The sequence below is a fragment of the Physcomitrium patens genome, chromosome 5 (assembly GCF_059467195.1).
Source record: "Physcomitrium patens ecotype Gransden chromosome 5, ASM5946719v1, whole genome shotgun sequence".
In the NCBI taxonomy this organism is placed as follows: Eukaryota; Viridiplantae; Streptophyta; class Bryopsida; order Funariales; family Funariaceae; genus Physcomitrium; species Physcomitrium patens.
In genome coordinates this window covers 1720100-1781047 of record NC_143414.1, presented here as the reverse complement: position 1 = coordinate 1781047, position 60948 = coordinate 1720100, and the positions used below count along the sequence as shown (strand labels likewise).

At 30.5% G+C, this 60948-nt stretch overlaps 5 protein-coding genes across 10 annotated transcripts; 2 read left to right on the top strand and 3 right to left on the bottom strand.

Moving 5' to 3' along the window:
* Positions 1-22374: 22374 nt before the first annotated feature.
* On the bottom strand, positions 22375-27302 carry LOC112282037 (gluconokinase-like). 6 transcript variants are annotated; one of them, XM_073534383.1, is made up of 5 exons: positions 25678-26211; positions 25440-25519; positions 24908-25243; positions 24743-24814; positions 22375-22517 (listed from the first exon to the last, which is right to left on the bottom strand). In XM_073534383.1, the coding sequence occupies exons 1-4, from the start codon at positions 25797-25799 to the stop codon at positions 24762-24764; spliced, it is 591 nt and encodes a 196-aa protein (XP_073390484.1). In that variant the 5' UTR covers positions 25800-26211; the 3' UTR covers positions 22375-22517; positions 24743-24761. The 6 variants fall into 6 exon arrangements, with proteins under 6 accessions (XP_073390484.1, XP_073390481.1, XP_024374927.1 ...); XM_024519160.3 differs by lacking the exon at positions 22375-22517 and adding exons at positions 26221-26332; positions 27169-27302 and having other exon boundaries at positions 24473-25243; positions 25678-25936; XM_073534380.2 differs by having other exon boundaries at positions 24743-25243.
* On the top strand, positions 26504-28045 carry LOC112282467 (aldo-keto reductase family 4 member C10). Its single transcript, XM_090250857.1, has 5 exons — positions 26504-26604; positions 26874-27098; positions 27189-27429; positions 27592-27767; positions 27905-28045. The coding sequence occupies exons 1-5, from the start codon at positions 26504-26506 to the stop codon at positions 27912-27914; spliced, it is 753 nt and encodes a 250-aa protein (XP_090106983.1). The 3' UTR covers positions 27915-28045.
* A 618-nt stretch (positions 28046-28663) lies between these two features.
* Positions 28664-29621, bottom strand: LOC141045449 (uncharacterized). The gene has a single exon (XM_073534379.2). It carries the CDS (start codon positions 29471-29473, stop codon positions 28775-28777), a length of 699 nt encoding a protein of 232 aa, XP_073390480.1. The 5' UTR covers positions 29474-29621; the 3' UTR covers positions 28664-28774.
* Positions 29622-37064: 7443 nt separating this feature from the next.
* LOC112282909 (1-acyl-sn-glycerol-3-phosphate acyltransferase 2) lies at positions 37065-40525 on the bottom strand. Its single transcript, XM_024521078.3, has 11 exons — positions 40292-40525; positions 40011-40133; positions 39824-39863; positions 39631-39704; positions 39364-39501; positions 39086-39244; positions 38623-38748; positions 38388-38480; positions 38203-38289; positions 37896-38021; positions 37065-37553 (listed from the first exon to the last, which is right to left on the bottom strand). The coding sequence occupies exons 1-11, from the start codon at positions 40370-40372 to the stop codon at positions 37449-37451; spliced, it is 1152 nt and encodes a 383-aa protein (XP_024376846.1). The 5' UTR covers positions 40373-40525; the 3' UTR covers positions 37065-37448.
* Positions 40526-44966: 4441 nt separating this feature from the next.
* On the top strand, positions 44967-46282 carry LOC112281993 (uncharacterized). Its single transcript, XM_024519060.3, has one exon. The coding sequence runs from the start codon at positions 45170-45172 to the stop codon at positions 45740-45742; it is 573 nt and encodes a 190-aa protein (XP_024374828.1). The 5' UTR covers positions 44967-45169; the 3' UTR covers positions 45743-46282.
* The last annotated feature ends 14666 nt before the right edge of the window (positions 46283-60948 follow it).

The window sequence follows — 60948 nt, the reverse complement described above, 5'->3', positions numbered from 1 at the left end:
TTGAAATGGTTTTGCAGATAAGTCAATTAAATAAACACTATAATTTAAGTTTTTAAGTAAAATTAACAATGGTTGAATATTAACTAATAAGAATTTTCAAACATCCAATATAAAATTACATGAAAATAATATTGATATTCTTAAATTTTTTAAATTATACAATTTCATAATTGTCAATTGAAGTCAAAGTTTCTGAATTTTAAAGTTGAAAAAAACTTTCTACATTAATTTATTACTAAAATTTATTTATTTATATTCTCTCATATAACAAATTAAAAACTCTTTTGTAATTCTTTTCATTGTGTATATATATATATATATATATATATATATATGTATATACTTACAAACATACATATATGTATGTATTTTAAATTTAAAAAATATTACTTCAATTATTATAATTATCTTATTTAAATATTAATAACTTTATAAAAAAAAGTAAAAAATAATTTTTGTATATATATATATATATATATATATTATCATTATGATGTGAAACAACTAATTTTATATATTTTTTAAAATTTAGAATTATTATTCTATGACCATCAAATATAAGGTTTAAAATCTAATTAATAATAATTATTATTTTTGGATTTAATTAAGAATTAGGATTTATTTAAGTCTTCATTAGGATTGATTTAGGACTTCATTAGGATTTGGTTAAGTACTCATCTCAATCATTATGATAAACCACCACAAATGCTTGCAACATATCTTTGAAAGTCCGATTTGTACATTCTATTTGCCTATTTATTTGGGAATGGAAGGCTGTAGACATGGCAAGTCGTGTACCTAGTAGCTTGAACAAAGCTTACCAAAAACTTTCCATGAAGCATGGATCTCAATCTAAAACAATGACATGATATAATCTATAGTGATAAAAGATGGTATCAAAGAAGACTCGTACAAGTATTGGGGCATCAATATCTGAGTGCATCATGGCCAAGTAAAGTTGCTTTGAGGATCAATCTACAAAGACAAGAACCGTGATATGATTATAAAGCATCTACGGCAAACACGTAATGAGATCCATAGTCACATGCTTCCTATATACTGTAGATAATAGAATTGGCTGCAATAGTCTAAGAGACACTATGTTGCGTACTTTGTTATGTTGATATGACTTGCACGAGCGTACAAAGGCTTGAATATCATGATCCAAACTTACCTAAAATCATGTCCTTGAGATCCATTATAGGATCTTCTCTTGTCCGAAATGTCCAGATATCGGGATGTCATGTCCCTCTTAAAGTATGCGCGTCGAAAGTTTAGCATTGTTAAGTATATAAATTTATTCTTTGAAATAGAGCAAGCCATTATTAAAAGTATAATCTTCATATTATATATTATCCACCTTCAGTCAATTGCTAATCATCTTGAAATAAACATTCTGTTACATAGCTTCCTTCCATTCTACTTCTTTCGTTAGATTTGAAATAATATTACTAATGGTAGTGATTTTTGCCTTATGTTACAATTCATCCTTCAAATTTGGTCTCCATAATAAATTATTTGGCATAATATCTTATTGTCCTTGCTTGTATTCAAGGTTGAATATCAAAAACCTACAACTGTCCTTTCCAACAATGATGCTACAATTTCATATTTTTTAGATGTAAATCATGTAGCAAGGATCAATTCTTAATCCAAACAACCACTGGCTTCTTCAATAGATAATGTGGCCACACCTTTGTGGCATATACAATTGCTAATTGTTCCAAATCATATACAAAGTAATTACGCTCTGTCCTTTTGAGCTTATAAGATTCATACACCAGAAATTGAAGGCCTCTACCAAAGTCTTCTTGAAGGACCGCTCTAATAGCAAAGTCAAAAGTATCAATGTCAAGCATACAAAAGAGATTAAGATTATATGATTGCAATATTGGAGCAATAATGAGTGCTTCTTTCAACTTATTAAAGGTATTTTGCTACACCAGTTTCTATTCAAATAAAGCATCCATCTCTAATAGGTTTGTCAATGACGTAACAATATGAACAAATTGCCAAACAAAACAGTGATAGTATCTAGTAAGGCTTATAAATGAACAAACTTTAGAAGCATCCTTGAGAGTTGGCCAATCCTCTATTACTTTCACCTTATCTTGTTCGATACGCACGCCTTTAAAAGACACTACATGTCCCAAAAGAGTAACTTCCAACTTCCAAATTTTATATTTTTATAACTTATAATAGAAGCGACTATCTTGTAGTTTGTATAGCACCTCTCATAGATGTTGTTCATGAACTTCAAGGATTTTATTATATGTAAGGATATCATTGATCAAGATAATTACATACTTGTCCAAAAGGTCTTGAAACAATGTTTTCATGTGACCCATGAAAGAAGTTGGAACATTGGTGAGGCCAAAGGATAAAACTAGCCATTTGAAATATTCATAATATGTACAAAATGCCATCTTTTCTACATCCTCTCTTGTAATAGGTGTTTGCGAATAGCCACTCTAAAAATCCAATATACTAAAGATAATCACATCTCAAAGTTGGTCAAGAAAATCATCTACTTATAGAAGTGGATATGTATTTTTAATAGTCTACTTATTGAGACCTTGATAGTTGATACAAAGGTGAAGTCCACCATCTTTTTTATGTACAAAGAGTACATATACTTCCTATGGTGATGTGTTTTTTTGAATGAATCTTTTTTTTAAGAGTTTGTTTAATGTCTTCTGTAGTTCTTCAAGTTCTTTTGGTATTAGGCAATAAATTAGTTAACTTGCTGATTTGGGTCTTGCCAATAGTTCTATTTGAAAAAAGATACCTCAATCATGAGGTGTACCATATTGTAGGTCAGTTGAAAAGACAACTTGATATTTCCATTTAGCATTTAGTGATTGCCCATTATATCCCTTTGGTTGTCTTTTCCACCATGGAATACAATGGAAAATTTAGCTTTGTCACCTTGAATCTCGCTCTTAAGATGTAGGTATCTGTCAATGCCAAGGTTTTTTTTTTACACATTTCACTCAATATGTTCTCTCAGTCATTTGCAAGGTATATACATCCTCCTTTGATTTCTTTGGTTTTAATTCCAAACTGGTCAGGGATTTTAGTTAAGATGTAATTTTTTATAGAGCGACAATCTACAAGTACTTGACATGGTTGTCTTCTTAGTAGTCTTGTTGGATGCACCAATTGACTCTTTTTATAGTTGTTTGAGGCTATGCTATTTTTCTTTAAGAGACAATAGCTACTTCCAGTAATGGCTCCTAATGCCTTTATTAGAGAATCCCATTTTCTTGCTTTGACTCATTATCAGCTTGTTAAGTTTCATGACTATAAACTTGCCTTATCTTGTTGGTACTTGCACTTTGATATTTTGGACAACTGTCAAAGACAAGAACTTGATAAAAATAAATAAATAAGTGAGACTTTTTTCAAAAAAAGATGACAAAATAAAAATAACTCAATATGTATATTAAAAAAGAAACTAAAATGGCCTTTGCCAAAAGATAAGAAAATTAGAGACCCTTGAAACTAGACTAGAAATGAAAAAAGAGTTGATAAGAGTGAAGAAGGCTTCACTCATGTCTATATTTTCTATCTAACTAGGGGCTACATAGCAATGTTCTATAGGACCTCCAATATGTGTTGACTTTATAAGACACATGCTTTGACTTACAAGACAAGTTTTTCTATGTGTGGGCCACATAGTTAGCTTGGTCTTCAAGCTAACAACATGTGTGGCACATGACTAATTTATTGACCACGTTTGTAATCCAAAAAGTCAATTAAAGACATCTATAAAGTCAAAGTAATATCTATGAAGCTTCTAGGAAGCTTTCATAGTAAATATTATAGAATTAACTTACTTTTACCTATTTTTACTTACTTCTATCTATTTATACATGTAATTACTGACTTACATGCATATGTCTATGACATTATCTTCCCTTCTAGAGACGAGTTCCATGAAGAGCGGTCATCATATATTGAAAAAATCTATGATGCGACAAATTATATTTATCACATACTCTAATCTTTGTTCTCTTCGAAGATGATTGATAGGGCCTCTCAACTATCGATAGTCTCTCATATTAGGGCGGGAAGACCATCCAGTTATTTGATCATTGTTGAGGCCTTCATAACTTCTTTCGAATAAAATATTTGAAACATTGTCAGAAGTTGTTTCTACCTCTAGTGAAATCACCAAACATCAAGAGTCGCTTCTAAGGTCGTGATACCAAACGCATTGTATCACGCTCTCTATTTGAAGAAGAACATGTCATTCTTAAAGATCTTCATCTTAATTGTATCGTCTTGAAGGTTGTAAAAATTGTAATGTCTCGTCGAGTAGTTCAATAAACAAAGGCTCTTGAGTCAAATCTATATGGTTGTTGGTTCTCCATCTTCTCAGCATCACAACTACAAAGAAGTTACAAATAAGGATTGAGAGTAGAATGTTAATTTGCCTAGATCTTATTTCTTGTATAAAGAAGGTTTTCATCTTGATTTTGATGGATGTCGTCGATGAATTGCCTCCATCGCCTTTGCTGCATTTACAAGATTCTATACTGGCTGCCATGTGCATTCACTAATATCATATCCGCACCAATGGACAAGATATTCTAATTTATTTTGGCGCCACCTTGAATCTAAGACTTCTTTTGCTTTGAACTCTTTATTATTATCTACTTCTATAGGAGGAGGTGGAGCTTGTCTTCTTCTTGGTATGTCCACTATCTTGTATGGTTCAAGAAGAGACACATCAAATATTGGATGGATTTTCATTGACTCCGGTGTCGTAATACGTGAAGTCTTGCTTGAGAATGCTTCGTGCACCTGACTGTAAAAGGTAGAATAGAAATTGCAACAAAAAATCCTAACTATAATAGAATACTAACTAAATTCTAATTAGACCATAATAATGCTATGCAAGCTTTAATCAAGTTCAAAGAAACCTCAAAGAAATTTCAAAGAAACAATAAGAAATCTTAAAGAAATATTAGAAACATCACAAATATATCTCAAATATATCTCAATTCAATCTTAATTTAATCCTAGTTAAAATCCTATTGAACTTCATTCAAACTTTAGGCCAAAACTAATTAAATTTTAAACCCTAAATAAATCCGAATAAAAACCTAAACTCTAAATTAAACCCTAAATCCTAAACCAAATCCTAAATGCTAAATCAAATCCTAACTAAACCCTAAATCAAATCCTAACCAAATTCTAAATTCTAAATCAAACCCTAATCAAATCTTAACCAAACTCTAAATCTTAAATCAAATCCTAACCAAATTCTAAATTCTAAATCAAACCCTAATCAAATCTTAACCAAACTCTAAATCTTAAATAAAATCCTAAATCCTAAACTAAATCCTAACTAAATCCTAAATCAAATCCTAATAAAATCCTAAACCAAATCCTAAACCCTAAATGAAATCCTAACCAAATTCTAAACCCTAAATCAAACTCTAATCAAATCTTATATCTTAAATCAAATCCTAAATCAAATCCTAAATCAAATGCCAACCAAATCCTAAATCAAATCCTAACCAAATCCTAACCCCAAATCAAATTCTAACCAAACTCTAAATCCTAAACTAAACTCTAATCAAACTCTAAACCCTAAACCAAACTCTAATCAAATCATAATAATTTCCACAACAAATTTAAACCTCAATAACTAATAAATGAACCATTGAACTTAACTCCAATTTTGCATACTTCTTAAAAACTAAATTAAAAATAATTACAAAAATTTTGAAAAGGATCGGAATTACCAAATAGATGATGACCTCAAAAACGTGCTTAGATATTGATCAGCCTCCTTCTCCAACCTTGATGCCTATCTTCCAATGCCAATATCTTTACTTTTCATCGTTCAATTGACCTCAAAATTCACATATACATAGAAAAATAAGTCTAATATTTTCTTACATAAATTTCACTTCAATCCAATTAGTAGATTGTAAGAAATCTTAAAACCCTCACTAGACCTAAAATTCTATTTTTTGAGACCTTGACTCACTTAAACCTCAATAATCCTCAATTCAACTATTAAATCGAGCTCAAATTCACAGTACATATTAAATACAACTATATACATTAATCCACAAAATTTCACTTGTAGATCTATTACAAAACTCTTGAAATCATCCAAAATATAAACCCTATTTTATTTCACAAAATCCAAGTCATCTAAAACAAATCTTGACTTTGCAAAGCTCTTACAAAGTCAATACAAATCCAAATCATCCAAAACCAACATCCATAGAAATCCTATGCAATCTTCTATCAAACTCCACTCTTCGATTGACCAAAGAGCCTTCAAATTACCGTAGGTACTTAGTTTTGTGCCTCCAGGTCTAATTTCGATCTAGGTTGATAACTGACTCTCCTCGGGTATCAGTATCTAGTTTTTCTAAGTAATTTTTGCTAGAATTTACTCTTGACTTCCTCCTAGAGATGTCTATATCATTTATTTTTCCAATCTACCTTATTTTGCAATATTTTTGGCCCTACAAAGTAAATAGAAGCTATTTTTTCTAAAATGGCAGCATTACTATTAAAAGTTTTACTACCTACTTATCTTTTATGTAAATTTTTCTATTTTTTCTTTTAACATGGATCTTCTATAATAAGATCCATATTATTATCTTTCACCATATGCTCATGTGACAACACGACACTAGTAAGTGTAAAAAATATGCAACTAGATTGATTTGTATAGAAAAAGAAAATGGTCCAAGAATTTGATAGTCCAACTTGTCATAAGAACGAGTGGTCTTCATATTGCGTCGAAGTAACCATACCTTGTCATCCATGTGGAATGGTGGTTATTCCTTTTGATAGACATCCGCATTGACCTATTGTTGTTCTTGAGCTTCTTTTGACTTCGACTTCATTGTTGTATGTAGTTCTGACAAATGAATCGCCAAATCTTTTGTTGTAGGATTATCAACTTTTAAAAAGTCAAAAGTATCAAGTCGTGGATGATAACCATAATTGGCAAAGAAAGATGTTTGTTTTATAGAAGAATGTATCATATTATTGTAAGCAAACTTTGCCAATGGCAAAAGAGTTGTCCAATCATCTTGTTGGTGGTTGATGGTAAATCTTGGATACTACTCCAAAACTTGATTAGCACACTCCGTTTGTCTATCAGTTTGAGAATGGAATGCCAAAGATAATTTTATATCCACTTTTAGAATCTTGAAAAGAGTCTACCAAAATCTTGATACAAACTGAGTTCCTCTATCTAATATAATATCCTTTGGTAATCCATAATAGAGATAGATATTGTCAAGAAAGAGCTTAGTTATTTCTTCACTTGTGATGGACTTTATACATGGTACAAAATGTGCCATCTTAGTAAAACGATCTACTATCATGAATATAGAGTCATAAGAACCTGAGATTGGAAGATCCATGATGAAATCCATAGAAAGAAAAAACCATGGTTGTTTTGAAATAGATAATAGGTGAAGAAGTCCGTAGGATTGATAACGAGGAGTTTTTGATCTAGAGCAAATATCATAAGATTGTATAAAATCTTTAATTGCTTTCTACATTTGGAGCCACCAAAAGTCCTTAGATATTAATTCCAAAGTTTTATTGTACTGAAAATGTTTTGCTTTTGGAAAGTCATGATGAGCTTGAAGAACACATAATTAAGCTTCATCTTCCAAAACATATAGGCGTCCCTCAAAATATAGTAGATTGTTCTTGAATTCAAACTTAGAAGTATCATGAGACTTTGAAGGATTTTCCTTAATATCACAAATAAAAGGATTAAAAGACATACTTGATTGAACTCACTTAATGAAATTTGAATCAACAATTAGTATTGATTTCATTGCTCAAAGATGAAGATACTTTGGCTTCAAGAGAATTGATCGTTGTTGATTGAAAGCAGCATCTCCTTCCTTTGATGCAAGATAAGATCGTCCAAATAGTGCATGTGACAAACCTTGTTATTTTCCTAGTTGATAAAAGATCTTGAATTTGAATCTTGACAAAGACATACTTCGATAGGCTTGGTGACCATTCAAAATACGTGTTGACATAAAATATTCAAGGTTCTTGTGATCTATATATACGGTGATTGGGTTAGAAGGACCTTCTAGATAATGGCATCATTCTTGAAATGAATCCATGATTGCAAGAAGTTCTTTGTCGTAGATCTTGTAGTTGATCTTGGCTAGTGAAAAGTTTTTGGAATGAAAAGCTATTAGATGAAGTTTATCATCTATTCCCATTTGTGACAATACGGCACCCAAAGCAAAGTCTGATGTATTTGTTTCCATAAAAAATGGCTTAGAAAAATTGACGTGAGACAAGATTGGTACAGAAACAAAGGTTGTCTTCAAAGCTTCAAATATTACTTGTGCTTCTAGATTCCATTGAAGTTTGTCTTTACAAGTCAAACGTGTAAATAGAGTTGTAACTTGAAAGAAGTCTTTGATGAAGATCTAATAGTAGTTGGTAAATTCTAAAAAGCATTGGATATCTCTTACTGTTTTTGAGATCTTCCAATCTATAATAGTTTGAACTTTCTTAGGATCCATCACAAGTCCATCATTTGAAATGATGTATCCTAAGAAGTTGACTTAAGTAGTGTGAAATATACACTTTTTCATCTTAGCATAGAGTCTCGCATCTCTTAGTTTTTGTAATACACGACAAACATGAAGTGTATGTTCTTCTGTATTCTTAGAATAAATTAAGATGTTGTCTAGGTAATCGACAATAAAATCATCTAAAAACTCTCAAAAGACATCATTCATTAGATGTTGGAATGCTACTGGTACATTTGCAAGTCCAAAAGGCATGATGTTATATTCAAAATGTCCATACCTTGTTCGAAACGCAATCTTTCATTCATCTCCTTCTTTGATGCATACCAGATTGTATGTTCCTCGTAGATCTATTTTTGTATAGATCTTAGCTTGATTCAACTAATCAAGGAGTTCAAATATCAAAGGTAGTAGGTGTCTATTCTTGATGGTGATTTTGTTGAGTCCTCGATAATCGACACACATCCACAATGATCCCTCTTTTTTCTTCACAAATAAAATTAGAGCTCCTGTTGGAGATTTGGAATGGCATATGAAATTTTTGGCCAGATTCTCTTCAATGTACTCCTTGAATTCAGCCAATTCATTTTGTGATAAATTATAGATTGGTCCAAATGGCGGTTGTGTTCCTTCTTGAAGGTCAATTGAGCAATCATAGGAATGATGTTCTGAAAGAGTATCCACATTTTTCTTCTCAAATACATCTTGAAAATCTTGATATTGACTTAGAATGCCACTTGAAGTCTTTCTACTAGTAGAAACAAGTGTGGCATAAATGACACAAAGTGATCTTTCTTTTGCAGCATATATAGGTTTAATTATACTAGAATTATGACTTTCTACTTGATTAACTATGCTCTTAGTTATACTTTCAAAAAAGTCAAGACTACAAGAAGTCCAATCTATTTTAGGATTATATTTTTTTAGCCATGATAAACCTAAAATAATTGCATTAGAGAGAGATCTAATGATATTAAATATTACAAAGCTGCTATGACCATTAGTTGCTACTTCTATAAGAAAGGTTTCATGAATAACATCTCTTGAAGACAACGAACGACCATCTATGACTTCTATATAAACAAGTTTAGTTTTCTTCACTAAAATTATGCTATGTCTTTTAGCAAATTCTTCATCTAAGAAACATACTGAGGCTCCTAAATCTAACAAGGTAAAGATTTTGTGATGTTTAGGTCCTAAAATAATATTTATTGTAAAACAAGAAAAAGGTTCTGAGGAGAAAATAAGACCTTCACTAGATATTGTACAAGGTTCCAGCCACATGGTCTCTATTGTAGGTGGACAAACTCGTTTTTCAACATATTATCTTCTTTGAAAGTCGTACTTCTCGTTTTATAGTTGCGTCGCTTCTTTGAGCAATGTTGAATAGTGTACTTAGGCTCTCTTTAATATAAGTACAATCCTTCTTGAAGATGACAAGTCTTTTCTTACTTGATAAGAGGTTTGAAACGTATCACATCAATTTGCATATTGTCTACTTTTGAATGTATGTTTTGAAGAGATGTTGGTGTTGTCATTGATTTATAATAACGTTGAGGTCCACTTGTATGGTTCTCAGATCAAAATTCAAAAAGACAATTATCGTACTTTATAGCAAAGTCAATTGCTTGACTCAATGTTTGAAGATTAGGTAAGTTGAGCATTAATTTTTTTACTTCATATTGTAATCCGTAGAGAAAATGGATAACAAGTGCACCATCATCCCACTTGATATCAATTGTAAGTTATCAAAACTGTGAAACATACAACATTACTAATAAATTACTTTGTCATAAAATATGGATTTTGTTGGTTGCAATACAAATTACATCATGTTTTATATATATGGATCAAAATTTTACTAAAAAAACCTCCAAATTATCTAATATTGGATGTTGTCATTCAAGAAAAGATGAAAATCATGATAATGCTAAACTTGAAAGAAGCATACTAATGAATCTAATTTATGATCTTGGAGTTGGATAGCTTTGAGATTGAAGTTCAATCACAAGTATACTTGATTGATAAAACCTCTAAACTTTGATCTGGTGCCATCAAACTTCTCAGATAGCGCAATTCTAGGTTCTCTAAGACTAGAAGGATGTTCCACTATAAGAGAAGGGACATGATTTAGTACAGATATTGAAGCAACTCCAATCATTTCTATATCTTCACTTCCTACCAATCTTATTGCTCCTTGTAGTGATAAATTGAGTTGATGCATCGCAAGCATTAATTCCATCAATTGCTCTTGTATTTGTGACATTGCACTCTTCATTTCAGCAAGTTTTGTCATTATAATACTTAAAAAAAAGATGTCTAATATCGCTCAAGAAAAATAGAAGAGAGGACTTGAGAATAAAGAAAATACTAAAAACAATATCAGTTTAGAAGAAGGTAATCTAAAACTTCTAATATGCTTATATCTTATCAAAAAAAAGGGATAATCCACTCTTAATCAAGATTAGATAAAGCTCTCATATTGTAAGTGTACTCTTGTCAATCTATCAATGATAGGAACGCGACAAAAATAAATAAAAAAGTGAGACTTTTTTAAAAGAAAGATGACAAAATAAAAATAACACAATATGTATATTAAGAAAGAAATTGGAATGGCCTTTGCCAAAAGACAAGAAAACTAGAGACCCTTGAAATTAGATTAGAAGCAAAAAAAGAATTGATAAGAGTGAAGAGGGCTTCACTCTTGTCTCTATATATACTATTTAACTAGGGGCTACATGGCAATGTTCTATAGGACCTCTAATATGTGTTGACTTTGTAAGACACATGCTTTGACTTACAAAGTAAGTTTTTCTATGTGTGGGCCACATAGTTAGCTTGATCTTCAAGCTAACAATATGTGTGGCACATGGCCAATTTGTTGACCACATTTGTAATCCAAAAAGTCAATTAAAGATACCTATAAAGTCAAAGCAACATCTATGAAGCTTCTAGAAAGCTTTCATAGCAAATATTATAGAATTAATTTATTTTTATCTACTTTTACTTACTTCTACCTATTTATACATGTAATTACTAACTTACATGTATATATCTATGACAACAACCTCCAATCTGATAGCCTAGCTTCCGACAATAAAAACAAATTTTTTTTTGTATTAATATTTGTCGTCTTTGTGATATCAATGATCCTTACAAGGCATCAATCTTCATTGACATTGATTATTGTGCCAAAATATTAGATAGCAGCATAAGACTTTGTGCTCTAGGTTGTACTCCACGATTTCTAAAATCTATAACATTGACCTTTTTGGCAATCCAGATTACCTCTTTGAATGTTTGTAGATTTCTTAGCTGTATCTCTCGCTAGACTTTAGGTTTCAAACCTCGTAGGAATTGATCCATCATCTCAGCCTCCAAAACCTTATTAATTTAGAGACTTAGGGATTTGAATTAAGAAACATAATCTTGCACCGACCTAACTTGTATAAGATTTGTCAACTAATCGTATGCTATCTTTTCTACATTGATGGACCAAAATTGATTTTCAAACTTGGTCTCAAACTTCTCTTAGTTACAGAATCCACCTTGAGCTCTATAGCTTTGAACTCAGTGTTGCCACCAAATAATTGTCACATCTCTCAAATAGTTGGCTGCATAAATAATTCCTTTGATGATATTTGCCCTAGATAATTGGAAGTATTGTCAAATGTTGAAGAGCCATTAACATACAACTTTTTGTCTTGAAGTTTCAGAGTATGTATTAGACTTACTCAATTTCAATCTAACAAATGTCAACTCTCTTATCCTCGAGGCTTCTATTTGCCTTTGCAAAGTAGCTATCTGGCCTAAGAGGTGTTATATTTGAGCCTCGATCTGGGATTACTCCACTATATCTTCTATATTATAATTTCTTTGCTGGACTCGACTATTGTAATATCGTTTTATCTCCCGATTGACTTTTTAAGAGTAGCTCATGGTAGCCTCAATACAATATCTAGTGTGACCACAACAACTGACCTTAGACTAAATAATGACTATTGACACGCTACTAAAAGTAAATAGTCTAATACTTACCCTAATATCAACTAAACAGGACCAGACTATTTCTAAAAATCCAAATTTTTTTTATTCCACAGCAACCTAAATCCTCATTATAAAATAGGACAAAAAAGATCAGAACAGAATTGAACAGATTTAAACAAAATATGACATGAAAGACAAATTGAGCAAACAAAAATATAATAGAATAGAACTGAATACAAAGATACAAAACCAAACTTTATTAAGAGAAAAGGTTTGAAGTCATAAGTGATCACATGCCCCAAAAGGCCCTAGCCACACTTATTTATACCTTGTCCTACCACCTTGGACTTTCTAGAATGTTCTAAAGTGGTGGACTCCATCAAGATAACTACCTTAAATTCTTTTTTTAGAAAGTGCTATAGTAGGTCCTACATTGATAACCACCTTAAGCCTTTTTTAGAAGATTTCATAATGGATCCTATCTAAATAACCGTCATAAATTCTTTTTAGAATATTCTATAATGGATCCTATGTGATCCACTAATCTAACCTCAATTCTAGAAACTTCCATGGTTCTATCTACCTATACAATTATTTCATCTATATCATCTTACAAATATGGCCACTATATATATATATATATAATTGAAGAGCATAATTAAAAAGATATAATAAAAAAATATAGATAAAAGAATAATTAAAAAGATATAGCAAAAAATTATAATTAAAAGATAAGCAAGTAGTAAAATCTTATTGTATTAGAACTATTTTTTATGAAAATGGATTCTATTTACTTTATATACTTATAAATAAAAAATTAAAAAAATAATAAGTAAAAAAAATAATAAATTATAAAATAAAGAATATAATCATATATAAGAAAGAGTTAAGAGTTGATTTTATCAAAAATTATCTCAAAAAAACAAAAATTGATATCCAAAGAGGATTGATTGCTAATTAGAATTGAAATCTGATCTCCAGGCACAAAACCAAGCACCTATGTTTTTTTTGAAATTCTTTAGCAAATTAGCAAATAAAATCTAAAAGAAGAAAAAATTAAGCTTATTTGAATATTAATTTTGAAGAATTTGAGTTTGTAATAACTTTTTAAGAACTCTGTAAAGTCAAGGTGGTTTTGGATGACTTAGGTTTTTGTGAAATAAAATAGTATTGACATTTTGGATAATTTTGTGAATTTTATAATAGATCTAAGAATAAATATTTGTGATTAATAAATATAATTGTACTAAATATATGCTATAAATTTGAACTTAATTAAATAGTTAAAATGAAGATTATTAAAGTTCAAGTGGATTAAGATCTCAAAAATTGGAGTTTCAAGGTCAATGAGAATTTCTAAGATCTTTAGCAATTTGTTAATTGGATTGAAGTGAAAATTATTCATACATGTATTAGACTTGATTTTTAACATTTTCATGAATTTTGAAAGTACTTCAATGATTTAAAAAAGAGATATTGGCACTAACAGCATTAAGACTGGAGAAAAAAGCCACCCAATACCTAAATAGAATATCTTATATTTCTCTCAATTAATAAGTGTGATTTATGCTATTTTTCTTATATTTTCTTTTATTTAATTATTGAAAAGTATACAAATTTATATTAAGATTTGATTAGAATTTAATTAGATTTTTTATTTTTAATATTTTTAATATTTTTAAAATATTTTTTTGATATTTTTTTAGGATTTTTTTTACTATATATATTTTTATAAGGTTAATTTATGATTTTTTTTGTTTCTTTGAAAGTTCTTTAAGATTCTTTTGAAATTTAATTAAAGATTGATTAACATTATTATGATTTAGTTAGAGCTTTTTTAAAATTTTATTAGAATTATTAGGATCTTCTTATTGCAAGTTCTATTTTTCTTTCCATAGCTAAGTACCCAATACATTCTCAAGCAAACTTCATGAAATACAACAACATAAAATCTTCTAAGAATTAATTGAGATTATAAAAGAATCATGAATCTTTTTTTAATAAAGAAATAAACCAAGAGAAAATACTCCTAGATAGAAGTAAACTTATAAATTCAACTTGAGTAAATCCATCAAGATATTGAAAAGAACAATAAATTTTAAGTTTTATTAGAGAGGTACAAGTCAAGTCATATTAGGTAGACTTGTAAAAATCCTCAAAATTTTGATCTTGTTCCCTCAAACTTTTCTTGCATATTTATCATTGTCTCCTTCATACTTATAAAAGCAAGACTTCTTGCATTCAATTATAAACTTGATATACTTCCTTCTCTCAATTGCTCAACTTCTTGGCATAGGATTTGAACCTTATTACTAACTTTTTCTATAGGTGTGGAAATAATACATCCATCATTTACGTTAAAATACATGAGATTTCTATCTTAAAAGTATTGAGAAGCTTATAAAGATCTATAATAATTATAAATTTATTTATACTTTGGCTAAGAATATTATTCATAATTTTTTCTTTCATAGACAACTCAAATAAACTCATAAGTCAAATTAAAGGAACCTAATCCACCTACTCTAATACCAAATAAAAATTTCTACAAAAAAAAAGTAATTTATTCTTTTAAAGAAAAAAATTGGTATTAAAAAACTAAACTATTAGCTTAAATGTAGATAGTTCATAACCTTCAAAATAAAATAATAGAAAGAGATAATCCATTCACATCTAAAACAAAATAAAAATAATAAATTTGTAAATTTTATCAAATTATGAAGGATATGAGTCTCAAATCATTAAAACATAAATGCATACTTATGTCATTTAAAAAGTCTATAAAATTACTCAAATATAATATAATATTAAACTAAAATTGCTATTGCCAAAGACAAGAAGATTAGAAAGTCTTGAAACAAGACTAAAGACTAAAGATATTCACAAGAGTGAAGAATACTTTACTCTTATCTCCATATATATTATTTAACTAAGAGCTATTTAGTGACATTCTATAGAACCTCTAATATATGTCCAATTTATGTGACATGTGTCTTAACTTATAAGGCAAGTTTTTTATATGTGCGCCACATCATTAGCTTCTACTTCAAGCTATCAATACGTATGACATGTGGTTAACTTGTTGTCTAAGTTTCTAACTTATCAATCAACTATTAGCATGTATAAAATCAAATACATATCTTTGAAGCTTCTAAGAAGCTTTAATACAAGATAATATCAAATTAACCTATATTTATTTTCTATCCAATACTTCTTATTAAAATAGATAAGTATGTTTATAATAGAAGATTTATTTTTTAATTTTAAACAAAATATATAATATATTTTAATATTTTTACTAATATCATAAATACATATATGTAGATGTTTATATATTTATATTTGTATATATATATATATATACTTATATAGATTTATTTATATATTTATATTTATATTTATATTTATTTATATATAAATATTTATTTAAATTTATGTATTTTAGAAGTTGTTAAATTCACATCTCAATGTTATTAAAGCCACATTTTTAAATCCATGTAATAATTAGTTTTGGAAAATAAGAAACAAAAGACGAAAAAAATGAACAATCCATAAAGATTAGAAATGCAAGATAGAAGGCATGCAACAAGGGACAAAAATTGAGATAGATGGAATTGATTATAAGATGGAAATATTGGATGTAGTTTTAGTAACTCTAATATATATATATATATATATATATATATATATTAATCTTTTGCTTATATTTTTATTCACATGTATGTATAATATTCAATACTTTAAGCCTTTGTCACCAATGTAGATATTGACACTTATAAATTCTAAAGTTATAAGAATTATCTAGAAGTGTAAAGAGGTAAATTTAATAATATCTTGTAGAAAATATTCTTTGAAGCATTATACATGCAATTTGATTTTTAAAGTGTTTCTAGGAAATTAGTCAATTGAAAACTTGGCCAATAATTTATTCATATATTGTACATATTAATCATTTGTTTTACAAGTTGGTCACTTGTGGTATAAATTGGCTATGTGGTGCACATATTGGAAATTTTTCTTGGAAATTAGATACATATTGGATGACCTATAGAATATCTCTACAAAATTCTTTAATTAAATAGTATAAATAGAAGCAATAGTGAGGCCTTTTTTTATTTTTTATTAATCCTTTTTTACTTTCAGATTTATTTCTAGAGTCTTTAGTCTTCTTGTCTTTGGCAATAGTTATTTAAATTTTAATATTATAATTATCTTTAAATAAATATTTACACTTTTATATAATACATGAATGTCTTGATTTTTTGATTTTTTTATAAATTATATCCTTAACATACTTATATCATTAAATAAAATATTAAATTTGATAAAATAGATTAATTTTTTTAATGTAATTTTAGATTCTCATCAATAATATGTAAACATAATATAATTCATAAATATTTTAAATATTTTCATATTACAAATTATTTAAAATATATATATATATATATATATATATATATATATATATATTATTATCTTATTTATTATTTTTAATTAATTTCTTTTCAAAAAAATATATATAAAAATTATTTAATTCAATAAATATTATAGTTATTATAGTTATTATCTATAATTTAAAATATTACTATTGCTGATGAAAAAAAAAATTAGAAGCCACAACACTTAGTATCAACAAGGTTGCCCACAAAGAAAAGTGTGGAATAAGATGACTTTCACTTCCAATACTTTTTAGTTATAGCTTAAATTTACATCTATTATAAATGAACTTCAACTACAATTACTTTCATTTTCTTTGCTAGATTCCACTAAATCCTAGATTCTTTTCAACCTAGCTGCTACTTAGAATCTTAACTACTATCATAATAATTTATTTTAATCTTTTTAATTATTATCAAATTATTATGGTTTAATTCTATGTGGTGGCAACTATGCAAGATCTTGCTGATATTTGATACTTTCACTTTGTTAATTGTCAAAAGGCTTTTAAGCCTAATACCTCTATCAACTTGTAGTATCTATTTTTTATCAATATTTTTATAAGCATATTAGCAAGCATGTCTTTTTTAGTACAATATTTCATGTCTATTATACCACCTTTAATTTTTTCTTATATGAAATGATATCGAACATCAATATACTTGATTTTTGAATGGTACTTTGAATTTTTAGTAAATGTTAGACATCCTTGATTATCACATATTATTAGAATTGCTTTCAATTGTACTAATTCGATGTGACATATTATAGAAATTACTTTATCCAACATGCTTCTATTACACAATGATTTACTGCCATATACTTAGCCTCTATGAGTGATCTTGCAATGGTAGATTGTCTCTTACAATTCCATGAAATTACTCCCATTCTAATAAAGAATACATGTCTTATTGTAGATTTTTTATTATTTGCATCTATAGTCCAATCTGCATCATAATAACCTTGCAAATCAATATTCTTACCACCAATGCATAATTTGAAGTCCTTTTTATCTTTTAAGTAACTCAATATTTTCTTTGTTATTATTCAATGCAAAGGTCTTGCTTTAAATATGTATTTTTTTACAATAATCACACTAAATATAAGATCTATTTTTGTAGCTACAATTGCATACATAAATAAGCCTATTTTTATTTTATATGAAATACTTTACATCTCACCTTCAAGTTGAGCATATTCTTAATCTATGAGCTTCATCAACTTTAAATTGGCTTCTAAAGGTATTTTAATGGACTTGCACTCTTCTATATTGAATTGTTTCAATACTTCTTTAATATACTTATTTTAGCTCATTATAATGGTCTTGTTATTACAATCTCTTACAAACTCTATTCCTAAATAATAGTGGAGCTTTTCCAAATCACTCATTTTATATTCTTTTTCTAATATGGATTTCATCCAATCTATTTTTTTGATATTATTAGCCAAGATGATCAAATCATCAATCTAGAAGATTACAACTAGCAAGAATTCTTTAGATTACATGACGTATAATGAATGATCAGCCTTGCTCTTTACAAATTCCTTATTAATAAAAAATATGTAAATATATTGGTACCTTATTCTTGGTGATTGTTTCAATCCATACAAGGATTTTTTCAACTTGCATTTAAGATGTTCTTTGCTTTGTTTTATAAATCCTTGAGATTAGTCTATGTAGATGTTTTCTTGAAATTTTCTATTCAAAAATCTTAACTTCATATCTATTTGGTGCATTTTTAAATCCATTGCTGCCCCAATTGTCATAATAGTCCTAATGGTGGTGAATTTGGCAACATGTGTATAAGTCTCATTAAAGTCAATATTAGCAACTTGTGAATATCTTTTGACAATTAATCTTACTTTGTGCTTCACCACTATATCTATTGCATCTCTTTTAGTCTTAAATACCCACTTATAATCAATATTAGATCAATTTATTGGAAGAAGTGTTAATTTTCATGTACCACTTTTTATAAGAAATTGATACTCTTTTTTTATAGCCTTCTCCTACTTGATTGCATCTTGGGACTTTATAGCATTACACAAAGATAAAAGATCAACAAAAAAAACAACATTTGTATGTTCTTTACTTACTTGAAGAAAGATGTCGTTCTTCCAATATTCGCCACAAGGTCTTCTTTCTCTCAAAGGAAATATCATTTTATTTGAAGAAGGTTTATCTTATTGCACTCCATGCTCTCTTCCAAGCTTCTTCTCTTTTAAAGTTTATCTTTTCTTATATAAAAATTGATACTCTTCATCATCATCATCATCATTATAATCTTCAACATCTTTATTGCTAGTCTTAAAAATTTGTAAGGCCTTTTTTTTTCATCTTCTTTGCCTCTTCATCTTCATTCACACCTTTACCATATTCATTTTTTTCATCTTCTTTTTTCTTTATTGGAATTAGAAATGTGTCCATAAATATACTATTACTTCTACTTGGACACATTTTCAACTATTCACAAGTAATCTTATGCTTAAAACATTCAACATCATGATTTTTAATGATCTTTTTAGTGTCCAAACACATTAGCCTATATGCCTTAATACCTTCACAATATTCCTAGAAAACACACTTTATATCTTTTGCATCAAGTTTGGACCTCATATAATCTGGTGTCTTTGTATATACAATGCATTCAAATATTTTTATATGTGAAATGCAAGATTTTCTTCCACTCCAAGTTTCTTGTAATGTCATTGATATAAAAGTATTTATTGAATATCTATTTCTTGTATATACTGCATTCACTACAACTTCCACTCAAAACTCATAACTAAGAGTTTGAACATGAAGCATGTTTCTTGCTATCTCTACAATGGTTTGATTTTTTCTTTCAATAATACCATTTTGTTGTGGAATATATGGAGTTGTCATTTATTTAGCAATTCTTTCATTCTTCAAATAAAAATCAAATTACTTAGACATATATTCACCTTTATATTTCATACATATCAACTTGATCTTGCACTCACTTTGTTTTTCAATAAGTACTTTAAACTCCTTAAACTTCCAAAAGGACTCACTTTTGGCTTTAAGAATGTAGATCCAAATCTTTCTTGAAAAATCATCAATGAAAGTGATGAAATACCTCGCCCCTTCAATACTTCTAGTCTTCATAGGTCCATATATATCAGAATAGATGATTTCTAATAATTTTATAGAACATTTTTTTAGACCACTTCAAAATCATGTCTTTTGTTGTTTGCCTTATATGTATCCTTTATATACAAATTGTATTATATTTTGGTTTGTTTTGCCAAGATTTAAGCCACTTACCATAAACTTAAGCTTTATATGAGTCATCAAATTGACTCATTAGTTGTTTTGGAATAAAAAGATACATTTAAAGTACTTAGAACCACAATATATGGTATATAGTATAAAATCTTAAGACAAATAGAAAATTAGAATGTTAGTTATAGATTGGAATCTTAATAAGTCTTAGAGGTAATTATCGTTGTTGGTTTAGTATTTTTTACTTATTATTGAACATTAAAGATTATTTATTAAGATAAATATTTATATTGGCCTTCTATTTATACATATAATTTATGAAAAAACTATAAATATTAGTTAGTAATTAGGAGAAGTATGAGAATGTACTTCATATCTTTTTAATTAGTTATATAAAAAATAGGATTTATAGTAGACTTAAATTAATTTTATTACTATGAAAAATCATCACGGTAAAAAAATATTACTTAAAATTGATTTTAATATTATAAAAATATTATAAAAAAATTTCATAATATATTTAGAATTTATTTAGAATTTTTTAGGAATTTTTAGAGCAATTTTTAAGACTTTGGTAAAAATGAGTTTTACCACTTTAAAAGCCATTATGAATAAATGGAGTAAGATTTGAAGGCTATAATAGATTCCTAGGCTAATTGGATGTTTTTAAATACCATAATAAATTCGAAAATATAGAATTATTTGTTTTATTAGTGGAAGATAGGAGGACCAATAGCTAGTGTAGTTCTTGTAAGAAAAGAGGTGCATAAGTCCCATATGGATTGTAGCACCTTGAAGATAGTTAGGAGGATAAGACTAAGACCTCGTGGCCTCTTTTAGCATCCATATATACTACTTTAAGTCTTGGTGAGGCTCAAAGTTTTAATCTCTTAAACAAGTTATCTTTGAGGTAAAAATTATTTATTTAAATTTTTATTTATTTACTTGTTATTTTTAAATCTTCATAACTTACTCATAGTAACTTGGATTTATATGTTTTTTATACCATTGAAAAGAAAAAAAATATATCTTTTTAAAAATATTTTTATTTTTATTTATTTTTTATTATGTAAAACTCAATAAAAAAATTGTGATTAGTTTTATACTATATAATTGCTTGATTGCACTTATTTCACTTGTTTTTGTGTTTTGCTTCTTTTATTCTTGTTCTTACTACTTCCACTTCATACCACAAATTACAATCAACTCTTAATTGATGCCATCTTATAATTGAGTTGACGAGTGAATTTTACACTGATACTTTGCTATGCTCTTTATGTTGAAATAGTCAAGGTGACAATACCATATTTTCAACTTATCTTGGTTTGATATAATCTTAGCAAATGCAACTGCCTCTACTTCATTGACCTTCTTACACTTGAGATAGTACAAATTCTCTTCTCTAGAGCCTTTAATAACTATATTTCCATACAATATTCTTACAAAACATCCATTTATATTGAATTGAACTATAAAATCTTTCACTACAAGTTTACTCATCAAAATAGGTTTTGCTTCATCTTAGGTACATAGAAGTCGTTTTTGAATCTAATTCTATTAGTTTATCTATTTATAATTATTTCTATAATAATAGAATCAATTCCAATGGCTTTATATGTGCCACTATCTCCAAAAATCACATTTGATATTGAAATAACCTCATAAGTGTCAAATAAATACTTATAAAATATCATATATTTGAAACAACCTAAGTCTACAATCTATCTTAACATAACAGCTATGAAGATACTATTTGCTACTGTGAATTTATAATCTTATTTTCCAAACTCATCTTATAGCCTCTTTGTATTTTTTTTTCTATCTTTTTACCTTTGTAGAAATTTTGAGCAAAATGTCCTATTTTGTCACAAATGAAGCAAATTTTGACATTACCTCATTGGTTTGAATATTTGTTCTTGCCTTGTCATGAATAGAGTGCTAAATCTTCACTTTGATGTTTTTTTTCTTTCTTCTTGGTCACTTCATGGCCAAGTCTTGCTATCACGTAGTCCATTCTAAGTTCTTCATCTTGATGGATTCCAAAGCCATAATTAAGTAGTTGTAGGATTTTTACAAGCTCATCAGTACAATCATGACAACATCTACATCATCTAAGGGCTTGTCTATAATTGTAAGCTAGTTTATAAGTACCTTCATCTTATTGATGTATGCCATGAGGTCTCCACGTTCTTCCATCTTGCAAATAAAGTACTTCCTCTTTGTATAGATAATGTTGAATAAGTTCGTGCTCTCATAGATATTACAAAAAATCTTTGATACCTTTGCTAGACCTTTACAAAAAATAATATGGGAGATATTAGCTTTATCAACATTACATGCAATCAATCCAAAAGCCTTCTTTTCACAATGTTTGTAGTCCTTCTTTTTCATTTATATCAACATGCATGCTTGAAGGTTCTTCACTTTCATTTGCAATATTTCAAAGATCCAAAGAAGCCAATAGAAGCTCCATTTTTTCCTTTCAATGATAAAAATTCTCACTTCAACTTTTTCAATTATTCTCAAGCCTTTACTCTCACTTGAAGCCATATCTAAGGGAGATATGTACCAAAAAAAAAAATCAAAAAAAATAGTTCTAAAGCTCTTAAAATTAATAAGAAGGTGTTATTACCTTATAATCTTAGAATGCCTTCTTTGTGAATGAACTATTGTTTTCACTTTCAAAACATTCTTAACTTAAGTTTTAGTACTTTCCACAAATTCAATAAACTATCTAAAATTTTCAAATCAAATTTGCCACTTTTACATTACTTTAATACTTACAAATCACCTCTAAGTACCATAAGAGGTCTTTTAAGTACTTTAAAGTTTTTCAATACATGAAACTACAAAGTTAGTCCATTAAAGATCTAATTCAATAAAAAAACATAATACAAGTATTTTATAATATTATCTTAAGGTGTAAAATATATCCCAAATCTAAAATGCACTTAACAATAAGTAAGAACAAATTAAGATCTAGATCTAGATTTGAATCTAAAAGTTAGGAGATTCTAAACCTTAATACCGACAAAAACAATATGATCTATTCTATAAAACAAAGAAAACTTCATATAACTTCAAAACTCACAAGAAAATGTGAGTGGATCCATAACTTGATGAAAAAAGAGAAAATAGAAGCTACAATACTTAGCATGAGTAAAGTTATCTATAAAAAGAAGTATGAAGTAAGATGGTTCTTACTTCTAACATTCTTTACTTATAGCTATAATTTACATCTATTATAAATGAATTTCATCTACAATTATTTTCATCTTTCTTTGCTATATTCCACTAAATCTTAGATTCTTCTTAATCTAACCACCACCTAAAATCTTAGTCGCTAGCATAATAATTTGTTTTAATCTTTTACTATCTTTTGACTATTAATAACTTACTATGATTTAACTCTATATAATAGCAATAATACAAGATTTTACTTTTTAATGATCAATATATAATTAGAATAAAATATATAAAATAAAAACATATTAATAGAATTTAATATTTTTTATACAAAAAAATCTCTATAATATTAAAGAAATATACAAAGATTGGCTTGTAACAAAAAAATTATATATTTTAATAAATAATATTAAAATCTGATGTTTTTTGGAAAAAAAATTCTAATGATTATATATAATAGTTGTCAATTACAACCTATTTTAAATCCTATAAAAACCAAAAGAAGTTGAAATTTTAAACAAATGACAACAATTTAAATTAAAAACTTTTAGAATTTTTTTAAACAAATGAACATATATTTTTTGGTACATTATAAAAGAACATCCTAACAACATAACTTCAACTAGTGAAATATCAATGAATCTTATGTCTTACATCCATCAACTTCCATCAACAGATATATGGCAATAATTCCTAATATATGGGAATAATTTCTAATCCAAACATTATACTTGAAAACTTAATTATCATCTATTTGACAAACAAACATCTATAAAGCTTTCCTCAACTTCCACTTATGCTCCAGAAAATGACACACAAATCTTTTTAAGGCTTAAAAGTACAACACATATTCAACACCAGACAGATTTATCATATTCATTTTAATAATATACATAAAAAAACCTGAATGGTAACTAGACTGAAGCAGTTCTAAATAAATGCATTCATTTTTTTTACTAAAAAGCTGTTCACTTTGAAACTCACAAATTGAAAAGAATAAAAAAGAAAATTCATAAAACAGCCAGCTATATATAAATATATATATATATACACATACACATACACATAGTTGATTGATTTATTGATTGATTGTGTGTGCAGAAAGTTTGAAGAATCTTTGTTTGAAGTCATTTTTAATTACAGTTAATACCAGTCAGGCAGTAAAGTCAATTATAGACGCATAACATTGCCAGAAACATTTTCCTTATGGTTCAAAGACGAGAAAAGTGCAAAGTGATCACAAATCGACCTTCGTTGAGATGATGTAAACAAATTCGTGAAGCAGACAAAGTATGATTCCAAGGCATGCAGCAGTTCCTAGAAAACTTACTCGATGTGGGTCCACGACGTCACACTTGGAGCTGCTTCTGAATGTTTCGCACAATCTGTGCAGGAGGCAAGGCTGCATCCACGTCCATGATGTCTCTTTCATCAGCTTCAAACTGGAGAGCATCAATCTGGGATTGTAGAAGCGATGCATGAGCGTAATGGGTACCTGCGATATCCCTCACAGCTAATCTTGCTGATAGAACACCGACTGTGGCTTTGAGATATACGAACACCACAAGTGAGCTCAAGCTTTTTCCTTGCCGTCGATGTTGGTGATTGATATCGTTGCTTGTTGGGGTGCTAACTGGTTCTGGTGTTGTTTCATTGAGCAGGAACTCGTAATCCGCTGTGCGTAGGAGATCTCTGTAGTGGGGCTGAAGAGCAGAACATGCCAACACAACACATTGGCCCCGAATAATGTAGTCTATCAACGTGTCACGAAGTGTTTCCAACCACGGCATTCGGTCCTCGTCCGTGAGCGCGACGCCACGACTCATCTTCTCTGCGATTCGGAATCCAAATCAGTGAACTGATTCTTGAGCAGAAACTACGATGATGGTGAAGATGCCCAAATCCTGGAATGACAAAGACGCATGCCGGATCCGAGATGTAGTCGACTCTTGCGCAAGGATAGCGCTTGCAAAAGGAGCAACATGTTATATGCAAAACAAGTGGGACCAACCACTGAGAAAATGCACCTTTATTTTGAGCAGAATGAAAGTTGTCCGCATCGAGGAACTCGCAACGTAGCTCTGCTGCAAGGAGTCTCCCTACCGTTCTGTCCAAGACATGCACACATTCAAAACAATCACCATATTTTAGAACTGAAGCCTCGGACTCTTAACCCTAGCTCAAGTTGAAAGTCTACGTTAATCCAATTCAAGAGTGCAGCTGAAGAAAGTCACATTATTAGAAGCGGCAAGAAAATGTACTTACGATTTTCCAGCACCGGAGGTACCCATTACGATGATCGCCTTCCCTGCCATCATTTCTCGAACACAATGTCCACTACAAAGGCGCACTCCCCTCAACTTTCTGTTGTCCAGTTCACGGGACATGCCACATTACCAACTCCACATGCAGTTTGATCGTTCTAATCTCCGCCAGACGTCGCAGCCTCGCTTCACACCCGAGGCTCAGACGCCGTGCATTACACGCTGGATTCCTTAGGGTCACGCCTCCTACACAGAGTTATCTGCAAAGTACTGTGAGGCATTGACGGCTGGTGGTTCTACAAGATTATGAAGGAGACGTCTAGGATAAAAATACACGTACAACACATCCCAGAAATCTGTACCCAAATTACGGTCTGATTTTGTTTAGTAAACTCTCTCCTCAGAAACTACGACAACAACAACCCTCTCCACATTGACATATGCCTCACTAAAGAAGCCACACACTCGAAGGAACCATTGCGGAACTGCCACGCTCAAGCAATGTAGAAACCACTTCAGAGTAGTTGCAAGGATCGAGCAGAACCTCGTCACCATGGGATGGTGAAATCAGCTCGTCTAAGGAATTCCTCTAAAACCCTGAATCCATGAACCGGTGATACCCGGAGAAGACGAAGTCGGTGGGTTTGACGATTCTCCTGCAACGCCATCACAGCCAGTGATCGTTACTGAGGAATTTTGTAATTCAGCGCATGTGGGTACCCTGAACCTGAATCTGAAGAAGAGCATTGTTTTCTGTACAACATCGAGAGGTGGGTAGGCGTTCGGAAGTAAAGTGGCGAGGAGGGACGGGCTGGACGTGGAGATCAATGGCGCAGACTTTGAGTCTTGAAGGAGGGGCTACAGTACCCGCTTTAGCCTTTGGCACTTCGGGAATTGCTCCGGAGCTCACCGAAGCCAGCGTCTCCAGGTATTGTGACATCTACCTTAATCTCCTCGTTTCAATACTTCTCACCAATTAGGTCAACTATCTAGTTATGTCTTTCAGGTTAGTTGCAAACATGTCGCAAATGAGATAGAATTCCATTTTAACTGCGTGTCAGAGCTTGCATTACTTTTCAAAATGTGAGCTAGATGTAAAATCAGTGGAGCACATTGTCCGTAGCAAGCCGTTCGCATCAATTTGAAGTCCAAATTCACAATGGGCTCAATCACAAAATCATAGGAATAGCAAACATAACACAGCTTCCTGATCTTTGTGCGGAAACTTTTTGTATGGCAGGCAGGATATAAACACGTCGACTGCGCTCCTGTTTACGGGAAAGAACCGGAAGTTGGCAAGGCGATCGCGAAAGCATTGTCTCAAGGGCTTTTAACACGTGATGAGCTCTTCGTGACATCAAAGCTTCCCTGTACTGAACAAGAACCTGAGGATGTTCTTCCTTGCTCGCAGAAAAGTCTCAAGTAAGGCCCTGAAATACTGCTCTGACCCAGGGTCCAGTGTTAATGATGGTATAAGATATATGAGACACACCTGTGCGTGCTGTGCAACAGGGACTTGCAGTTGGAGTATGTGGATCTCTCCCTCATTCACTGGCCATTGAAGTTCAAGAAAGGGACACCAATGTTACCAAGCGCAGAACACTTCCTTCCCTCAGACATTAAAAGCACTTGGCAGGCGATGGAAAAGACAGTCCAAGCAGGCTTAGCGAGGGCCATTGGTGTCTCCAACTTCTCTACCAAGAAGCTGCAAAGCGTGATTGATTATGCCGTTGTCAAGCCAGCTTGTGATCAGGTACAGTCGAGACCATACGTGCCCTCTTACAGTCAATTTCTTGCTTATAAACCTAAATCTTGCATATGTCTATGACGCTTGTCAAATGACCGCTCACCAACCACAGTCTAACCCTGGCCCCCAAATTTTCCTTATCTTTGCTTGCTCATCGTTGGCTTCCAGGTAGAGATGCATCCAGGTTGGCAGCAGCAGATACTCCGCGCATTTTGCAAACCACGCGGGATACTCGTGAGTGGGTTTTCAGCGCTCGGTGCTCCTGGCACATTCTACGGCCGCAACGACATTTTTTCTCTTCCAGTCGTCACAGAATTGGCTGCGAAACACAAGAAAACTCCTGCGTAGGCAAAAAATAAATAAATAACCCCTTCCTCCATGCACAGCGCTCTCCGTTAGCTAGCATTCCTTTTTTCGGCGATTCTACAGCATGTACATAGTCCAACAAAACGCTGAATGCCTTCTTGCTGGGCGTATGCAGATCGTCATAAGATGGGGGTTGCAGCAAGGGGTGTGCATGACAGTGAGAAGCAGCAACCCGGACCGAATAGTGGAGAATTACGCAGTATGGGACTCGGATCTGCCAGAGGAAGATTTGGAACGATTCTCTGAAGTAGCCCAGAAGAGGATGCCAGTGCCCCTCTGGTGCAATGACACCACCAGCCCTTACAGGTCCGCTGAAGACCTTTGGGACGGTGAATGTTGATCGAACCATGAGCTTGAAGATAAGATCTCCATGTTCATACCCGTAGTGCTACTGTGCCCATTTTGCCCAATTTTCGCAGATTGCGTAGCGTTCTTTTGATCAGTGAACCAGATTTCCAGAGTCCTTGGCTGATTCTAACCATCACAACTGATGCTTTTTCTGGGCTCCTCTGTTTTGCCATCCTTCTTGTGGAACTTTTGGAATGAAATCTGTGCGAGGTTTTCTGTGATTTTCTTTTTGTATTTGTTTGCCAGCTTTTTGGGTGATTTTCACAGGTGGTTTTTCTTATGCTTCCAATGCCTCTTGTCATATAAGATCTACAACAGAAGTGGCAAATGGATAAACTATGATTTGAGTATAATGTTTTGTCGGAGTCACTCCGTCAAAGAACTGTTAAGTATTCTAAATGGGCTCGCTCTACATTTTCTCACATGATCTTCATTTTTTATCCATGTATTTCATGTATTGGTTCCTTTTGAGATTGGTATTTCTTTTAACATTGTTGGATATTTCGCAAAATATGTGCAAAAAGTCGTGTGAAGGAGTTGGTTCGCATTTTATAGAATTGGTTTCTATTTTTGATTTACATCTTCTATTTGATAATTTTAAGCTTGTGAAATCTTGCCACATGAACGAGGAGAATTGTCAAGCATCGTTGGGCTCGTGGAGGTTTTGCAAGGAGTTCAAGCCATTCCGTTGGCGTTGGTCGAGGTGGGTGAGAATGTTGCCCTGAATATTATCACCCCGGCGACTACCCCCAGTCTCAAAATGGATCACCAGGTTCGTATCCTCGAAATCGTCCGCCACGGGATCGGTCACCACGATCGATTGTGGACCAGTTTCGTCTGGCAAGGGGATGCTCGATACAAGCTGCAGCATTTGTTGTACGTCGCCATCGGGTCGTGGAGGTTGATCTTCCATGAATGGCAGTGCGTCGCGCTCAAGTGGGTTCTCGCCTCTTCTGACTCCTCTTCCTCCCCACATTTCGTCTAATCGTTGCGCTCGCTGCACACGGTGCATTCTTCTGGCTGGTGGTCTTGGTGGAATCAGTCTCTCACCTTGCTCCCCCGCTGACGCTCCCTCCGCCCACAATGCATCTGCTGAGTTGGCAGGCCCGTAAATTGGCGTCACGTCTCCATCTTCGATTGTGCCTTTGCAAACCGGGCAGCTTTGCCGCGAAGAATGCACGTGCAGCCACATGTAGAGACATGGCCAACAGAACAGATGGCCGCAGCACGTTACCACAGCCTCGCTGGCCTCACGGAAGCAAATGTTGCACTCGAAGATTTCACGAAACGCAGAATCCTTAACAGTTGTGGCACTAAAACCCTCTTTCGCTGCCATCGCACTCACTATTTAGGCAGCATCGAATCGGAATCAGCGTCAAAACGCACAAGAAAATCACTTTTGACCACCTTGTCTTTCAAAAGCCTTAATTACCGAGTGCATCCGCATCATTCACATTCGATCACCAGTTTGAATGGTGCATCCAAATGGTCCAGAAGCATCGAACGCATCTTGCAGAATCACCCAATTTGAAGGTACAATTGACGAGCAGGGGTGCTCCACCGTTCGTATGATCGGATGCATGGAGGAGTCGTAAGAGGCAAGCTTCGTGTCTCTAATTGCAAAGCCTTCGACCTGCAATAGGAGGTGAGCAGGTGCCAATCGATCCATGAACTGGGTGGCAAGGTGAGGTGTATCAAATGTCAAGTCATATCATTTTACGCTGAATTGAATAGGGGAGGGTAGGGGCTGGAGGGCTAGATAAAAACAAACGATGTACATCGATCAGGCTATGCCGATCTTCCTACGTGGAAAGAGACGACGATGCAAAGACATGGACTGGTGAACAAGTGCTCGTGATTCTGTTCACCAGCATGAATTTACATCATTTATAATAGATGTAAATTTAAGCTATAACTAAAAAGTATTGGAAGTGAAAGTCATCTTATTCCACACTTTTCTGTGTGGGTCCCCTTGTTGATACTAAGTGTTGTGGCTTCTAATTATTTTTTTTCATCAGCAATAGTAATATTTTAAATTATAGATAAAAACTATAATAACTATAATATTTATTGAATTAAATAATTTATATATATATTTTTTGAAAAGATTTTTATACTATTTACCATATATTGTGGTTCTAAGTACTTTAAATGTATCTTTTTATTCCAAAACAACTAATGAGTCAATTTGATGACTCATATAAAGCTTAAGTTTATGGTAAGTGGCTTAAATCTTGGCAAAACAAACCAAAATATAATACAATTTGTATATAAAGGATACATATAAGGCAAACAACAAAAGACATGATTTTGAAGTGGTCTAAAAAAATGTTCTATAAAATTATTAGAAATCATCTATTCTGATATATATGGACCTATGAAGACTAGAAGTATTGAAGGGGCGAGGTATTTCATCACTTTCATTGATGATTTTTCAAGAAAGATTTGGATCTACATTCTTAAAGCCAAAAGTGAGTCCTTTTGGAAGTTTAAGGAGTTTAAAGTACTTATTGAAAAACAAAGTGAGTGCAAGATCAAGTTGATATGTATGAAATATAAAGGTGAATATATGTCTAAGTAATTTGATTTTTATTTGAAGAATGAAAGAATTGCTAAATAAATGACAACTCCATATATTCCACAACAAAATGGTATTATTGAAAGAAAAAATCAAACCATTGTAGAGATAGCAAGAAACATGCTTCATGTTCAAACTCTTAGTTATGAGTTTTGAGTGGAAGTTGTAGTGAATGCAGTATATACAAGAAATAGATATTCAATAAATACTTTTATATCAATGACATTACAAGAAACTTGGAGTGGAAGAAAATCTTGCATTTCACATATAAAAATATTTGAATGCATTGTATATACAAAGACACCAGATTATATGAGGTCCAAACTTGATGCAAAAGATATAAAGTGTGTTTTCTAGGAATATTGTGAAGGTATTAAGGCATATAGGCTAATGTGTTTGGACACTAAAAAGATCATTAAAAATCATGATGTTGAATGTTTTAAGCATAAGATTGCTTGTGAATAGTTGAAAATGTGTCCAAGTAAAAGTAATAGTATATTTATGGACACATTTCTAATTCCAATAAAGAAAAAAGAAGATGAAAAAAATGAATATGGTAAAGGTGTGAATGAAGATGAAGAGGCAAAGAAGATGAAAAAAAAAGGCCTTACAAATTTTTAAGACTAGCAATAAAGATGTTGAAGATTATAATGATGATGATGATGATGAAGAGTATCAATTTTTATATAAGAAAAGATAAACTTTAAAAGAGAAGAAGCTTGGAAGAGAGCATGGAGTGCAATAAGATAAACCTTCTTCAAATAAAATGATATTTCCTTTGAGAGAAAGAAGACCTTGTGGCGAATATTGGAAGAACGACATCTTTCTTCAAGTAAGTAAAGAACATACAAATGTTGTTTTTTTTGTTGATCTTTTATCTTTGTGTAATGCTATAAAGTCCCAAGATGCAATCAAGTAGGAGAAGGCTATAAAAAAAGAGTATCAATTTCTTATAAAAAGTGGTACATGAAAATTAACACTTCTTCCAATAAATTGATCTAATATTGATTATAAGTGGGTATTTAAGACTAAAAGAGATGCAATAGATATAGTGGTGAAGCACAAAGTAAGATTAATTGTCAAAAGATATTCACAAGTTGCTAATATTGACTTTAATGAGACTTATACACATGTTGCCAAATTCACCACCATTAGGACTATTATGACAATTGGGGCAGCAATGGATTTAAAAATGCACCAAATAGATATGAAGTTAAGATTTTTGAATAGAAAATTTCAAGAAAACATCTACATAGACTAATCTCAAGGATTTATAAAACAAAGCAAAGAACATCTTAAATGCAAGTTGAAAAAATCCTTGTATGGATTGAAACAATCACCAAGAATAAGGTACCAATATATTTACATATTTTTTATTAATAAGGAATTTGTAAAGAGCAAGGCTGATCATTCATTATACGTCATGTAATCTAAAGAATTCTTGCTAGTTGTAATCTTCTAGATTGATGATTTGATCATCTTGGCTAATAATATCAAAAAAATAGATTGGATGAAATCCATATTAGAAAAAGAATATAAAATGAGTGATTTGGAAAAGCTCCACTATTATTTAGGAATAGAGTTTGTAAGAGATTGTAATAACAAGACCATTATAATGAGCTAAAATAAGTATATTAAAGAAGTATTGAAACAATTCAATATAGAAGAGTGCAAGTCCATTAAAATACCTTTAGAAGCCAATTTAAAGTTGATGAAGCTCATAGATTAAGAATATGCTCAACTTGAAGGTGAGATGTAAAGTATTTCATATAAAATAAAAATAGGCTTATTTATGTATGCAATTGTAGCTACAAAAATAGATCTTATATTTAGTGTGATTATTGTAAAAAAATACATATTTAAGGTAAGACCTTTGCATTGAATAATAACAAAGAAAATATTGAGTTACTTAAAAGATAAAAAGGACTTCAAATTATGCATTGGTGGTAAGAATATTGATTTGCAAGGTTATTATGATGCAGATTGGACTACAGATGCAAATAATAGAAAATCTACAATAAGACATGTATTCTTTATTAGAATGGGAGTAATTTCATGGAATTGTAAGAGACAATCTACCATTGCAAGATCACTCATAGAGGCTAAGTATATGGCAGTAAATCATTGTGTAATAGAAGCATGTTGGATAAAGTAATTTCTATAATATGTCACATCGAATTAGTACAATTGAAAGCAATTCTAATAATATGTGATAATCAAGGATGTCTAACATTTACTAAAAATTCAAAGTATCATTCAAAAATCAAGTATATTGATGTTCGATATCATTTCATATAAGAAAAAATTAAAGATGGTATAATAGACATGAAATATTGTACTAAAAAAGACATGCTTGCTAATATGCTTATAAAAATATTGATAAAAAATAGATACTACAAGTTGATAGAGGTATTAGGCTTAAAAGCCTTTTGACAATTAACAAAGTGAAAGTATCAAATATCAGCAAGATCTTGCATAGTTGCCACCACATAGAATTAAACCATAATAATTTGATAATAATTAAAAAGATTAAAATAAATTATTATGATAGTAGTTAAGATTCTAAGTAGCAGCTAGGTTGAAAAGAATCTAGGATTTAGTGGAATCTAGCAAAGAAAATGAAAGTAATTGTAGTTGAAGTTCATTTATAATAGATGTAAATTTAAGCTATAACTAAAAAGTATTGGAAGTGAAAGTCATCTTATTCCACACTTTTCTTTGTGGGCAACCTTGTTGATACTAAGTGTTGTGGCTTCTAATTTTTTTTTTCATCAGCAATAGTAATATTTTAAATTATAGATAATAACTATAATAACTATAATATTTATTGAATTAAATAATTTTTATATTTTTTTTTGAACAAGTGCTCGTGATTCTGTTCACCGGCAATAAGGTTTTAGGCTCGTGATTCTATCCAACTCAAGCCTTGCATGACCCTTGTTGCGTTCACTGGTTTTGCCATCTACCAAGCTCTGTGATGTGTGCAATCGAAGCCATGGCTGCCAAGCAAGCTTTCCTAAAGCCGGTCGACTCCATCTCCAACTGGGCCCCCTCGCCATCACCAGCCTGCTGTTCCCAATGGTCTCATGAACTCCGGTCCGTCTCAACCTAGTCCCCAATTCTGTCGTTACTTATTCGTCGCATTGCTTTGTTTTGGATTCTGAAGTTTGAAATCCTTTGTGTAAAGAGATCGATGGCGAATCCCTACGGTACAATGACTTGTATGACGACCTGTATGACGACTTGTACTCCAAAGGACTACATTGAGTCTTCTGCCATTGCAAAAGGTGGACCTGCACAAACAGCGTCTGCAGCGGGCAATGGACTACTCCATAAAGCACCAGTGTTGCCCAAGGATTTACAGGTTGATAGCTCCATCATCTGCCCCTTGTTGATGTTATTCAGTTTATTTAGCAGATGGCCTCGGAATGATGTAAGCCTAAGCAGTGTGGTGCCATCGTGCTAATCTGATGTCTGGCTTTTTGCGATAGCTTCACACTTAGCCACAATGTGAAGCTCTACTCACTGTAGTACCCCATCTGCCGGCATTGTTTTATGTTAGTTTTCTGTGTACCACTATTTCATCAACTTTTCCGCTAATCCTGTTGGATTCATGTACGAATATTTTGATGGTATTGGAATTTATCAGTAGGCATTTCTTGTGTTATATACTTTTAACCTACCGTTGTATTTTTCTCACATTGTTCATGATTTTTGCAGTCAAAATGAACTCCAAACATGGCAATTAATGCTCTTTTCATTAATGGATTGTCACCTCATTTTTTTATAATAAAGCTTCCACAATGGTGTTATAGAACATGGCATGTAGTTTGTGTAACAGAATCTGTTATCATGTAAAAGCAATTATATAATGTGAAATTATTACTAAAATTACAACCAATGTTCAAACTTGAAAACAAGTTGTCATTTTATAAGTCAATTTGGAACCCACACATTCAATACTTCTATTCAAACTATAATCAAGACAATTTCTAGTAATGCTTGTTTTTTCTTTTAAAATCAATAAATCTCATAACTTGTGTTTTAAATTTTGGGACTTTGCTTGCTAAAACTAATATTTTGTCATACAAGTTAAAAACAAACACTACTTCAATATATTATCTAATCATAATAAGGGATATTGTAGGTATACTCCAAATGTCATTTATTATGAATCATTTGAATATTAAAATATATATATATATATATATATATAGGAAGATAAAGAGACAAAGAAAGACACACAATTACAATTAAACACAATGACTAACTTTTGCTTCAAATCAAGGGTCTCTAAAGCTACACCTTAATTACATTCAATGACTTGCTTTAATATGGTACTCTTAAAGAAAAACAAGAGTATTCAATGCTCATATATAGTGTTCTCTCATTGATTAATCCCCAAAACCAATAACTCCAAATAATTAATTAAAATTTAAAGAACCAACTTTGTTCTATTCTGTATAAATAATAATCTTTGATTTGTAATAATTTATTGATTATCATCATTTTTTATCAACTAATAGAGGTGATTAAGAGAGACAACGTGGCTAAATGTGATTGGATGAGATAAGGCCATATGGCCAACAATGATTAGCTTTAGCAAGGATGATTTCCATCTTGCCTTCAACATGCCACTTCTTCTGATTAATAATCTTTAATAATTAATATTTTCTATAAAAAATGATATTAATTAATAAAAGAAATACTATATAGATGGATACATATATAAATGATATTAATTAATGGAGAAAATATTATATGTATATATATATATATATATATATATGTGTGTGTGTATATATATATATATATATATATGTGTGTATACATATATATATATATATATATATATATATATGTGTGTATACATATATATATATATATATATATATATGTGTGTGTATATATATATATATATATATATATATGTTTAAATATGTCTTTTTATAAATATTTTAAGATAAAAAAAACTTACTATTAAAATTTATTGTTTAAGAATTTATAGTTCAAGAATTTTTACATGTCTAACTATCTCTTTAATAAATCAAAAAAACCTATAAAACTAAAAAAAAATTACATCATAATATTAAAAACTACAAGATTTGTATAAAAATATGACTTTTAAAGTTATATTAAAATAAAATAAAAACTAAACATTCTCTTTAAATTCTTATTTTAGTAAAAATTGATTGGCTTTTTAAAGTTGTAAAATTAACAATGATCCTTTTAGGACACTATGCTTACATTATGTATTTTAAATTTAGAGTATGTTTTTATAACCCTAATTTATTCTGAATTGTAACTCATGGTTGTGAATGAAATAATGATATTAAGATCTATTTAATATCAGTTATAATAAATTAAAAGAGAAAATTTTTGAAAAATATTACAACCTTAAAAGTTGCATAAGATAATGTGATCTAAAAACATGTAAAACAACAAAAACTTTGCAAAGTATGACAGATGTCAAAAAAAATAAGTATTTAAGAATGTCGTATATACTCTGTAATAAGTTGTTTGCAAGCAACCCTTTTAAACATCTGAATTACAAAACAAAAAATACTCTTTAAAAGAATTATATATATATATATATATATATATAGACATTTATACTTTGACATAAATTATTGCATGCAAATGTTGATATTTTAATACCAACTTTCATGGATTTTTTATGAACATTCTTTTTGTAAATTTCAATCAACAATGTATTTGAGAATACCCTTCAAAATACTTATTCTTAAATTATCATTATTCTTCCCAAATTTTAATTTTGACTTTAAAAAAACCAAAAGTATTTCTAATTGTATTATTTATGTGCATTTGGACTAGATCTAGATTCAAATCTGTAAAAAAAAAATATGTCACTTAAGTAAGAATGCAAATGAATTTGCTTATTACACATAGACTATGTTGAATTGCATGGTTGGGGATGTATTCACAAGATGTCTAACCCTACAATTCCAATAAATTTATTTAAGATGCAGTGCATACACTTCCCATCTATGAATAACTAAAACAAAAAGCAGTCAATGTAAATATTTGGAACTCTAAAATGCAACCATGGAACCACCTTAAATATTTGGCTATTACAATGGAGGAAATTGTGTTGAAACTAGACGTAAGAGTGAAGTGCAAGCAAAATTAGCAATTGATAACAAAAATTTGAATACTATTGAAAGCCAGTCTTTGCACAACTAACCAAATTGTTAAAGATTTAACAGGATGGATGATGAACAGCACACTTTTGTGTGCATGGTTTCTGACATCTCATTTCTAAATTTATGGTAAGGAAAAGTTACTGTCAGAGCAGAACACAGCTCCCTAAAAGGATGTCAAACTCACAGAAATTGAAAGGTATTTCGTTTAGATAGAAACTGGAGTATAATTGTACAGTCGAATAGTGTAATAGCAGCCAGAATTAGTGCTTTCAAAATTAGATCAGAAATGACCTACCCTCGAACGAGAAGCAATACATCTTAAAAAAGGAATGGCTGAAGCGGAATACACAATGCTTGAAGAAGAAGGTACCAGATACTATCAAGAAACCAAATCGAATCATCTAATGGCCGCTGCTCTTAATCGTTCAAGGAAATTAGGTGAACTACAAGGTGTCAAACAATTCTTGGCTAGAGTAACTAAAATTTCTTGACACATCTGGAGTGCCTGAATGCTAATTGTAACTGAGACTAGCACGCCTAAGTCTTGGATTGCGTTAAAGCAAAAGTTCTCAGTCCGTTTTGCCGAGGTGAGCAACAGAAGCCGCCTGTTTTTGATTGGCCTTCTTAGCTGCAGGATCTGAACTTCTTTCCGATTGTGACGACATCACTAAAATCTGGTGGAACAACCAAAAGCCAAGTCCACATCGTCAAACTTACAATTGCATCATTCAGTTTCATTCAAGAACAGCCAACAGCTGCAGCAGTAAGCAAAAACCAATATAATAAAGAGAAATGCATTCACTTCATTTGTCAAGAAACCCAGTGAGTTCATTCAAAAACCCCTCCGACGATATAGATGACGAGGTCAACGAGAGAAGATTACACTGCAGGTACATTGGCATCTAGATCTGCATCTGCAGATGTTGACATCTAGATGTAGAAGCAAATGATTTCTTCCGAACTTTGGTCGATTGATAAAACTGAGCAAACATGCCAGTTACATTAGAAATACGAACCTGGACACACAGCATGACGACCACGAGTACTCCTGCCACCCAGGCGATTCCTTTCCAAGTGGATAAAACTCGTCTTAGAAACCACCATGCTGCAGCCAGCAAAGTGATGGCCCAGGAGATCACAATCTGCACGTCCACACCCAACACTAATTCTTACCAAACGGCATGTATAAAACAAAAGAAATGTGCGACAACTTGCTTGGCCTGTAGAAAGGAAAAAATGCAAGAGAATCGAAGTAAAATGTGGAATATTTAATACTTTTCACGGTCTAAATCATGTCTGCTTCGTGGCAGATTTTCAACTCACAATAAGAGGTTTAAGTGGCCGTTCAATAGGAATATACAAGTCCTCCCCAAACGTATTCTCTTTTTCGTGCTGCTCCAGCCGATCGTCCTGTCCAATGAAATCGCATTGCTACTTTGATTAGCCAACATGTGTGGGTAAAAATACTGAACAAGAACGTTGTTCATGTCAAGAATTCTAGGAGCAACCTTGATGTGAAAGGCATCGTGACACCATTTAGAAATCGCGTTGGCTCCCTCAGGCAGATCAGACATAGGGACCCGCCTCACGTGCACATGAACCTGTTCAAGCAACCAATGAATAAGCAATTTCCTCACTAAAAAACGGTCCCACACTTGACAAGAACGGATCGTGAAGTTAGATTCGACTCAAGCCAAAAACATTGAATAAATATGGGGCTCTAACATACAGATTGTGCTATACCACAGATGGTTGCCCTCTGAAAATCCGGATCATTGTAGGATTGGGCAGCTCTTTAGATATAGCAACGGTCATGTCATAAACTACCGGAACAAATTCACGCAAGTTCTCCACAGCCGAAACGAACCCCTGCAAATCCACAATGTTTGTTCAAAACCAACATCACAGCACAAATCACTAATTGCAAACCATGTTTCGATCGAACATCAATACCTTCACCTGAAAGTGCATTTGTAAACTCAGGTGCAATCCAGGCTACTAACAACTGGTTTTGTATCTCAAACTCGTAACAATAATCAGGAGGATTCTGCGGAACAACTTCCGTCGTCCAAGAACCACATATCAAAACGATGTTTGAGGGAATTGTATTTTATCTTGTTATATTTTATTTTTCTAAAAAAATCGATGTGTTTCGGCCCTCTTATAGAAACAAGTGACCCAAGTCAGGAATCAAGTGCATACTTACTTTTGTGCGAGGAACAAGCACATGCCTTGGAACACGTAGCCCTGTATCCGCTGCAAATTTTTGGGCAGCCTCAAGTTTAGCCTTCGTAAATCGAGTGCCTTCCACAAAAAGAGCCACCCACAAGGTCCTGGGGAAGCCCTTAAGACTTGAATAACCATTCTGCACACACACACCCAGAATAATCTACTTCAGAAGTGCAACTTACTTACGGACTACCGAATAAACCCCGAAAAATAAAAATAAAATCAATCCAAAAAATTCGTGGGTGCGATTCTCACCTTCAAGACCTTCTCATCTTTGGCCCAATCTCTTGATAAAAACACATACTCTGAAAACCACATAGACCAGCCAATGACCGGAAGAAATTTGGTGGACTTCTTCATAACAGCTCGAGTCCCACCTAGACACCCCAATCTCTGCAACGCCCAAGAAATACTCAATTCAGTTCCAACAAAACATAATCAGCGCATACCCCCTAGACGATTGAATCCCTAAAAGCCCACAATTGCCAAGGGTTTTCACCGGGTACAAGGGAAACAAATAACCTGGGCAATAATCCATCCTACGAGCCAATCAATGTCACTGCGGTGATTACAAATGAGTAATGCGTGCTCCTTTCCTGACGAACACAGGAAACCAAGCCCACTTTTCAGATATCAGGCATCCCGAGCAGTTCCAAAACACTGAAACATTAGTCAAAATCGCAAATCAATACTTCACAACAATTCACCAACTGACCTAAGTGCTCCCACGACTCCTTTGGCGTGTAAACCTTCACCTGTAACAGACAAACCCCACAAAATTCCCATCATTGCTTGTTGGCCGTGCTATACTCTTCAAATTACAGACAGGCAACGTCAGTAACCGGGCGAAACGCACGGAAACCAAAAAGAGATATTGAAAGAGAGCCACTCAATCTGCTTACCTTCACATTCGCCCACCAATCCAGCAGCCATATAAGCTCCGACCACAGCACCTCCATCATAATCATATTCACTACTCGGTACGCCCTCCTCGAAAACGGCAAAATGAATAACACCGACAGCAGCTACAGCACAAGGAGAGCATCAGTTCTATCTTTCGCCTCCACACAACAACCATACCCAAGCGCCCCCAGAACTCACTTCCTCAATATAAAAAATAAAAAACGACCCGATCGAACACAAAACATGAAAACCACCCGAAAAAGAAAACGCCGCCAGACACCTGCAGGATATTGATAAAGAACCCGGAGAAGAGGAACATAAGCCCCAGAGGAAGAGCGATTATGGAGCCCCCGCCCTCCATGACTCCAAGCTTACTTCTCTCCCCCTCTCTCTCTCTCCCTACACGACCTTATGCTGGTGCCGGAGCTGGGGCTGTTCCTCAGAAAGCAAGCAAGAGCAAGCAAGAGGCAGAAGACGAGCGGTGCCGCTCGCGAGCGTGAGGGTCACGAGAGCTGCAACCAGGACATGGCCAACACGCAATGTGATGTGGGGCAATGAGTTGCAACACAATGGAGCCTGCGGACGAATGAGAACCCAGAAGCGCCGGATTGCAAAAGGAGGAGAAGGAGGAGGAGCCCTGGCAGCCTGGAGCAGGCAGGGACGGAGGGATGAGATCCAGGCCAGGTTGGGCGGGTGAGTTGGGGATGTCCGTAGCAGTGCGACGGTGAGAATCCCCCTCGCGATTCCTCGCTCTCTCCCTCGGCCTGGGATTCGCTGCCTGCCTCGTTCGCGTCGCAGCCTTCCTTCCTTCCTTGTATGCTTCCTTCTCTTGTCTTCGTTGCGGCGACGGGGCTTTGCTACGGCTCGTCGTTGCCGCAATCGCACTCGTCCCAACGCTCCGCTTTAAAGTAGTCCCGCCTTCGAAAACGTAACCGGGGAAAAAGTCCCCGTCGTTGAATATAAGCTTTAAAGTACCCCACGAAAAAGGGAATGTTGTAGCGAAAGTTTAACGTGAAAGTCGGGTGGGACTTTCTCGTCCTGTTCTCTCTTCCCATTGGTGCAGCAGTTGCAACGTATTAATTTGCATTTTTTTAATTTTTTAATTTTTGGTGTCGTCGTTAAATTAATTTGTGTTTTACGTGTGTTTGATTTCCTTCAGTTTTTTTTTTATTATTTTTAAATACATTTCTGAAGTGTTACTGTTTGAGTTATGAAAGCTAAAATTGACAAAAAGATAAGAATACCAAAGTTTGATTGTAAAGTTTTATTTGAAGAAATAGTTTTCTGACTGAGATATCAATCTTTTATCGGAGTTCTGGAATTTAGAGGCACTAATTAAGATAAATATGTATTAGAATGTGTCAGTATGTTAAAACTATCATCCAGTAAAATATATTTAGAATAATTTAATACAAGATTGTTTCTAAAATACAGTTTTTTTTTATATTTATGAAATCTAAAATTAAAATTAATATTCTAAATTAATAATGTCAATAACCCTGATTTGAAACACATCTATTGCGATTTCAAAAAAAAAATAGAAAAAGACCAAAAAAAACAAACAACCCAACTCTGGTTTTTGTAAGATCTATTTGTCGGATTTAATAAAAAATTAGTTTTTAATTTTTGAAAATTAGTTTTCTGTGTTATAAAACTTAAACCTTCATCACAAACCAAATCCATGAAAAATAATTATGTAGTTGCTTTTATCACATGTGTAGTTTTATTTGTTATTATGATTATTATTGTTTAGATGTTCTTATTTAGATAATTTTTGTGTGTTATAAATATTGCATTTAATTTCTTGAGTATTTGAATTCAAATAAGTTGTGTAAGTTTAAGTTACATCATTTACACCTGGAATCATCATTGCATTGTCTATTAAACACCTCTGTAGTTTATTTTTAACACATGACTTCCAGAGCTAAGGAAGGACATTCAATGCAAATTCTGTTATTATCATAATTAAGCTACCAACATAAGACTTGCTCTGACCTTGCACAACAGTCCACAGAGAATTTATGAGACTTAGTTCTCTAAATATAAATGAGAGCTAAGATTGAGGGACATCTTGTGGAGACAATGTGTATAATAATTCGTCATGTGGTCTCATTATTAATTTTATTCATATAACATAGTCATTCAATGCTACATGAATTTTTGTCAAATTGTTGGATCTTTGAAAGTTTGGCTAGATTACCAACATTGCGTTAGATTTTGGTCATATTGTAAAAGAAGATTAATTTACCATCTTTCAAATGGTAGCATTCATTTGTTGAGGGCTGTAGATTAGCCAATTTTATTGTTTTTGTGTATTTTTTTTGTTTTGTTTTTCTTTTTTCTTTTTTCTTTTCCCTATTGATCTGGTTTCATTTATAAGATTTTTTTTCTAATAGTAAATTATATTAATAAAGAGTATTCACTTGTAATTTGATAGATATCTCAATTTTGTTTTGGTAATAATTTGGAATAATTTTTTATTTAATAATTTTCACAAACCATTTTTAATGTCTTGATTCCAGTTAAACTAAATATAGGATTGAGGATTTTGGAGCAAGTTGAAATAATAAATTACAGGTCAATAACATTAAGAGTAGGATTCTTTTAAACAATTGAGGAAACTATGAATTTAATACAATAAATTATATTATATAAATAATTAAAACAACAAAAATATATTTATTAATGCTATTGTCTTTTTTAAAAAAATCAAAAACATTTCTACATAAATCAAGGACATCATGTTCATAAGTATTAATATGTAGTATTACACTTAATCTTAATAATATATAAAATATAATTTATTTATCATATTAAAACATAATAAAAAGATAAATTAAAGCTTGTGTAGTAACTTAAATATATAATTTCTCCATTCTTTTGTAATTTTTGAAAAGAAAAATGTTGTATATATAAGTATGTAAATGTTTTTTTTTAGTTCATCTTCTTCTTAATAAAATTAGTTTAAAAAATAAAGTTTTCAATTTATGTTAATCTTAATAAAAATCAGTTTATATGCTCATAAATTATCTACTTTATTTTTAAAATCAACTAAATATAGTTAGACAAAGAGATCAATTTTATAATGTTAAGCATAATAATTTTTTGAAGTCAATTTTATTAGGTGACAATAATTTTACATATTTGCAAGGAGCTACATTATTTCCTATAAAAGGAAGATTGGTCCACCTACAAAAACATTTGATTGTTAAATGACATTCTTTTTAATATTTCAATGAACACATTCTGTAAGAGTTTTTTACTTTTTACTTTTTTATTTTTTGTGAAGAATTAGATTTTGGTCTATTTTGTAGCTTAAATACTTCTTTAAATCAATTTAAAAAATTTAAATATGATCTTTATATAAAATATCTCCATTTTATTCTTCACATACATTTGAGAAGTTTTTTATAATTTATTTTTTACTATTACAATATTTATTAGATTAGAAGTTGGATCTTGCATAAATAATAAATTAATCTTTTTCTTTTGCAAATTTCATAAATATATTCAATACAAAAAATAAAACTTTCATTTTTTAAGTTATAAGATACAAAAATTTATTTTAATTTTAAAGTAATTAAATAAAAAATAATAAATATAAGACATCTAATATATTTGATGATTATGCATTTTTTTAAATTATCATAAGTCTAAAATAATAAAATTTATTAGAGATTAAATAATTTAAAAATTATATATCTATATCTATATATATTATGATCTTATACAACTACTTTTTATTATAAGTTGATGACGCAAGTTAGCTTTTAATGAATTCTAAATCTATTTATTAGAAGATTTTGTGTTTAATATTCAACAAGTTACCAAAAAATAGATAAAGGCTTTGAAATTTGAGAAAGACGAAAACTATAAAATTTTTAGGTTCTACACAAATCTATATTTTAAAATAATATCAATAGTAAAATAATGCTTCAAGATCTCTGAAAGATAATATTATACAATCATCAATAGTTGCTAGCCCGATTATAATTGGACAAACTTATTATCTAACATAATGTATTCTATTATATTTGAGATTTTAATTTTAGAATTATCATTCTTCTTTGAAATTTGATAAGTAACATGTCTAAGCATAAATATTTGTGTTCATATTGTTTAATTTTGCTTTTATATATACTACCTAGCAAGAAGATCTTAAAAAGGTCCTTTAAAAACCACAAAGGCTTGTAGACTAAGAGTCCAAGTTCTAAGATATTTTTAAAGTGGTTTAATAAAAGTAAAAACTTTTGTAGGCAAAGCATTATAGCCATATAGAGTAATTAAACATCCATTTTATTTTTTAAAAGATCTCTTGATGTAACTCAATGGTAATATTATCTTTTAAATATTTTTTCTACTTATTCTTTTTCTATATTTGTTAATCAGTACAAATATTTGTGATATAACTTAGTTTTGACTTTATTTTTAAATTTATTTAAAATTTATTTTAAACTTTTCAAAGACTTCTTATTTATATATGACACTATAGATATAAATTTTATTTAAAAAGACATTTTGATAATTTTAAAACTAGAAAATTCATGATTATGATTGTGGTAACATTGTATGAAAGTTTTATTACAACAAATATTAATACAGCTAGTCTTCAAAAAAAAAAAAGTAGAGAATATTCTTATTTTTACATGTCTTCCTTTGAAAACAATACATATTATAAAAATTACAAATTTTAACCACAACCACATGAATTCAAAACTTACAAAATAAAAATTTAAAATCATCAACCATTAATAAATTATTTACATGTATATCATATTATATTATATTTTTTTATATAATTCTTCACATGTAAAATATATATATATATATATATATATATATATTGGAAATTACGAAAGTGATGGTGAAATTTGGGTGAACGAGAAGGGGAACAGCGTCAGTGGAACGAGGAGGGGGAACTTGGAACTGGGGGGGGGAGTGAAGTGGATAATGGTGCTCTGCTGTTGGGATATTAGATTGCGCAGCAACAGCCTCACGATTCCATCGCTGCGTCCCCTGGCCCGCACTATTTCCTTGCTGCGCTACCTTCTCTGCGTCTCAATTGGTACTACTCTCTACTACTACTCGCTCTCCGCTGTTGCTGCAGGAATCGGTCCCCTTCGTCGCTTCGCCTCGCACTGCCCTGGTCGCAATTGCAATGGCAGCCATGGCTCAAGCTTCCTTGGTGAGTAATCCTGGCAGTCTTGCCGCTTCCAGCTCCGTTGCTAGAATTGGCGACAATGTCGCTTCTGCTAGGTTACAATTGGCAGCCTCTTCGCCCGTGTGTTTGCGCTCCAAGTATCAGAAGAGGTCGTTGGTGGCTAGAGCGGCCATGGCCACTGCCGAATTGGAAGAACTTTTGGAGAAGGTGAAGGGGATGACTCTGGCTGACGCCAAGATCTTCACCGACCGGCTGCAGGAGGACCTCGGCATCACTGCTATGTCGTTCGCGCCTGGCGCCGCTGCGCCCGCTGCTGGCGGTGGTGGTGATCAAGCCGCCGCTGCTGTGGAAGAGAAGACCGAATTCAACTTGGTCATGGAGGAGGTTCCCTCGTCCGCTAGGATTGCTGTCATCAAGGCCGTCAGGACCTTGACTTCTCTGGGATTGAAGGAGGCGAAGGACATGATTGAAGGCTTGCCGAAGAATGTGAAGGAGGGAATTAGTAAAGAGGACGCTGAGGAAGCCAAGAAGGCCTTGGAGGCTGCCGGCGCCAAGTGCAGCATCAAGTAAGGCGTGACAAGAATTCGTTCAGATAGAAGATGTTTTGCAAGGAATTTCGCCTAGTCCATAACTCAATGGCAAGTCTCTGCTCTCTCGAATCTTTCTTGGATTAGGTCACATCTTTGCCATTCCCCTAGGTTAGCAGCTTCTTAGGTTACTTGCCCTTGTTACATTGTCAAATTCTTTCCGATGCCAAATGCAGATTAATTAATGGCCTTATTAGAATGCCAGCTTACTCTTCTACCAAGTTTTATCCTGAAAATTTTGAACTCTTGCCATCTTCGTGTGAATTACATGATAGTCTTTAGCCTCTAGTGTATTCTTCTGGAATCTCTTCCGAAGAATGACCAATATCGTTTATTCCTTCATGGATGAATTCGTAGATGAGGTTTTGTGGAGAACAGCCTACATTCTTGTCATTGTATCGTAGGAAACTGGGAGTTCTGTTGTGACTTCACTGTCCTAAGCTATAGAAGTCTAATGCTTGAATCCTGAAGGCGATTCATTATGTGGGCAAATGAATAATGTTATTGCAGTTTGATTTCCTTACATTTGATCCCTGGTTGACAAGCCTCACCATGGCTAGCCCATATCGGTACTCATGGCAATAATATTCAGTACTTAAATGTACAGAAACAGATTTGTGTGCTGAATTTTCCACGTGAGATGCTGTTTATGTTTCCTAATACTGTTTCCAGTTCGATTTTATAACAGATTCGTTTTGACATCTGATGGAAACACACCATTTGATAAAGGCTGCAATTAACTCTCGAAATTGTAATTTTAATGCCAGGAAAAGAAAATGAAATATCTTTTTCTTAGGGAAAGTTGAGGTAATGCATATTCTTAAATATGAATTGTGTGTGGTATTACCTGCCCTCTCAAGTCTGCACCATGCAGAGACGGACGGAGATGAAAAATATTAGGGAATATCAACTATTGCAATGTAAACACCATGAAGTACTAAACTGGATTGCTACATTTAAATAAAATCAAAAGTTTAAAAACTATATTGTGCAATGTTTAGCATCTAAATATTTTAATCAAAATCTAAAACATGAGAAAATTTTATTTCATTCTCCTTACACATAGAAACAACTTTTAAATTATTCCTAAGAATTTAAACCTTTATTGTGTGTGTATTCTAAATTTAGTTAAATTAATCTTTCTAAATAATTAAATAAATGATTAATAGTCATAATCAATTTGATATAGTACATATTATATTAATCAAATGATTTATTGGAATAGTCAAATGTTATATATATATATATATATATATATATATATGTATATACTAATATTAAAATTGCTTACTTTGCTTCAATAGTATTATTTTTAAATAAGTTGCTGAAATACAATAAAAAAAAAAAAAAAACTATTGTTACGGATATATATATCTATTATAATTAATACCTAGATAAAATGAATAGATAGAATTAGGTAAAAGTAGGTTAATTTCATAATACCTTCTAGAGCAGCTTCTCAGAAGCTTCTTAGATATTATTTTGACTTTACATATGTTTGTAGTTAATTGGTAGGTTAAAAACTTGGTCAACAAGTTACCCATGTGCCACATGTGTTGGTAGCTTGCAAAACAAGCTAACTATGTGGCGCCCATATATAAAACTTGCCTTGCAAGTCAAGATACATGTCATGCAAAGTCAACACGTTTTTGGAGGTCCTACAGAATGTCGCCACATAGATCCCATGTAGATAGTATATATAGAGGCAAAGTGAAGCATTCTTCACTCTTATCAATTCCTTTCTTATTTCTAGTCTAGTTTTAAGAATCTCTAATTTCTTTGTCTTTTGGCAATAGCTATTTCAGTTTCTTTTTAATATACATACTTTTTTATTTTTATTTTTGTCACTTTTCTTTTGATACAGATTTCCCAGGTTTATGCATCTTCTTTTAATTCATGTCTTTGAGAAATTGACAAGAGTGCACTTACAATGTTATAACTTTGTCTTTTCTTGATTAAGAGTAGATCATCCTTTCTCTTGATGAGACATAAACATATTAGAAGTTGCAGATTACCTTCTTCTAAACTAATATTGTTGTTAATATTTTATTTATTTTTAAGTCCTCTCTTCGACTTATCTTAAGTGATATTAGACATTTTTTTTTTCTAAATGTTATCATAACAAAGCTTCTTGAAATGAAGAGTCCAATGGCACAAATATAATTGTAATTGAGAGAATTGATGCTTGCAATGCATCAACTCAGTTTATCGCCACTAAGAGCAACAAAAATGGGAGGAAGTGAAGATATAAACATGATTGGAACCGCTTCAACATCTACATTGAATCACATTTTTTTTTTTCTGTAATAGAACACCTTTTTAATGTTAGAAAATTCAGAGTTGCCTACCTCAGAAGTTTGATGGTAGAAGATCTAAGTTTTGAAGATTTATCAACCAAGTACAATTTGAAATTGAATTTCAATTTCAAAGCTATTCAACCTCGGGTTCACAAAAAAAGTACATTTCTTTCTAGGTTTGGCATTATCATAGTTTTTATCTTTTTTTGAATGATGAGATCCAATATTGGATACTCTGGAGGCTTTTTTGGCGGAGTTTTGATCTATGTATAGAGAACATGATGCAATTCATGTTGCAATTTATAAGATCTATTTGTTGCAACATGCAATCAATTAGTGACATCATATGCTTCACAATTTTGACAACCGACGACTAATATCAAATGGGATAATATGCTCTTATCAGCCGATTTCTCTATGGATTACAATATGAGGTAAAGAAATTGATCCTCAACTTATCTGATCCTAAGACATTGAATCAAAAAATTGACTTTGTTGTGAAGTGTGACAATCAACTTTTTGAGTTTTAATCTAAGAATCATGTAAGAAAATATGCACATTATTATAGTTCAATGACATTACCAATGACTTCTCAATCTAAACATTTGAAATAAGAAGACATACAAATTAATACAATATATTTTAAACTTCTTATTGAATAAGAAAAAACTTATCGTTACAAAGAAGGATTATGTTTATATTGTGGAGAAGCTAAGTACACTACTTAACATTGTCTAAAGAAACGATGCAACTACAAAATGAAGAATACAACTATCAAAGATGAAAAAATGCCAGAAAACAAATTTGTCGAGCTACAATAGGGACCGTGTAATTAAAATCTTGTGCAAATGAAGATCCTATCCTCTCTTTAGAATCCTTTCTTTGATTTATATTAGATATGTATTTAAGACCTAATAATTACAAAACCTCTACCTTAATAGATTTAGGAGTCTCAGCTTGTTTCTTAGATGAAGATTTTGTTAAAAGCCATAGAATATCGTTAATACAAAAAACTAAACCAGTATATGATGGCCGAAGTCATAGATAGCTGTCCGTTATCTTCTAGAGATATTATTCATGAAAGACTTCTTATAGATGTAGTAATAAATGGTCATAATAGTTGAATAATTTTTAATATAATTAGGTCTCAATTTAATTTGGTCATTTTAGGTTTATCATAGTAAAAAAGTATAATTCTCTGATAGATTTGATTTCTTGTAAACTTGACTTTCTTCAGAGTATTATTAAGAGTTTAATGAAAAGCCATGAATCTAATATAGCCAAACCCTTACTCGTAGGTGCAAATGCTTTCTTATTTGCTACAAAAGAAAGATTATCTTTTGTTATTTATGCCACATCTATTTTTAATGATAAAAAGACTTCAAGTGAAATTTCAAGTTAATATTAAGAATTTCAAGATGTTTATGAAAAAAAAAAAAAATGCAAATATTCTCTCAGAGCATTGTCCATATGATTACTGAATTAACCTTAAAGAAGGAAGTCAACCACCATTTGGTCTAATCTACAGTTTATCACAAAATAATGACTAAATTCAAAGAATATATTGATAAGAACTTTGCCAAGAATTTCATACACTATTCAAAATCCCCTATTGGAGTTCCTATCTTATTTGTGAAAAAAAAAGATAGATCATTACAAATGTGCATATATTATCAAGGATTCAAGAAGATTACCATAAAAAATAAGACCCTTTATTCTTGATATCTCGACTTTTTGATCAATTAAATGAAGCTAAGATCTATACAAAAATAGATTTATAAGGAGCATATAATTTAATCCGCATTAAAGAAGGAGATAAATGGAAGTCCGTATTTCAAACAAGGTATGAACACTTTGAATATAATGTATGCTTTTTGGACTTAAGAATGCACCAAGTGTTTTTCAACATCTTATAAATGATTTTTTTCATGAGTTTCTAAATGATTTTATCATCTATTATTTAGACTATATTTTGATCTATATTAAAAATAAAAAAAAACATGAAATTCATGTTTGTCATGTATAACAAAAACTTTGAGATGCAAGATTGTATGCCAAGTATATATTCTAGACTACTCAAATTGACTTCTTAAGATATATTATTTTCAACAAAAGACTTATGATGGATCTAAATAAGGTTCAAACTATCATAGATTAGAAGATTTTAAAAACAATAAGAGATGTGCAATGCTTTTTCAGCTTTGCTAATTACTATTAGATCTTCATCAAGATTTTTTTTCAAGATGCAGTTCCTCTTATATGTCTTACATGCAAAAACAAACTTGATTGGAGCAAAAAAGCTGAAGCATCTTGTGAAGTCTTAAATTCAATATTTATTTTTGCACCAATCATGTATCATGCCAACTTTTCAAAGACATTTTTTATGGAAATAGATGCATTTGATTTTTCTATGCATATTATTTTGTCAAAAATAAGAGAAAATGACAAGCTCCACCTAATAACATTCCATTCACAAAAATTCTCAACAGCTGAGATTAACTATGAGATCTACAACAAAGAACTTCTTGCAATTGTTGATTCTTTTGAAGAATGGCATTATTATCTAGAAGGCACTTCCAATCTAGTCATTGTATACATTGATTATAAGAACCATGAGTATTTCATATCAACATGTATTTTGAATTATTGCCAAACTTGTTGGAGCATATTTTTGTCAAGATTTGAGTTGAAAATCTTTTATTAGCCAAAAAAACAACAAAGTTTGTCCAATGTAGTTTCTAGATATTCTTATCTTGCACCAAACGAAGGAGATGTAACTTTTGTTCAACAAAAGTCAATTTCATTGAAGTCAAAATAATTTCATCTTTGAGTAGTGAAATTAATATTAATTGTTGATTCAACTTTTCTTAAGCAAATTCAATCAAATATGTCTTCTAATCCTCTTGTTCATGATATCAAGAATACTTTTGCTAAGTCTTGTGATACTTCCAAGTTTGAATTCAAGAATAACTTATTTTATTTTGAAGGATGCTTATATGTTCCAAAAATAGAAGCATATTTATATATTTTTCAAGCACATCACAACTTTTCAGTAATAAGATATTTTGAATACAATAAGACTTTGGAATTAATATCTAAAGATTTTTGGTGGCTGCAAATGTGGAAGGCTATAAAAGACTTTGTTCAGTCATATGATATTTATTCAAGGTAAAAAACTCCTTGTCATCGACCTTATGGACTTCTTCAAATATTACCTACTCATGAGCAACCATATTCTTTTATTTCTATGGATTTTATTATAGATCTTTCAATCTTAGGTTCATGCAATTTTATATTTATTCAAAGCAGATCATTTTATCAAAATGATATATTTTGTACTATGCAAAAAGACTATCACAAGTGAAGAAACTGCCAAGCTTTTTCTTGACAATATCTATTGATATCATGCATTGCCAAAAGATATTATGTCAAATAAGAGGACTCATTTTGTATCAAGATTTTGGAAAATCCTTTTTAGGATTCTAAAGATGGACATAAAGCTTTCTTCGGCCTTTCATCTTCAAACTAATGCACAAACAGAGCATGTAAACTAAGTTTTGGAGCAATATTTTAGATGTATCATTAATTATCAATAAGTTAATCAAACAACCCTCTTATCATTGGCAGAGTTTGCTTATAATAATACAATGCATTCTTCTATGCAATAAAAATCTTTCTTTGACAACTATGGTTATCATTCATGACTTGATATTTTTGACTTTTCAAAAGTTGATAATTTTGTAGCAAAATATTTAGTAAATTGTTTGTCAAAGCTATATACAATAATAAAGGTGCAATTAAATGAAGCTCAAGAACAACAAAAGATCAACATAGATGCCTATTAAAAAGAACAACTATAATTCAACATAAGTAAGAAGGTATAGTTACTTCATCATAATATCAAGCCTATTCGTCATTGTCATAAATTGGACAACCGCAACCTTAGATCTTTTCTTATTTGTAGACAAGTCAGTCCAGTTGCTTATTGATTACATCTACCAGAGTCAATGAAGATCCATCCAATATTACATATGTTCTTTCTTGAACTATATAAAACTGTGAATATACCAAGAAAAAGATAAGTCCTACCTTTTCCTATAGAAGTGGATAATAATGAAGAGTTTGAAGTGGAAGAAGTCTCTTAAAAGATTCCTAAAAGATATTATGAAATTAACCTATTTTTATCTAATTCTACCTATTCATATTATCTAGATAATAATTATAGTAGATATATATCTGTAACATCTATATAAATGCATATATGAATAAAAATAAAATAAACTAACAATTCTTCTTATAATTAAAGGATTATTTATTAAAAATATAAAATCAAGAATAAATATCTATTTTTTTATATATATATATATATATATATATATATATTAGTAATATAATATAATATAAAATAAACTTGAAAATACATTGAATATTTGCATATAAAAGTAGATTATATTTTTAATAAATAAAGAACTTAATAATTTTAATAAAATTTAAAATAAAACTTAAATAAACCTTCATAATTATAATCAAATCTTAATTAAATTCTAAAAAATCTTAGAGAATCATAAAAAAAAGCACCAAAGAAATCATAAAGAATATTATAAAAAATCATAAAGAAATCATAAAGAAATAATAAAATAACTAAGAATTTTTTAAAAAAAATAACTCTAAATAAATTATTAAAAATTCTTTAAAAATTCTAAAAAAATAATTCTAAAAATTATAAAAAATTACTAAATAATTCCTAATTAAATCCTAAAAATACCATAAACATATCCTAAGCCAATTTCAACAAAATCCTACTAAAATATATTTAAATTCTAATCAAATCCTAAATAATTCCTAAATAAATTCTAAAAAATTTCAATGAAATCTTAAAGATATCCTATAAATCGTAATAAAATCCTATCCAAAACTTAGCAAATTATAATCAATTATAATCAATCTTGGGACAGTCTTAAAATATCAATAATTATTTATTTGTTTATTGATCTTCTTTAAAATTATGCATACATGGCAATCTAATGAATAATAACAAGCACAAAAATTTAGAAAAATATCCAATTTATTGATTAGGTAAAAAAAAATCTTTAGTTGCTTAAGTATCGACTATCCCTCTTTATTCTTAAGATTGATCTTTCAACAATAATAAATTATTAAACTATTTATTTGTACTTAAAATTAGTACAATTTTTTTGAAAATTAAATTCAAAACTTGCCTATAATTGTTTTTGTTAATCCAACAAGCAAATTATTTAAGATCAAAGAAATCCTTATTGGCTCTTAGAATCCAAATTTTGAGGCCCTAATCCAATTGGATTACAATAACCTTTGATTTAACCATTAGATTGAATGTAGATTCTGAAAATAAATTTAAGAAAATTAAATGCATAAATAGACATATTTTTATACTTCAATATACTAAAAGACTTTCAAATTTTTCAAATTTATAATATATATATATATATATATATATATATATATATATTTTTTTTCAAAAATCCAAACTATTTAAAACACCTTTCACTTTGAAAAGCTCTCAAAACTTTTATATTAACTCAAATCAATCAAAATAAACTTATAATCAAACCTTAAATCATTATAGGAACACTATTTTCTACCTCAAGGTCTTATTTTCATTATGGTTCACAACCAAAACTCTCCAAGTATTAGTTTTTAGCTTTTGAAATTAATTTTTGCTAAAATCTATTCTTAATTCTCTTCTTAAGATGTATATATTATTGTAATTTCTAATCTACTTTATTTTGTTTTGTTTACAACTCTACAAAGTAAGTAGAAATCTTTTTATACAAAGATAGTATCAACAATAATTTTTTTTATTACCTTTCCATCTTTTATCCATGTCTTTATAAACTATGATTAATATTTTTCTACTTATAGCCATGTTTTAATACAACAACAGAAATCTATATTATTAGGCACTACAATCACTAGCATATCCATCCATTCTCTTATTCATCTATACTCCTTAGTTATCATGTTTTTCATATTCTCTAAGTTCTTAGATTCCCTTGTTTCCATGTTCTTTGAGATCCCTAAGATTTCTTTTGCAAGACCAAATAGAAGACTTCTTTGTTACTTGGTTATATACCTAAGTTGTCTTATATAATAGATGTTAGTAAATTTTAAATTTTTACATATTATACTTTAGAAATCCATAATATAATTATAAATTTGAGTGAAATCATGATTTGATTATTTTATTTTAGATTAATTTCTATAATGAAATAATTATTAAATGTCAAATATTTTATCATTATAATTATTATTTTTTTGGTTTTTCTTGATTTTTGTCTTTTTTGAAATAACAAGAGTATATCATTTACAAGTTTTTTTTAGGTGGGATTAAGAATATTCAATTGAGATTTAAACTACCAACTTATTTAAAGCTATAATTGAGATTTTGGTCTAACATGCCTTCATCTACTAGTTTAGAGTTATAGCAAACTAATATTTTTCTAACTTGTTATATTATCACAACATTTATGATTCTTTAATTTGTATAAAATTTGAAGTAATATTGTTGTAACATATTTTGAAATTAAAAATAACTAATTTAATACTATTATTTTAGGATCCTAATGATGTATATGTAAAAATAATGAAACAAATAAGTAGATCAAAGCATCAAGCATGTCATGGATGTTATTTCTATCTCATGCTAATAAATCTATATACTTATTTGTAGAATAATATACACTTGTTTTCTAATTTTAATAAGAACTATTTGTTATATACTTCTAAACTTTTATTGGTTTATTTAATTATTTGTTTGATTTTTTTTCACCTTTTTATATCTATTTTATATGATCACACAATAGTTTTTTTTATTCATGTTATACTATAGTTTTCACCAATTTAACTACATGCATTTGCCATTGTAGAATATGATGTTTAAATCATGCATAATCTACACAAATATTAATTTATTGCTCTTATGTTCTCGAAATTTGAAATACCTGTCTTTAATACCCAAATCTAAGCATGATGCGTAGGCCCACATCTCCATGCCATTCAAACCTCGCAGACCCTATTTCTGTAGGTTATCAGATCAGGATTTAGCCAAGAAGCTCACCTCAATCTCACCCGTATTTTAGGATTGCAGATGTCGGTACATGTTTTAGGGTTTCACACTGCAATCGGTGCGCATGTTTGCTCACCTGCTACTAATCGCTGTCGTCACCATCCCGAACCACAGACTTGTTTTCGATCTCTGTGTGTGGGTGCCTGTCACAGTGTTCAGTTTGTGCTGAAAGACTTTAGGATTTCCTCGAGTTCAGTATTCGATATCAGGCTTGAATTTTGAAACGTTCTTCGCTTTATGGATGGTTTGTCTCCATGAGCGGTAGTTGTGAATGGCGCTGAGACTCTGCTTGACAACGAGATCCTCCTCATTGTGCCTAATGCAATTTTGTGACGCTGCTACTGTGTGAAATGAGGCAATTCCATGAAACGCTGTAATGTAGCAGTTTTTTCTTCTTAATATGCAAGCGTTATTTATTTTTGAATACTAATTGTGACGGGGTGGTATTCTTGGCTGGGTGCTGTTCTAGCATTGTGGAGCGGCCATTACTTCCATGTGAAACGTTTGTGGCCGCATAGTCCTCTGCTGACGTCAGAGACCAACTTGTTTACGTGATGAAGCACTTGTCCAATCGTGAACAGCGGATTTATCAGTGAACTCGAGATTGCATATTCCATTGCCCTAGAGAGCTGCGTCGCTGCAATTATCCTTCGGGACAGACCATGCCATCCACAACAATTTCTCTATTTCACTGGTTTTGTAGTGGTTAGTGAAGATGGCTAAGACTCCCCATACATCCAGAAACACCCTGTGAATTGTAGACACTTTTGAATGCCAAAGATTTTGTTGCGTAGGATGGTCTCATCAACTGTTACAATAGTTACAAGAGCCTCACACTGTCTGTCTTCAACCAAACTGCTTTGAGCCATTCACAAGCCAATTTTCTCTACTTCTCCTATTGAGAATCCCACACAAATGATTTCTATGGTTTTTAAGACCATGAGTTTGAAGTTAAACTATACAGATGAGAGGTGCCCCAATCCTAGATGTTATGAGCTTGATGGCATTCGTAGAATCTATAGAAAATTAACTTTGGTTTTTGGAGGTGATACTAATTACAATGTATATTGATATTAAGGATAATTTTAGCCCCTAATATTAATCATCTTATCTTTATACCATATAAGCCAAATAAACATAGTCTCTTTATAAGAACAAAGACTGGACTAAATTTCATTCCAAACAAACAAGAAACTCTTGGTTATACAATCTAGTTATAGAAAGAAAAATAGCAAAATGTCTTAAACTTATCAAAACTTATTCACTTTTAACAAATTATAAATACAATCAATGAAATGCTAATAATAAGTTATTAGAATTATGATGTGTGAATACAAATATATATATAAGATATGAAGTAACATGTTTGCTGCTAGTACACCAAATTGCTCTTTAATATTCTCAAATATATTTGCATTTGTATATTCATGTTTGATTTTTATATTATTTGTTTTATTTTATTTTCGAAATTGTGTCAATTTTTTTTTTTTTTTTCAATTGAATCTCATTAGAACATTACGGAAATTTATAATGAATACACTAAAAAGCCTCCAAAAACATTAATACTAACAAAACGCAAATCAATAATTTAACACAATAGTGTTCATCTTTTAATTTGAAATGCTTCTACTTTAATGGTTATTAAATTGAACTAGTTTTGTACATAAATTTTCTTTTAAAAACTCAATTGTAATAACAAAATTAAATTTCAATCATAATGATATATTTAATAATAATTGATTTATTTTTGAAAACTTATATACTTTATTTTCATAAAAGTATAGTATAAAAATATATAAATTAAAAATTATTACATTCAATTTTTATAATTTATTGTATAAATATTTTTAATGTAGCCAATGATAGTAATTTTTTTTCAAAAAAATTTAAATTCAATAGAATGTATATATATTTTTAAAATAATTATTTACCAATTTTGATTATTTTATTATTAAGAAATTAGATTCACAAAGAAAATCTAAAGGTGTGGTATAAGAAGATCTAATTTTAAAAAAAGACATAAACAAAAGTGCTAAATTTGTAATAAACTACATAGCTTATATTAAATTTAAGATAAAGAAATAGTATGTTTTCAATAAGTTTAAAACTGAAATCATAGAGTAGGTCCAATAAATCGTACTTAATTGTTTTTTTTAGAAAATTTAGAAATTTTATTACATTTCATAGCATACTTTATGCATGCTTTCTAAAAGTGATGTATTTTTGAATTTGGTATTACCATTAATGTTTTAACATAGTTAAGAATCCAAAAATAATTCAATAATAAATATATTTTTTATGAAATAATATTGATTAAAATATACCAAAATCAATTTTAAAAAATATTTTTGAATTATGATTAAATATTTTTTTTAAACTTATCTATAAAATTTGAAATTTAATATGAAAGCATTTACATGATATATATACATATACACACACACACATATATATAATAATAGTAATAATAATAATCACACGTTATTCCAAATTACAAATTAAAATTATTATTTAAAATTATATCTGATTAAATTCTTTAATTATATATTTGGCATCATGTGCTTTAATTGTTTTTGAAATACTAAAAATGATATGCTCTTTTTATGAAATTATATTATGTAATAATATAAACATTAAAAAAAATATATATATATATATATATATATCACAACTGACTTTTGATAAATTAAAAAGCTTTAAAAGATATAATTCAAGTCTCATGTTTTAATAAAAAAATTATAGTGTATATAAATCACAATAAATTTAATTTATAACCAAGTTAAATTTTTAAAAAAAATCACAACTTAATTATTATCAGATCATATCGATTCTACTAATAATATTAATTTTAAAAAATTAAATTATGTTTTAAATTCAACTAAAATCATACTTCTAAAGCTTTTATGACCATGTGATTTTCTTAAAACTATCAAATCAAAAATTAAAATAAACATTTAATTTATTTTCTGATTAAATTTGAGTAATGACTATCTATTTGATTCTTTTATTTGATTTCTTTTCTTTTCTTCATTGTTTGAGTCATCACTTGAGTCTTCAAAATCTGAGTCACAGTTTTTTTTCTCCTTATATGTACTTAGTTCCACCTTTCTTACTGACTATAGAGCTTCCTGTAATATATTATTTGGTAATAATACTACATATTTGCTTACTTTTATTTTTAGTCTATTTAAGGACCATATCTTTTTAAACAAATCATGAGGTTAAAGAACTAATTTATGAGCTCCTTATATTATTTGTTTAAAGAACTCTTCATTCTTCTTTTGTTTCAAGTGTGAGAGACTATCAATGACTTCTAAATCACTCTTCTTTTTTCTAAATCAAATGATTTATCTTGAAACTCTTCCCAAGTGATAAAGTGTCTAATAGAATACTATGTGTATTACTCAAGTACTCCTTTTTTAAGTGCGACTTTCTATTACCTTGATAAACAATATTAAACTCTTATATAAAGATGTTCAAATAATCCTTGCCTTTAAACTTATGCAACCTAACTTTTGTGTGTCTAGTGCAATGTTGATTGATATCCTTTATTTTAATGGTATAGATAAAATAGAAGGCAATATTAGTAACAAACTTGGTCCTATGCTTGTAGTTGGACATAAAAGAATGAGTGTGAATTCACTTGATGCTTGCAATGTAATTAAAGGACTTCTTTCCTTGTCATCACTTATATTCTCAATACTTGTAGATTCTAAGTTTTTACTATTAAAACCCATGTCTTCTATATGATTCTACAATAAAGGACTTGCAAATGAAATTCTTCTTGTATCATACCTTTGTTGAATCCATTACTAAGCAATGTACTTATATTCTTGTAAGAGTACTTATACTTGTAGTTAGACGTGCAAGGATTGGTGTGAGTTCCTTTAATGGTTGTAGTATAATTGAAGGATTTCTTTCCTTGTGTTTACTTGTATTTTCCAATACATGTTGACTTTGAGTTTTCACAATTAAAACCTATGTCTTTTGTATGATTCCACAATCAGGGACTTTCAGATGAATCTCATCTTCTATCATGCCTTTATTGAATCCATTATTGAAAAATGTACTTATACTTATATATGTACTTATACTTGTATTTTTGTAAGAACAATTATACTTATATTTGTAGTTGGACATGAAAAGATTGGTATAAGTTGTACATATAAGTACAAATATTAATACAAGTACTCTTTCAAAAATATTTTACAATAAAGAGTATTGACTAGATTTTACAAGTATGTCGAAGGATTGGTGGGAGTTACAAGCACAAACATAAATACAAATACTCTTACAAAAATATATTATGAACAAAAGTATTGACTAGATTTTATGTCGAATTCAAAGGAGTTTTAATAAGATCCTTCTTCTTCATTGATCTTGTTTCTAATGTATCACAAACAAAAACTCATCTCATAATCCATAAATTATTCCTTGAAATTCTAACTCATCCATCACTTTGAAAAAATATCTACTAAATCTATGTAAACTTTAGTCAATTCTCTTGGTCTAAAAACACTTCTAACACTCCAATTAATTAAAGTTGAAGGAATACATATATAGAAAGTAAAGAGTGAATATAACATCTCTCTATGGAAAAAAGAATGTACTTACCCTTGTCTTTTTGATGCTCTTGCTATGCTCAATTCTCTCTTCAAAAGACCCACATATTTAAATACTATAATATTGATGTAACCACAACGGTAGAAACCACCACACACTAGGGTAATGTATAGTTCACTTGCAGTAATTGTTTGTTTGTTTGTTTTTATATTTGTTTTTGTTTTCTGACTTGCCCAGCAATGGATTCAACACTTTGTTCCAACAGCTGAAGGAGTGAAGGGGGAGTCCACTGTATCAGTTATCTATTAAATTAAAGTAATAAGAGTTGTTGTTGTTGTTGTTGTTGTTGTTTTTTTTTTTTTTTTTTTTTTTTTTCGTCATTCATTATTTTATTTATTCACTTGTACATGAGGGATGAACTTTGTCTATATCGCCATGACCTAAGACGCTCCTTTGATCTTGAGTTTTCTGTGGAATTTTTTCTTTGTTTGAGAGATTAATTTGATGAGACAATGGGTTTTAATGAAAAGGAATTGTACAGTATTTTTGTATATATTTGGTAAAATTTCTTACTTAAAAAAGTGTCTTGTTCAATTCAAAAGACTGGAAGAGCATTATGATTATGATCATTATTATCATAATCTGATATTACAATTTTTTCAACATGCTTAGGTTATTTTGAGAAAAAGGAAAAGGAAAAGGAAAGGATTTTTCTTATGTTGAGTGCAATTATAAGTGCAAAACCATAGCTTAGCAATTGTTACTTGATGCTGTTATTATTTGTATTATTATTAGTGGAGGTTAAAAATATGCCCTGAAAAGTTCAATAATCATGTTGATTTATTCTTTTAGAATTCAAATAATAATCTGACCTCAAATTAGTGAACACTTTGTTCTTTTGGATTATATGTTACGGCAGAAATAAATACATTCATGTTGTTTAATTTACAATATGTGTTTTAGTCTTTGAAAATATAATATAACATGGTTTTTTTCTAAGCACAAATGATGTTATGAATAAGAAATAAAACTTCTAAAAGCCTTGGAAAAGTAATAACTTACAATTCTTAAAACATATCATATGAAAATTTTGAAACACTTGTTAGATTTAAATTTTTTTTTGAGGAATATTTACTTGCATGAAATATATAAAAATATAAAAACATATATTGAATTTTTTTGGAATAATATGTTTTCATAGGAGAATTTAGAAACCCTATTAGG

Coding starts and splice junctions, on each gene's coding strand:
- LOC112282037 (XM_024519160.3), bottom strand. CDS start 25,799: ATGTCCCGTGAACTGGACAACAGAAAGTTGAGGGGAGTGCGCCTTTGT. Junction 25,520..25,677: donor ACCTCCGGTGCTGGAAAATC/GTAAGTACATTT, acceptor TGTCTTGGACAG/AACGGTAGGGAGACTCCTTG. Junction 25,244..25,439: donor TCATTCTGCTCAAAATAAAG/GTGCATTTTCTC, acceptor TCCGAATCGCAG/AGAAGATGAGTCGTGGCGTC.
- LOC112282467 (XM_090250857.1), top strand. CDS start 26,504: ATGGCGCAGACTTTGAGTCTTGAAGGAGGGGCTACAGTACCCGCTTTA. Junction 26,605..26,873: donor ACCGAAGCCAGCGTCTCCAG/GTATTGTGACAT, acceptor ATAGCAAACATA/ACACAGCTTCCTGATCTTTG. Junction 27,430..27,591: donor TCAAGCCAGCTTGTGATCAG/GTACAGTCGAGA, acceptor GTTGGCTTCCAG/GTAGAGATGCATCCAGGTTG.
- LOC141045449 (XM_073534379.2), bottom strand. CDS start 29,473: ATGGCAGCGAAAGAGGGTTTTAGTGCCACAACTGTTAAGGATTCTGCG.
- LOC112282909 (XM_024521078.3), bottom strand. CDS start 40,372: ATGGAGGGCGGGGGCTCCATAATCGCTCTTCCTCTGGGGCTTATGTTC. Junction 40,134..40,291: donor TCTTTATCAATATCCTGCAG/GTGTCTGGCGGC, acceptor CTTGTGCTGTAG/CTGCTGTCGGTGTTATTCAT. Junction 38,290..38,387: donor ACGATGCCTTTCACATCAAG/GTTGCTCCTAGA, acceptor TTCATTGGACAG/GACGATCGGCTGGAGCAGCA.
- LOC112281993 (XM_024519060.3), top strand. CDS start 45,170: ATGGCAGCCATGGCTCAAGCTTCCTTGGTGAGTAATCCTGGCAGTCTT.